Genomic DNA, 68,050 nt, shown 5'->3' on the forward strand with positions numbered 1-68,050 from the left:
TTCTCGCTGCCATCAATACGGTACACTCCCATGCATCCTTCCTTCTTCTTTAAGTTGCATTTTTTTTAATACTCCATAATTTTAAAGAATATAATGTTTTTATTTGAATTGAAGTTTGTTGTAATTTTTGCATGCTCCTACATCTACCACCTAGGCTGTCCTTTTTTAAAATTCAACTTATTTGTTTAGAATTTAAAAATTAACATGCATTACAATTTTTGCAAACATTTAAAAATAATTACTGTCAAATTAAAATGGGTCCGATCCGCTTTGTTGAGTTGTATTTAAGGTATAACTCGTGGGTTATTCACTTGTTCGGTTTTACAAAGTTTTAAAAAAATAAATATAAAATTTGAGTGATGAATAACTGAATTGTTAGTTGAAATAAATTGTTATTGGGTTTTTTTTATTTTTTTATTGGGGGTTTTGTATGACAGTTTTTATTGTATTTTACTTGATTAGTTGCTTTAATTTATCATCAACTTAATTATTAAGTATTGACATTGTGCGTAATGATGCCTTTTGTGGTTGTTTAAAGACTTGATGAATGATTTTTAATATACCAAACTAATAATATATGTTAATATTAATTAGTATATATTACATTCTTTTAAATGCTTAATTTTGATTATCAATTATCAAACTCTGAAAAGTGGGTTGACGGGCTAACCGTTTAGGCATTTACCCACTAACTCATCATCATGATGCAGTTTTTCATTGGTCTATCACCGGCCAACACATAATAACCTAATTAATTTGTTTTAACAGCTCTAATATTACTAGAGTGTGTGTATATATATATAAGGGGGTTCAAATGTAAATATAATTAATTTTATAATTATTTCAACCTTAATCTTTGTAAAACTAGTTACACATCTTTTTTCTTTATTTTTCAACAATCATCAACCATTGATCTATCTAAATAGATAGATTATATCAATCCTCACTTTTTTGCCAAAGAACCTATTCTCACCGAATCCCTCCTCTATGTATATAGGGATTTTTTTTTTTTTTAATTTTTAACTTACCACCACTTACTATCAACCAACAAAAATAAATTAATCCATATGAAGTAAATCGGATTAGAATCGTAATCCCTAACCAGATCATTAAGTTTTGTTTGTCTTGACTTCGTTTCTTGTCGCACTTGCTTTAGTGGTTAGATATTAAAATGACCTTTAACTTCTTTTATTTTTTTTGAAAACAAATGATCTTTAACTTTTTTTTTTTTTTTTTTGAATGTTACTAGCTCTATTACATTGTAGTATCTGTTCATATACTTTCTCAACCTACTGAAACACAAAGAGCTAATCCATGTAGTATCTGTGTAATATTATGATATATCTATGTAGGTGTTTATGGCAGTGCTATTGCTGTACATAATATGTGCGTGGGTGATTGAGGGTCGTCCAAGAGCTGCAATCTCGACGGTATTTATGTTCACCTGTCGAGGAATTCTTGGATGCCTCACTCAGCTACCTGTGCCCCAGGTTACGTTAGTTCTTCTTATATCCATCCCTTAACTTTTTTCAGTTCTACAATTCGTTAACATTAATTAAATTGTTCAATAGCTGATCTAATGTGTTTTAATTTGGTATCGCGATATGATTGCAGGATTTTTTGGCATCGGAAGTTGATTTTCCGGTCGGCAACACGTCCTTTTTCTTGTTCTTTTCCGGCCACGTTGCTACATTTGTGATTGCTGCCCAAGATATGCAACGGGTGAAGAGACCAAGATTGGCCTTCACATTTCATGTGCTGAATTTGTTTCAAATTGTGAGGCTTCTAAGCACAAGGGGTCACTACACCATTGACATGGCCGCCGGTTTTGCTGCCGGATTTCTCTTTGATTATTTGGCCGGAAACTATGAAGAATATAAGAAGAAACAATTCTTTGATGACTTACCCAGGACAGTTGTAGCAAATTTGAATCAGGGTTCTACTGCTAAAAGCACGTAGTGTAGGGGAGAAAAAGATCAGATGAAATGTTGATAGGCATACTAAATGTAAGACATGTAAAAGAATTAGGAAGTCCGATTTCGGGCTGGCAACAAATTTTCCTTTTTTGTGCATTTCTTGTAATTTATTTATCCAAATAATATTCATTTATTTATATAATATATATTCTTTTATGGCTTCTTTCTTAATTGTATGTGTTTTTGGTTGTGCTTGATTCCCTCAAGATGTCTGTTTACTGATGTATTGTTTTCAGTACTGCACCAGAAGTGGCACAAGGGTTCCAAGGTATTTAGTACAAGGTTTCTTCGCAGCAGATGATGAATTAAAAATAATTCTATGCACTAAGAACAAATAAAAGGCTAATTGTTATAAATAGTAATAACTATGGACATTATTGTGTACCAATTTTCTTTATGTTTCTATTATTGTCTTCCGTTACAATTGTTTACATTATGTCGATGAAATGTACTGATTGGTTGATTGTTGAAAAGATTAGGAATACAATCTAATTTGTCTCTACTCTTAATGGCACAACTAACCAATTACAATACGTGCTCTACCAGTCTATCCTAGTAAACGGTAATTTTATGCGTTTTCTATGCACATAATATTTTTGTTATTAAGCATTCAAAACAAACATAACTGTGTTCTGTGGATATATTTTCTAAGATTTTTACGTTTTTCAATAACTATTGATATGATTGTATGATCAAATTTTTTCCAGTATGCATAGAATTATGCGAAATATATCCCAGATATTATGTGCATATATGATTTTTTTTTTTTTCGTTTGTAGTGAGAACTCATTCTGCGTTTTATTTTGTCTTTCGAAAAATCGAGACAAGACCGAAAGTTTTTTTAATAAAAAAAACCACGGCCGGCGGCAGTGGTACTGCTTGGCGGCGGCTGATGGCGATCGGTGTTTCCGGCAGAGGGCAGCGGCGTCACTGCTTGGTTGCGCCGTTTGTTTAATAAAATTATCTTCAGTATGCATCAATTTTCGAAAAATTCTTTCGAAATATACATAAACATTTTTTTTAACTTATGCTCCTTCGCTGGACTCAACTTGTTCGCCGGCCTGCTGCCGGCGGCGTGGCTGGCGTTGCATGGCGACGGAGAGAGGCGGCCGACGGCGGAGCATCGCGACAACGGGTGACGAGGCTGGCCTTCCCGGCTCGTTGCTTCCTTTTCTCCTTCAAAACAAAACCTTTTATTGCCGATCTGCCACCATTTTTTTCCGATCTGCGTTCTGGCGACGGCGTCACCGGCGATATATCTATATCACCAAAACCTGTTCACCGAGTTTTTTGACTCTGGGCTGGAGTCGCTCGCCGGTGACCTCTGTCGATGGCGGGCTACGGTGTTTGGTGTTCGGCAGTAGATGCCGACGTTGCTGTTGCTTCAAAGTGGCGGTGGTGTGGATGGGGGAGACGATGATGACGACGAATGATGGTACTATCTCCGTCGTCGTCGGTTCCGGCCGACTCCTCGTACTCTCCATCTGGTTGCATTTCTCTCTTCCCATTTTCAAATCGCCTCTCCTTTTTTTTTTCTTCGTTGGCTGGGGAATGGGAATGAAGAAGCCAGCTAGGTTCATTGTTTAAATTAAAGATGAAGAATATGTTGATGGGCTATTTGTTGGACCGGGTCAGGCAACCAAAATTTTAATTGGGCTTATTGTGATCTTGGAGTCAATTTTTAGTGCGAAATTGATTGAATTATAAAGAAGGTGATGAATTATAAATATGGGCTGAGTTTGGTCCATTTCAGCAAGGTCCAGGCTTCCTTTAGTTTTTTTTTTTTGGTCTATTTGGATTATTTAAAGTATTCGGACTATTTTTAAATTCTAGGCCTATTTTATTCATCAAAGTATTACAACTTATTTATGATATATGAGCTCTTCAAGTTTAATAATATTCTTAATCCTATTATGCTTGGCAAATTATGGTCCACACAGTTGTGTAAGCAGAATGTTTTTGGCACGTGTTTTTATTGGCAAGACCTTGTCTTCTTTTTTCACACCACCCTCCTCCCATAATTGTAGAAGCACAACCACCTATTGACGCAAATCTATAATGCATGCTGAGTTGGCTCTGCACTGGTGCCCGAAGCACACGATGTCACCTAATTGTGCAACACCAAGAGGAGTTGAGGAAGAATAAGGGGAAGAGGTAAGGCCAATGTGGCAAGAACAATAACTCCCGAAACCAGAATAAAAATAAAAAATGATCCAACTCGTCAAGAACAACTACTAAGTCATAACTTTGGCCTAGCAGCAAGTTATGTTTCACGTATGGCTGTAAAAGGCACTACTCACATGCGTGTCACACCCCGAAGCATTTTGCTAAAACCTGAACGAACAGCGCCATGTTGAATCTAACAAAGTTGCCTTGCCTGAAGCAAAACAATACTAAACCTAGTAGACACATGTGATGTTGTTGTCAATTACAAACAAAAAAATTGCCAAATTTCATAGCAAACGTCATTTAATTTTTTTTGAATGTTACTGGCCCTATTACATTGTAGTATCTGTTCATATACTTTCTCAACCTACTGAAACACAAAGAACCAATAACGCCTCCAATGAGGCTTGAACTCACAACTTTCCAAATGGAAGTCCAACCCGGATACCATTATTTTTAGAAATTTCAATGTGCCGGATACTTGATGGGGAAATGCAATATTTATGTTTAAAAATTTCGGCACACTGCATATCCTTATTCTCCCTTACAAGTAATACGTGGTTTTCAAACAAACATTTTCCAAATCTGCGTTTCTATTCTTATGAATGCAGTCCAATCTATTACATAACCACCATAGTGTATGTATCCTTCTAAACCTCCATCTACTGTCTCCAATATTTAAAGCCACTGAAAGAGACGCGATGGATATGCTGACTGCATGAAGATCTGTTCAAAACATTAGGGGGAGATATGATCAAAATTAAAATGAAATGCCGAAAAATTTCATGAAATGATCTTCAAAAATTAAATCCACATACCAATTAAACTGAACTGGAAGTTTAGAAAGAAATCAAACATATCTGTCAAATAAATATATTTCATAAAAAAAAAATAGTGACTAGATCCCATACACATTCCCCAAAATTGGACCTTAGATATCTATCGATACTCCTTAACGCCAGAAGTGCGGGAGATTCATTGTGATAGAAAAATAAAGAATCCACAAACAACTAGATCTAGTCAAGAATTTTTGTCACTCTTGAAAATCTTAGAGCTCTTGAAAAATCTTAAAAAGTTATATAATTTAAGACGATCGTCCAGACAACGAGAAAAATCAGTAAATTTATAGGTGCACCAAATAATCATAAGACTGGGTTGCAAAACAACCAGATATAAATATCCTTGGGAAATAGCTATAATCTGATTAACTTCGAAAATTACTTTTATATATATATATATATATATATATATATATATATATATATATATATATATATATATATATATATATGAGAGAAAAATTCTTGGAAATGTTATAAGTTGTCGACAATACAATTGCCTACAAAATTGTTCATATTATATGACAATCTGGATCCAGAGCTAGGTGCCAGAAGCGCCTAGGTTGATTAACGTATAAAGAGAGCAGTTAAAGGCATATATAGCTCAAGTCGCTAATATATTCCTTTTATACATCATTGAAGTATTAACCCTGTAGGTTACAAAGGGTTCAAATTGTTTGATCTTCAATAGAGGTGGCTTGATCTTCATAGAGGTAGAGGTTTGGATCAAAAGACATGATGTTCATGGAGGATGCGCTTTTACTTTCAGGATCATTTTACTGCGTTCTCTAAATAATATTTTCAGATGTTTACATAATTTTTTCTAAGATCAATACATGAAAATAAGAGGTCCTATTTATAGCGGTATGATAATTTTTTTTTTTTTTTGCCCGCATGGGTAGCTCAACTGGTCATAGAGGTGAAACTTTGGAAGAATGACCAGGGATCGAGTCTCACCAGCGGCAGTGTGGGAGCAACCTCTCAAAGTGAGGGGGGCTCCTTGTGCGCAGTGAGTACCGGTCTAGCCTCTGTGATTAATGTTCAGTTGAGTCACCATGATTTACAACTTCCCACCGCTCTGTCGGGCCGGGGTGTGGGGGGCCCTTAGGGTTGGGGTTCAGCCTTTTGGAAGAATGATATAAGAGTTTTGATAAGTTCAAACTCTTTTGATATTATCTAATTAAACAAATTAGATAATATCAATATTATTCAAAACTAGTATTTTCACCCGTGCGTTGCATGAAATGGATTTGTTATAATATTTTAAGAATATTTGAATCGATATACAATTATATAAATTATAACAACGAATATTATATAATGCAATTGATGAAATCAGTTCGATAGATTATGTTTTCTGATGTTATCCTTGCTTGATTTTGATTTACACAATTTATACAATTAAAATTTATAAACTTAGTTGACAAATAAGTCTTACATTTCTCATCTAGGCGACTTAAACAATGCAAATATTCAATGGTTTGTCTCAACATTTTCATGAATATATTATTAATGTTATTGAACATCAAGAACTATGCAATGGTTACTGTATTGAACACCATGAGTTGTTCTTATAAATTCATAGCATTAACTCCACAAATTCATAACATTAATTTCACAAATTAAGCTAAACAAATATCTCAAATCATACACTTCAAACTTAATTATTATTATTATTATTATATATATATATATATATATATATATATATATATATATATATATATATATATATTTGTTTCACTTAGAGATATTCACTTTGACACTTCCAAAAATGTAAAATTAGAATAAAAGTGGTAGTAGCCCGGTGAGTCATTTACTTCAATTCACTGGAAATAAAAGGTAGTAAATTCATGTTGGCAACTTTTTATAAGTATATGATAATCTATCAAACTGATAGCAACATACAAAGATTGTAATAACTTATACGACAAACTTGGATGAGGTATGGATTCCATTGAATACCAATGAAATATACAAATTGGGAACATGCACAAAAATTCAGTTCAAAAACAAATCATTGAGCTTCGATATATGGTTCTAAAATAAGTCTATAAATGTCATATGTAGATAATCTGCCTTAATTAACACCAATTGTTTAATATTGTTGGATCCATTTATATATCATTAATTTAATTATTTGTTGCTCAATTATTGCAAAATCTTGAGCTTCACTTGTATATTATTATTTAGTAAGTATAACAATATATTGTTGTCAAGTACTATTTGTTTCATATATTGGGCGGGAAGTTAAAAGGGAGGATTTTGTTTATAATAATTGTATTAATTGATTAGATTAATAGTAAAATAACGATCTGTAATTTTAATCTAAATTATTAATAACCGATTCTTTTTTTTTTTTTTTTACAAAATCTTTCTTATATTCATATTCATTGTATTAATAGTAAAATAACGCACACGAATAATTTTAAAACATTATGGCTTCTCAAATTACAGATTCTTTTCCATTTTTCCTTTTTTATTACTAACATTATTATTATCATGTGTTTGGGTAAGAAGTTAAAAATGATGATTTTATTTTTAATAATAGTATAGAGTATAGAAGTATAGATTATTAATAATTGATTCTTTTCATTTTTTTTTTTTAGCAAAATCTTTCTTATATTCATTACATTAATAGTAAAATAACACCATGCAATTTTAATCTAAATTATTAATAACTGATTTTTTTTTTTTTGAAAAAGCTTCCTAATATTCATATTCATTAGATTAATAGTAAAAATAACGTGTAAAAATAATTTTATAACATTATGACTTCTCGAATGATAGATTACTTTCAAATTTTTCTTTTTTACTGCTAACATTTTATGATTAAGTGTTTGAGCGAGAAGTTAAAATGAAGGGTTTTATTTTTGTGCTCAGATAACATGTAGACTTAGGGGTGTCAAAGTGGGCCGAAGTCCGCGGGTTAGCCCGCACCCGCCCCGCGATGGGACGGGTTAGGGTCGCAAGAAATTAGGCTCGCGAAAATGCGGGCCTAATGGGCATGGCTCGCGGAGGGCCAGTGCTCGCGCGGGTTGCGGGCCAGGCCATATTTAAAACATAAATAAATAAATTATATACTCCCTCTGTCTCATTTTATGTGTCTTACTTTCCTTTTTAGTTTGTCCCAAAATGTTGTCCACTTTCTAAAATTGAACATCACCATCATTCTACTTTTTTCAAATTACCCTTCTAGCTTTTGCTTTCTTTATTGTTTTTATTTCAAAAAGTGAAAAAGTGAGGGGCATAATTGGAAAGTGCATAACATTTACTTTAATTCATTAAAAAGCGTGCAAAAAGTAAATGAAACATCCAATTCGGGACCGAGGGAGTATATAATATCTTTTTTTTTTAAAAGAACCATATATATAATATCTCAATTCTAAGGCAGTGTGTATATCTGACTATCTAAGAGTACGCAGAAGGGGAAAAATCCAATAATTCAATAATCTTTCGCCAATTCTTAATTCAATAATTCCTAAAGTACGTAGTTCTTCGGTTATCCTGTCTCCATCCGCCTCCAACTCCATCAAACAATTACTAAAACTAAATCATCAATTCATACATATTTATGAATTACTAAATCGTCTCCAAGTCCAGCAAACATACATATTTATATATGTATTATACACAGACGGAAACTGTAGAGGGAAAATCTGAAGCCGAGAGAGAAATAGAGCGTGTTGTTGAACCCTAGCTTTGATCACCCTTCTACAGTTCTGCTCAACGCGCAGTATCGATCGGGGAGATTTGGGCGAGGTTTATAGATTTTATGGAAGTTTTCGTGCATTGAGGTGTATCATACACCGTGAGGATGCGAAAGAACGACCAATAAATAGTGTCATATTTCAAGCGGTTTTAACATGTTTATATACTATTTAATATTTTTTTAAAAATTTAAGTGATGGTCCGCGGGCCAGCCCGCGAGACCTGCAAGCCCGCATGGGGCGGGCTTGGGCTGTATAGTTCCAAGCCCGCGGGCTTCGCCGGCCGGACCGCAACAGCCTGCCAAATAAAAATCACGCGGTGGGGCGGGACTAATGAGGCGGGTCAGTCCGCATTGACACCCCTACATGTAGTGACCTCTCTCATGTGGGAGGTCATGAGATCGAACCTCAGCGGATGCGTTGTTGGCACAGTGTGCTTCATTAGGTTGAGAAAGTATGTTTGAACACTACAATATAATAGAGTCAGGTTGAGAAAAGTATGTTTGAACACTATAATATAATAGAGTCAGGTTAAGAAAAGTATGTTTGAACACTACAATGTAATAGAGTCAGTAGCATTCAAAAAAAAATAGATAATTAATAACCGATTTTTTTCCTTTTTTTTTTTTGGCAAAATCTTCATTAAAATATTAGATTTATAGTAAAATAACACCCTGTAATTTTAATCTAAATTATTAATAACCGATTCTTTTATTTTCTTTTTCTTGTTTTTGTTTGTTTGTTTGTTTTTTTTTTTTTGTTTTTTTTTTTTTGTGCAAAAACTTCCTTATATTCATATTCATTACATTATTTTTTTTAGAACATTATGCCTTCTCGAATTACGGATTCTTTTTCATTTTCATTTTTTTTTACTGCTAATCTTATTATTATTAAGTGTTCGGGTGGGAAGTTAAAAATAATGGTTTTGTTTTTAATAATAGTATATATACATATTATTAATAACCGATTCTTTTTCATATTTTTCATCAAATCTTCATTATATTCATTAGATTAATATTAAAATAACGACCTGTAATTTTAATCTAAATTATAAATAACAGATTATTTTCCCTTTTTTTTTTGCAAAATATTTTTTTATATTCATATTCATTAGATTAATAGTAAAATAACATGTAGAAAAATTTAGAACATTATGGCTTCTCAAATTATGAATTCTTTTCTTTTTTTTTTTTTACTGCTAACCTTAGTATTATTAAGTGTTTGTGTGGGAAGTAACAAATGAGGGTTTTTGTTTTTAATAATAGTCTTGATTGATTGGAGTAGTGACGGAATAATATTGTTGGATAGGAATAAAAATTTTAATAATGTTGTATTGTATATTTGTACTAAGAATAGAAATTTTAATGTAGAATTGTTGTACGAATGGAAAAATAAGAGACAATATATTCTATTAAGAATTGTATTACATTGCCCGCATGGGTAGCTCAACTGGTCATAGAGGTGAAACTTTGGAATAATGACCAGGGATCGAGTCTCACCAGCGGCAGTGTGGGAGCAACCTCTCAAAGTGAGGGGGGGTTCCTTGTGCTCAGACACCAATCGCTTTACAATATTACGAATGAAAAATTTTGTTTTTATTAATAGTATAGATATAGATATCTTCAAATATACTAATATTAAAAAAATAATCAACATTTATCACTATCTTCAAATATACTAATATTAAAAAAATAATCAACATTTATCACAATTTCAGTTTCAACCGCAGCATCAACAAATTAAAGCATATTAAATCCCACCCAATTCCATGCAGCCGTCCGATCTCTTCTGTCATTCTGTGCATTCCTCACTTGCCACACAGCATGCATGCAATCCAACTATCCAAGAAGACATGACTCAACCACCCTTCCATGTTAAACACATGACTCAACCACCCTTCCATGTTAAACACATGACTCAACCACCCTTCCCAATCCAAGACATCTGATGATCTTATGGTGGTTGTAAATGCATCTCCTGCATGCCACACCTTCCTTCCTGACAAAAGATATTATGATGTGCAACAAGCTAAGGTCTCACTTCTCAGGCTCCGGCCGGCCTACAAATAGGGCGGACAGCAAATTGCGTCATTTAGGGATGCCCAACTTCCAAATTTTGTTCCATGCAGAAAAACTGTTATTATGATGCACAAATATAAAATCACCCATCAAAGATCTATACCCAGAGCGCACAGTATAATTACCCCTTACATCCCCATACCAATACAACAAACTTCATAGTGTAAATTAATAGGAGTCTTATTATTATTATTAGAGTTTAATATCAATTTAGAGTTTTTTTACTGACTAGGCAGGAAAATTTCATAGTGACTGCCCAAAGGTAAAATCTATACTGAGTAATCTTTACCTATCTTGTGATCCCTTAACCAATCTAGATTACCTAGAGTTGAGTAGTTCAAAGTCTCAAACTAAGCAAATCAATACAAAAAAAAAAAAAAAAAAAATTAGAAAATTAAACTAGCTCTATTGGTCTATACTTTAAAAGTTTTCTAAATTAGTCAAACCAATTTGTCAATCGCCCTAGGAATTGAAAGCCACTTATAAATTCATCATATGCAAACCATTCTTTCCAGCCGGCAAGTTAGGCCGCCGGTTTTCATGGAGTGGAGGGTGGGGATGTATTTGGTGTGGTGAAGCGCCACCCCATACCGTGCGCTTTCTCCGTTGCGGTTTTTTTCTGCCAGTTCTCGTCGTTGGATTTTGGCTTTATCACCCCTGTTCCTCTGAATCACATGCTTGCTTCTCACCCCCAACGTTAACCATCTTCTTGCTGCCCTCAATACGGTACACTCCCATATATCCTTCCTTCTTCTTTAAGTTGCACTTAAAAAAAAAAAAAATACTCCATAATTTTAAAGAATATATAATGTTTCTATATAAAGAATATATAATGTTTCTATTTGTTTAGATTTTAAAAATTAAAAATTAACATGCATTACGATTTTTGCAAACTTTTAAAAGTAATTACTGTCAAAATGGGTCCGATTCGCTTTGTTGAGTTTGTATTTAAGGTGGGTTGAGTTGTCATAAACTAATAATTTTGATCTGGCATGTATAACCCGTGGGTTATTCACTTGTCCATTTTTACAAGGTCAAAAAAAATAAATAAATATAAAATTTGAATGAAGAATAACTCAATAATTGTTAGTTGAAATAAATTGTTATTGGGGTTTCGTATGACAGTTTTTATTGTATTTTACTTGATTAGTTGCTTTAATTTATCATTAACTGCGTAATGATGCCTTTTGTGGTTGTTTAAAGACTTGATGAATGATTTTTAATATAGCAAACTAATAATATATGTTAATTTAATATTTTAATTAGTAGTAGTAGTAGGAATAATAATAATAATAATAATAATAATAATAATAATAATAATAATAATAATAATAATAATAATAATAATAATAATTTCCCCCCACCCCCATATATATATATAGTGTGTATAGGTCCCTTATTTGTAACATTGTGTATTTAATCTCATTTTTAATATTAAAAGTGATATTAGTAATTTATAATATATTTTCTATTTGAATTATGTTATCTAATTAGTTATATTCCATATTTTGTGAAATTTTTATTTGTAACATTGTTTTTTTTTCTCATTTTTAATATTAATAATGATAATGTTTTATAATATGTTTTCTATTCAAATTATTTTATCTAATTAATAATATTTCATATTTTGTTTTGAATATTTTTTATTTTATTTTGATGTATTTTTATTCTTCATCCTAATTAACAATATTTATGATTCGGCCTCTACGTAATTTTTATTCAAAATATCTTATTAATTTTTAATCTTTTACTCCCACCGACGAAAATTTCTGAATCCCCTGCTTGCACGGCATAGTTGTTGCTGATGTGCATCACCCGCTTCCTCCAGAATGGAAGCAACCAACCATCCAAATAGCATGAAGCACTGATGCCAGCCACTACTTCCGAATGATCATCCGATCCTCAACCAAGCCCAACGCGTGAGTCAACCTAACATGCAAACCTTGCCAGACTTTCCTCCCATAAGTACATTGAGCGAAAATATGAAGGTCAGATTCCAGCCCCTGTCCATAGATTTATTGTGAAAAGAAGCTAAGACCATTCGAGGCAATCACTATTGTATAGACTATACTATTAAATAATGTACATTCAGCACACAAATAATATACTTTTAGTATATTAAAAATTATATTCAAAAAAAGTATATTATTTTATATAATATACATTCAGTACACGAATAATGTACTTTTTGTTATGGTTCATACAACACTATGTGAACTATGATCCACACAATAATTTGACATCGATAAGGTTGATAAATAGACTTCCATTATGCAATATGATTTTTTTTTTTTCCGATTGATACAATACTTTAAAATATTTAGCTACAAATTTATATACTCTGCACATATTTAATTTCGTGTTCAATGATAAGTTATTTAGATTAAAATTTATAAGAATATTATTTTTTTCATGTGCATTACATAATTGGGATAAAATAAATGTGACAAGAATTTAAAAAACTAAGTAAATTTGAACAAACATCATAAACAAAACCAATATACGAACAAGACCTAGGACTCTTAGCCAATTCAAATAGCATGCATTGCCGTGGCCACTAACTCTGCGTGATCTATCGTCTCCAGACACGCCCAGCACATGAGATAACCAAATTATTCTCTGGAAGATTAACATGCAACCCTTGCCAAATTCTCTTAGCATAAATACAACCACAACACACATGGAGCAGTGTTTGATATAAACATTTTTTCTTTTTATTCCATGATGAAAATATCACATCCCTACTTATTATATCAAAAAAAAAAAAAAAAAAAAAAAAAAAAAAAAAAAAAAAAAGAGTAGAATTTGAGAGTGTGTTTGGTTCATGGGTTTACACATTATGAATGGAATTAAAATCATAGTTAGTATTTGATTGACAATTTTTTAAAACACAACTATGAGATTTGATTACTCCATTTAAAAACACATCGTCTAATTATAAAAGAAAAAAAAAAGTACGGTATCATTTAGTCTTATTGGTAATATACGATATGATTTTTAAGTTTAGATTAGTGCTTTTAAATTTTTTGTTTTGATTTTTTTTTTTCATATTGGTGCTTTGGATGTCATTATATTAGAATTAATTTTTTGATTTTTAAAACATTTATTCTCATTATATAATCATACATAACCAAATATCAATATTAATAATCATTCCAATTCCCCTATACTAGTATACTTTTACAAAAATCCATACTGTTTTTTTTTTTTATGATATTAAAATCCATACTATTACTAAGTATTTGATTCATGTAAAAACCAAACACATAAGTATTATAACTTGCAAGTAACCGGTAGAATATGTTATTTATTTGTAATTATACAATATTAATTTGTTCAAATGGTTAACTGTACCTTTTCTGTCCTTTTAATTCAATAGCTTGGTTACATTTTTTGTGGATAGTTTGATGGTTAATTTAATATTTTTAAAATGTAAATAACAAATAAATACTAAAATCAATTGATTTATATTAGAAAAAAATTGTAATTTTAGTCCTTACGAACATTTGAAGGCCCTGTTTGGTAAAAAAAAATTGGTCTATAGGCCAATTTTGACTTATTTGATCACTATCAATTGTTTGATTTAGTTAAAATATCAATATAAATGTTTAGTTAATTAACTTTTTGCAACTCCAAAAGGCTAAAATTCAAAAATCTACTCTAAGCAACTTTTTCAATTAGCTTTTTAAGAAAATAAATTATATCAAACAGCTATCAGCTAAAGCTAATTTACCAAACATTTTTCTACAATCAGCTAATGTTATCAACTATTTATACCCTCTAATTAACACAATCAGCTAACAACCATTTTACCAAACAGGACTTGATATAATGCAATGTGGCACTTTACTTAATTTTGAATAGTTATCGTAAATATGAATTTTTGTGGTGCCTATCCAATTTAGAAAGTGAGATGAGTAAGTATTCAAGTCAAACTTGACATGTTCATATCCAAATAATCCAACTTGTTTAATTATATTGTTAAAGGAATATTTGAGCTATACTTTTCAACTGGATGATTCTCAAGTCTACCAAACCTATTTAAGAGTAAAAACCTTATCTGCACGCACAAACTTAACTCATTGATTTAGTAGATAGTATTTAAAAGAAGAGACTAATATTTGAATCTCAGCAGCGAAAATGTTGGGATTATGCCCAAAATTGACAGATTTCTTGTGCGCATCAGCATTTGATCTTGTCTGTTAAGCCATTGAGTCACTGTGATTTACATCTTTTCAAATGATCTGTCGGGCCAGGGTGTAGAGACCCTTGAGGTTAGGAATTTTCAATTTTTGGGAGAAATATAAACCTTATCTCTCAATCTAAAATTAAAATGTAATAAAGTTTATAATTAATGAAGTTATTGTAGAAACTAAAAATCGTGTTCGGTGTTTTATTTGCAGAAATATGAAGAGATAAATTACAAAACTAATTACAACTTAAATAATATTATAAAATAATTAAACAGCTGCGTTAGTTTCTCAGAATTGCATCCAAATAGCATGATCGTCATCCCATCCCCAACGCGTGAGTCAACCAATCCATACCATCTAGTGGAAGGAAGGAAGGTAGGCTAACATGCAAACCTTGCCACACTTCTTTAATTTCCTCGCATAATATAAGTACACCGCCCCAAAACTCCTTTAATTTGCAGCTCTCCATACCATTATTTTTCCACTCCACAAGTTCTTGCAATCACAGAGCTAATATAGACCTTTGTGATGGAGGCCGTGGCTTTGGTTGGCCACGTCGTGTAGTTTAGCCGGCTGTTTATGCTCCGATCAAGTTGCATTGGGGGCTGCCGGCTGGCCGTGGCAGCGATGCTGGACGCCACATGGTGGCACAGCTGGCTTACATTTTCTCTGGGCCTATCTCTTGCATCCGGTGCTTTGGTAAGTTTAATATCTGTTTAGTGCCCAAAAGTGCATATTGGATACTAAAGAAATCAGAAATAAATCAATATAGATTGCTTAGAGCTGACCAATTCAAATTAAACATACCAATATAAAAGTTTTAAACCAGCTCAGTTATATTGGTCTATACGTTAAAAATTTCCTAAATTAGTCAAACCAGGAGGGATGTCACCAATGGATTAGATGTCAACGCCGTCAGCCAAAGGACAACCTTAATCTTAACCTCGGAAATAGGAAAACATGGAGCTACTGGCGTGAGAAGGCCGCCGGTTTTCATGAAATGGAGGGTGGGGGATGTATTTGGAGTGGTGAAGCGCCACCCCATACCGTGCGCTTTCTTCGTCGCGGTGGAGTTTACCCTCCGCATGGGTTCTCCGCCACCACTCACCCCAACGTTAACCATCTTCTTGCTCCCCTCACGGTACAATCCCATACATCCTTCTTCTTTAAGTTGCACTTTTTTTTTAATACTCCATAATTTTAAAGAATATAATGTTTCTGTTTGAATTGAAGTTTATTGTAATTTTTGGATGCTTCTACATCTACCACTTAGGCTGCCCTTTTTTTAAAGTAAACTTATTTATTTAGAATTAAAAAAAATTAAAAAAACTGATGTAGTGTTTTAATTTGGTATTAATTGCGATATATGATTGCAGGATTTTTTGGCATCGGGCGTTGATTTTCCGGTAGGGAACACGTCGTTTTTCTTCTTCTTTTCCGGCCACGTTGCGGCATCTGTGATTGCTTCCCGAGATATGCAACGGGTGAAGAGATCAAGATTGGCCTTCACATTTCATGTTGCAAATTCTGAGGCGGCTAAGCACGAGGGGTCACTACACCATTGACTCGGCCGCCGGTTTTGCTGCGGGAATTCTCTTTGATTCTTCGGCCGGAAACTATGAAGAATATAAGAAAAACACAAGTCTCTAATTATATATTGATATGATGAGTGATTTTTAAGATAATAAGGAGAGCCATTTTTCTTGATCAGTTCCAACAAAGTCATATATGATATATATGATATGATTAGATATGATAATTGAGAAAGTATATATAGACAAATACTACAATGTAATATGGTTAATAGTACTAAAAAAATGATAATTTATTTTTAATATGTTTTCTCATCATAATTCATAATAAATTCCTTTTTTTAGTTTGTTTATTTTTTTTCCATTAATATTTCACTTTATATATATATTACTTGTATTGGTTTTAACGTAACTAATCCAACCATCCCAAATTCTCAACATAAATTACAAATCCTTAGCTTAAAATGATTAAAAGACGTATGTGTAAAACGATAAGGGAGAAATAAATAAACTTCTGATCACTTAGGGTGAACGAATTAAACTTTGATATATAATTAGAGAGTTTATTATATTTTCATGAGTTATGATTTTTTTTTTAAGTATTCTCTCCCTCGTCTCTTTAATTTCTGTTACTGGGTTTAATTACCTTGGAATCTAGGATTTTTTTTTTTTTTACTTTTTATTTTTTTTGGTGCGACCTTGGAATCTAGGATTATTTAAGACAGCTGACAACTTCCTACTGCAGGTCAACTTATGGGATTTATCCAACAACCGACCTTCATTTATTGCATCTAAAAACCAAAAGTTGTATGTAATTTTAATGTTGTAAAATTTTCATGTAATGTTTCTCTTCTCTAAACAACTACAACTTTTAACTGAGGTAGAATGAAGACTTTAATGCATGATCTACCTTGATTGTTAGGCGCCATAAGTGTGATATCAGTCAATAATTTAATTGTTTTACTTTTGGTATTAGCTAGGCCTAAGTGCCTAACTATCTTAGTAAAATTTAAACCTCTTAAATTCATACCTTATAATAAATATAATATAAAAAAAAGTTTTATACTGTCTGTGTCCAGTTGGTCATTCTTTTTAATAAATTTTATATGCGATGTGAAAACTTTGAGAAATTAATTAAGAAGTGTACATTCTTATATATCACATAAATAAACACTACTTGCATAGACTTTTAAACGTAACTCAAATCATTTTAAAAGAAAAATCAGATTCCTCTAACTGAGATTTCAATTATTGGTTGGACAAGAGGCTCTTTACTATTGGTATTCTACTAGGTACGTACGTACTCCTATAGCCCTATCAATTCCCCACATTACCTACTCCAAAGTTATTAACTTTTACTTCATGCTTTCAAATATCTTTTAATATTTTTTTATTAAAAGTAACCAAGTATATTATTGATCAATAAGATGATTAATACACTCATGAGAGATAAATTCTCAAACCCGAAGCAAAGAACAGCTATTAACAAATGCAGTAAGAACATGAGCAACTCGATTTGCAAACCAACGAATAAAATGAATGTGACAACAATTTAAAGAATTAAGTAAAATTGAACAACCCATAAACAAAATCAATATACGAACAAGACCTAGTACTCTTAGCCAAATAGCATGCATCGCCGTGGCCACTAACTCTGCGTGATCTATCGTCTCCAGACACGCCCAGCACATGAGATAACCAAATTATTCTCTGGAAGATTAACATGCAACCCGGCCTTGCCAATTAAATTCTCTTAGCATAAATACAACCACAACACACATGGAGCAGTGTTTGATATAAACATTTTTTTTCTTTGATTCGTATGATGAAAATGTCATACCCATACTTATCACGTCAAAAAAAGAATAAAGTAGAATTTGAGGGTGTGTTTGGTTCATGGATTTACACATTATAAATGAAATCAAAATCATAGTTAGTGTTTGGTTGATAACTTTTCAAAATACAACTATGATATTTGATTACTCCTTCAATTAAAAACACATCTCCTAATTAAAAAAAGGTACGGACGGTATCATTCAGTCTTATTGGTAATATATATGATATGATTTTTAAGTTTAGATTAATGCTTTTAAATTTTTTATTTTGATTTTTTTTTTATCATATTGATGCTTTGGATGTCATTATATTATAATTAATTTTTTAATTTTTTGTTTTTGTATTTTTGAAACATTTATTCTCATTATATAATCATACATAATCGGTCAAAGTACCTACGAGGTCCTTGTACTATAGCGTTTTGTTCAATTTAATCCCTATACCTTTTTTTTGTTCAATTGAATCCCTGTACTTTAAAAAGTGGTACAATTAAGGACAATAGTTAACGGTGGTAATATTACTGTTAACTTAGGCTACGTGGCGCTGGCGATATTTATATTCCTACTCATGTATTACTTTATAAACATTTAAAATTAAGTATTTTTACCACCAATATATTAAATTAGTATGCCCAAAATAAATAATTATAACCATGTTCCTAATGAAATTTGGACAATTGTCCTTAGCTTCACCACTTTTTAAAGTAGAGGGGCTAAATTGAACAGAATAAAAGTACAATGACTAAATTGAACAAAACACTATAGTACAGGGACTTCATAGATACTTTGACCTACATAACCAAATATCAATATTAATAATCCTTCCAATTCCACCATACTACTATACTTGTACTAAAACCCATACTATTACTAAGTATCATGTAAAAACCAAACACACCCTTAGAATCATTATATAATTTATATATAGTAAAAGTAGTCTCACTCCCTCCAACATTGGAAACTCCGTCACTTCAAAACACACTTATAAATTCATCAGCAAATCATTTTTCTTATTATTATTATGCCTCTATCCATTGTTTCCGTTAAGTTTAACGGCTGAGATGGACGTTGACGTCTCCAGTCTCCGCTCTCCTCCGTCCATCCTCATCAACCGGCATTCTAACGGCCCCAACGGATTAGACGTCAACGCCGTCAAACTCGTCGGCGAAAGGGATCTCGACCGGAAGAAGGAGAAGAGGGCAACCTCGGAGTTCGGAAAACATGGAGGCGCCGCCGGTATGAGAAGCCCGTTTTTCTTGAAGTGGAGGGTGGGGGATGTATTTGGTGTGGTGAGGCGCCACCCCATACCGTGCGCCTTCTCCGTCGCGCTCTTCTTCTTCATGCACGTCGAGTATACCCTCCGCATGACCCCGCCCGGTTCTCCGCCGTTAGATTTCGGCTTCGCCGTCACCGTTCCGCTGAATCGTTTGCTTGCTTCTCGCCCCGACATTAACAATCTTCTTGCTGCCCTCAATACGGTACTCCTTTCCATCTTCTCTGCACTACCTTTTCATCTTTCCTTCTTTACACTCTGTGAAGAGAATATGGCCGGAAAAATACATTTTTAGTCACTCAATGATTCATTCTTAAACAGGCGTTTGTGGCAATGCAATCATGGTACATATTATGGGCGTGGGTGATTGAGGGTCGTCCAAGAGCTACAATCTCAGCATTGTTCATGTTCACTTGCCGTGGAATTCTCGGATACCTTACTCAACTACCTTTGCCCGAGGTTAATTGGCTGTTCTTTTTTTTTTTTTTTTTTTTTTTTTTGCTGTTAAAATGTTGTTTCAGATGGAAACTGATGAGTGTAATTTGGTATTTGTTGTGATCTTAGGAATTCTTGGGATCCGGGGTTGATTTTCCGGTGGGGAACACGTCGTTTTTCTTGTTCTTTTCCGGCCACGTTGCTGCGTCGGTTATTGCTTCCCAAGATATGCAACGGGTGAAGAGATCAAAGTTGGCATTCACATTTCATGTACTCAACTTTTTGCAAATTGTGAGGCTGCTAAGCACAAGGGGTCACTACACCATTGACTTGGCCGCCGGTTATGCTGCCGGAATTCTCTTTGATTCTTTGGCCGGAAAATATGAAAACTACAAGAATAAACAAAGATAATTAAGTAACATTAGACTTTAATTAAGTCATGTTTTTATTTTTGAGTGGGATGAAACCGGCCTTATGATCCGGACTGGCAAAGGGTCACAAGGAGGTAAATCAACTTAAATTGTTTATAAATTACCAAGCTTAAATGAAGAAGGTCGAACTTGTAACTTTGTAATCTTGCTAGAGTTGTCGTCCCAATTAAATCATGTTTTAATTAGAGGTGTGGTTGATTTATACTGTAATGATTGAATGTTATGTGGTGGCGGTGCGGACCAATCTAATATCTTGGTTTACATTCAATATCTTTTTCTCAATATAAATTCTCTTTTTACATTAATTAATATTTGAATGTATTTAACTTGAATAAATACAAATTAGTTGTAACTTTTACTTTTATAACTTACATTAATAACTTAGTCTATGATTGATTAAGAGTTATGCACTTAAAGCAACAGTGAATTATAAAATATCACTGTTGTTGTATTAAATATGAAATTTTAATATATATGTGTGTATTTGTATTATATATTTACTACAAAACAAACTAAGTCAATTCATTCTACTTAAACACATTACCATTATTAAATATTTGATTCGCATTACCATTATGATTTCAATGTTAGAACCAAACACATTCTAAGTTATGTACTCAATAATTTCACGTTACTTAAACAAAACATTATATACCTCCCTATATTTCTGGTCTTTGTTATTATTTTACTTTTATAATAAACATACATAATTAATGTTAGCTTAGTAGTTTTGACACAATAATCTGGACGGCAGGAATGTGTTCGTCATATCCCACCAAATTAAAGGCACGAAGAATCATATGATGAAAAACGTGCCCTAAAATTTTGAACACTTATCGTGAAAGGAAAACCACTTGACCCAACCGGTAGCCCGGTAGGGTTGATAAAGTCTTTGTAAAAAGTGGCCACTATAAAGACTTCCACTCTCATCTGATTTTGTGTACAATATTTAAGAGTTAATTTCTTTTTGGAAGGTTACAAGTTCGAGCCTCGGTGGAGGCGTTATTGGTTCTTTGTGTTTCAGTAGGTTGAGAAAGTATATGAACAGATACTACAATGTAATAGGGCCAGTAACATTAAAAAAAAAAATTGATAGGTGATAATCTATTTTTAGGGTGGGTTTAAAAATCCAGAAGTCATTTTTTAAGTTTTCAGTATTTAGTTAGAGGGGAAAATAGAAATTAATGAAAAATATGGGCGTGGTCAATGAAAAATAGATGAGATTTTCTGAAAAATGACTTTTTCTTTTTTCGAGAGATCGAAGTCATTTTCCGTTGCAACAGTGGAGCAGCCAATTACTCACAGCCGCCATCACCATCCACCATCATTGTATATTTTAAATATTTAAAATTAAAAATAATTATGCTCATTTTTCAAAAAAAAAAATGAATCAAACACACCAAAATAATTTTCTGAAATGCAATCAAACACTGGAAGGAAAATGACTCATTTTCCAAAAGTCATTCTCATGCTTTTCAAATATACCCTTAATCAATTTTTTTATTAAAATATTTTCATTTGGTCCTAGTATTATTGTGGCATGACCATTTTTAGTCCTCCACCAACAAAATCATTGAAATGTCGTTAAATACAACAAAATTTCAACCATTTTTATACAAAGTAGATTGAACCGTTATATTTTTTATATTTATCTTTTTTTGAAAAAAAATCATAATTGAAAATCATAGTAGAGGTATAAGGGTATTACCTAACAATTAGGGACAAATAATTAACAATTACAAAAAAAAAAAAATAAAAAAAAATAGAGACAAAATCAACAATTATCAAAGAATTAGAAACAAACTATTATGTATTATGTTAAGAGTTGATGTATATTATGTTAAAAGTTTATGTTTATTATGTATTATGTTAGATTATGTGTATTATCTTTTAAAAAGAGTATGTATATTTTGTTATATAATTATGTACATTCATGTATACAATTATGTGTATTCTAGTATAACATTATGTACATTCTTGAACAGCGGGTTTTTTTTTTTAAGAAAAAACTACTGTAATTCACTGGGGCGGGAAATTTCAAAAAAAAATAAAATAAAACGACGTCGTTTTGCATCTGAGCGCATAGTGCAACGCGCGCCGTGGTGTAGGATATAAATTGCCGGTTTTCAAAATGTTAGATTTAATTCTTGGGTTTTCAAAGTGTCAACCCACCTTTCTAAGCCCAACCCATTCATTCTAACTTCTTTTGGGCCTACAGCCTACTAGGGTCCATATCAATAGTTATTTTGTGGAACTGTGTTCACCATGCGCATGATGAACACGGGATAAATTCATAATTTTTAAGTTGTAGATTCATAATTTTCATACTTTAGATTCATAACATCTATACTGTAGATTCATAATTTTTATACCGTAGAAATTATGAATCTACAGCATAGAAATTATGGATCTACCCATGTATTCACCATGCGCATGGAGAATACGTTTCCACAACATAATTTGCGGGTCCATACCCCATCAACAGTTGTTAATTATATTTGTCTTTTAAAAAATAAATAATATACACAACACTATTTAAAACTATCGCATTTTCTAATTTTGAAATTGAATATCATAATATTTGATTTGATCCAAGTACACATAAATAAACCCAATTTATTAGTTATTTCTGAGGTTCCTTTAGCTCACATTTATTTCCAATACAATAAGATTTTTTTTTCCTTTTTTTTTTCTTCCGGATACTTAGGGTGTGTTAGGTTCGCACATAGGAATCGGAATCGAAATGAGTATCAAATACTTGGTAATGGTAATGAGTTTTGGTGAAAATATTTAACATGTTTGGTAGTAGGGTAGAATGGGAATGATTACTAATAGTAGTGCTTGAGAATGAATAAGGGAATGAAACCCTTATTGTATTTGGGTATGAATTTTTCAATTGATGGGTATTCGAAACCCATAGTAGTGTTCTAAAAACCTATCAACCAAACAACAGCAATCACTTTCATACCCATTCCTATGAACAAAACCCACCAACCAAATACACCCTTAGTTTATTTATAGGTCTTATTTATCTATTAAACAACAAGGACTCCATGGCCCAATGGATAAGGCGCTGGTCTACGAAACCAGAGATTCTGGGTTCGATCCCCAGTGGAGTCGGTTCGCTTATTTTTGCTGCGAATTAATGCTTCAGCGCCGGCCTAGTGAGTAGTCAATTTTAAAGCCCACATCCGTTTTAAGTGTGGTCCATGGAAAGTGGAAACCCAATACAAATATCTACCAATTTTTATTTTATAAAAAAATGAATAAAATGTAAATTAAATGCACAAAATAATTAACACATTCAAAATATTCGATTTTTTTTTTTGAAATAGAAAATATTCTAATATAATTACTAAATTACTTAGCTTTTGAATGCAAATATCTGTGCACAAAATCTCTTTGCTCCTTACTTTGTGAGAAATTCTAGACAGTGTATATTAATTTTATAACTAAAGAAGTTAACGGTGACCAACATAACTGAACAAAATCAAAACATAATGCTTAAGGAAATCTTTTAAAAAAAAAATAGATATTGTTATTGGTTGGAGTAAAAAGATTACAAGTTATTTTTCAATATATTTATATAACTCAAATTATCAATTAAAAATACTCGAACTAAATAAGCAAAATAGATCCCTCAAATCTTGGCATTAATTACATTTTGATATTCAAAAATATAAGGAAAAAAATATTTTAAATTATAGGAAAAAATAATGATCTCCTAAAACTGATCTTGGACCTCTTAGCCATACTTTCCTTAATTGAGATAGTGTATCATCCTCTCGGATACTAATTAGCCTAAGTTGAATCTAACCACTTGGGATGAGGTTGAATGTTGGACCGCTCATTTCTAACACATCATCTATTCCTCAACTTTCTTATTGTTCATGAAGTTGATGACCCAAGAAGGTAATAAAAGAGAACCATTCACCGATCGCTTCTCCCATAGACTATAAAAGAATGCACTGCGCCTGTTATAAAATAAGAGGGAACTACATATAACAACAAGAGAAGATTGAGAGAGAATATGTTATAACCAACATATTTTTCAAGGAATTAATACAAATAATTTTTAATGTTATAATTAATTGCAAATAAAACTATGTTATTATAATTGGTTGCATACTTGCATTGAACTTATACATTGAGCTTTCTTTCTTTCTTGTACATTTACAAATAACTTTTGATTTTACCATTTTCTTCTTAATTTTGCTTACACCATTTCAATTCTAAGGATTTTTTATTATTATTTTTAACTTCATGATTTTTATAGTGTTAGTATATATAAATCTTATAGCTCAAATCTTGTGGTGGTTAAAACAAATTTAATATTTTTTTTCCTTTTATTTCTTTGAGTTTCAACAAAACGAAGTAATTTATTATTCAACTATATATAATTATATATTTGATAGTGTAATCGTTGAATGTTGGATATAATTGAGGTTGAAAAAGCCCGTGTATCTTAAAATCAATTTAACACTAAGGATTCTACTTGATTTTATGTTACGAGACAATTTCGTTGTTTAATTAAATCAATTTAATCAACGTATAAATAACGAAATTGAAAGCATAAATAAAGTAAAGACATAGTAGAATTGTTATGCAGTTCGGAGCTCCTTCTCCTACGTCTGCGGGGCAACCCAATCCACTATAGATGTTCACCACGGAGTATTACAAGAGGTAACTACAAATGGCTCACAGCCTTTACGACTACAACTCTTCTTAAACACCTAATCAGGACTGAACCGTGCATGCCATAGCCATCGTTGGTGTAGCACTTCAGCTGTCACAGGTACTGATTTGAAGTACAGAATTAAATCACAAATATAACATAATCAATATTAAAGCAGTAATATAGGAAGCTTGTATATGTAATCAGAATTTCAGAATTGTCAACTTCCTCTTTCGTTTTCCCTTCCTTATATACTGTACGTAATTTCCATTTCACCAAGCCTTGATTGTAGCTTTCATATGTGGCTTGAATTCTTCTCAACCACACATTCTTTAATTTGAGATCTTCAGACTTGCTCTTTGTCCAACTCATTAGAATGAAATCTCCACCGCACATTTTAGCTTGGTCCAATAACACTAATTACGACTCATACTAATTCGCATTACAAATTAATAAAATAAACTAATAAATTAGCCAATCAAATGTGTACTATTTTGTACACTTACAGAGGTTGGTTTCAATTATTTAAAATATTATACAAATACTTTGTTAGAATAAAATATGATAAATAGATATAAAATTTTAAACAAATTAACAATCTAATTACCAATTGTACGTGAAACTGTTATAGTTTTTTATTTATTATGATAATGTAATTATATAATCACTTTTTAACATTGAACATTTATTTAGTTGTGCAACACATTTTATTTAACTAGTTTATAGATAAATGTTGATGCAATTAATTGACTCAGGTGGTCCAAATTAAATTATTAAGACAAATAGCTTGTAGTGAGATTCTTCGGATTGATGTTTGTGTATCACATGTTGTGTAATGAATAGAACATAATGATCTTTGATGTGCAATACAAAGTTTGTAGCAATATAAGTATATAACATGATCTTGTGGTCTAGTGACATCAAATTGCTCTCCCATATGGGAGGTTATGGTTTGAACCTTAAGCGATGTTAACTCTTTGCGCTGGGAGGTTGTGGATTCGAGCCTCAGACTATATTAATTTTTTGCGCTTCAGTAGATTGAGAAAGTAGTTGTAGACAAATATTGCATTTTAACATGGTCACAAGGTCTTAGAGACGAGGCAAGCCTTAAGACAGAGCTAGGAGGCAGACTCAGGGGCGGCTAGTGATTACCTGTCTGAGGCCAACCCTGAAGGTCCCTTGAGCCTTGTTTGGGCCTTGCTTTTGGTTCTCCATGCAACCGGTTCAGTCGTTGCTTTCGGTTCTCCATGCCACCGGTTCAGTCCTTCGTAGTTTGTATCCGGCCTGAGCGATTCCTGTTTTTGGACATTTACTTCGTGAGCCACACAGGCTTTGGGCTATTCTTTTTGGATCAAACTTATATATCCATCAAATGTAAATATGGTAAATACTACTCTTATTTTTAAATTTTACTCTCAAACTTTTAGTTTATACCATAAAATTTTGAAGTTAATATATATTTATTGAAACTTACATTATAAAATAACTAATCATCAATTGTCACATGAAATAAAAGTAGAGGAGTTGAAATATGGAGTACATAGAACTCATGTAAATAATTGCACGTTGGTAGTCGTATTCAGCGACGCAGCATGGAGGGCCACACTCTGTCGACGCTCATCTTCAATGCACAAAAAGTCATGGGCAGATAGATACATTAAGAAAGAAAGGCTCCATAGCTCTCTAAGCTTCAATTCTCCAACACAAAATATCTCAAGTTTTACATAAAGAAATGAACAACGGATTCGTATACAAACAAGAGGTCCATCTTACTGTCCTCAAAACTTCTGTCTTCTTCGCCGGTGATGGATTCGCCGCCTACAGCTCCGACGGCCAGCTCCTTCTCCGAGCCGACTCCTATGGCCCCGACAAACGCCACCAGGGCGAACTCGTTCTCACGGACGCCGCCGGAAAATGCCTCCTCACCCTCCGCCGAAAGGTTTTGCAAAGTTTAGGAGAAAATTGCATACTATGTGTTTGCAGAATTGCATCACTTAAATATTAATTAATCCGAACAACAGTCAATAAATAAAGTTAAATCTGGTTTTGTATAATATTTTATTTAGATTAATGAATCTTTTCCTTGTCTTGCTTGGACCAGTGGCCGAGTCTTCACCAGAGGTGGGAAGGGTTTTCAGGCGAGGGAACGGAGGGTCAGAAGCCAATCTTCAGCGTGCGGTGGTCGTCGATAATCGGACGGTCGAGCGTGACGGTGGAGGTGTACGACGATCCGGGGGAGGAGTACAAGATCGAAGGGTGCTTCGCGCAGCGGAACTGCACGATCTTCAACGCCGCCGCCGGCGAGGAACCGGTGGCGGAGATTCGACGGAAAGTGGATCCCTCCGCGAATGTGGTGCTGGGGAGAGAGGTGTTCTCGCTGTTGTTGAAGCCGGGGTTTGATGGGGCCTTCGCCATGGGGCTCGTCCTCGTGCTGGACCAGATCCACACCGATGAAGATGATCATTACTTCACCAATAAAGGAGATGATAGGCGAGTCCGTGCGGAGCCCATTTCTGATGATTAGTCTTCAATCTGAGGCACCGGCCCCGACAGAGCATTTGCGAGAATGTAATTCATAATGATTTAATATTGATATACACAAGAAATTTGTTCACTTTTTCGCGGAATGTTGTATGATATAACTCTTAAATATGTGTGAAATGAGTAATGATTTTATAAATTTTGTCAAGGATGTTTGGTATAATATAACTCTTAAATGTGTGTGAAATGAAGAACACCTTTATAAATTTCGTTTCTCACTTGTTGACGTTTTAGAGTTGTCTGTTTGGATGACAGGGTGAAAAGTAAGAGGAAAGAAAACACAAACTAGAAATACCCAAAATGGTCCCTCGACTATAGCTAAATTCACAAATTGGTTTTCAACTTTAAATTTCAACCAATTAAGTCTTTAACTTTGTAATTTTTACACAATTTGGTCCTCTGTCTATTTGACCGTTTGTTGACTGTGATTTTTGAGGATATATATGTAATTTCATGGTCCATCGTCGGTTTTTTAAGGTTCCGGTTGCATTTCCAGACCGCACTGTTACATTTGAATCCACAATCAAAAGCAATCTACCAAACCCGGTCACCTTCTTCATCCTCCCTTTGGATTCAATGTAGTTGAATTCGTATCAGAGCGAAGAAGACGACGTGTTTCGGAACCGGTGCAACGTCATCCTGGAGGCCTCCACGTGCTCCGACGAGAGCTGAAGGTTCTTCTGGAGATCGTCGATCACGGTCAACAAACGGTCAATTAGATGGAGGACCAAATAGTATCAAAATTGCAAACTTAAGGACTTAATTGGGTGAAATTGAAAGTTAAGGACCAATTTGTGAATTTAGCTATAGTCGATGGACCATTTTGGATATTTACTCTATTTTTTTATATGGTTGACTTGTTTGATTACAATTTTTGGATAATTTATATCATGGACTAAACTCACTAAAGTCCTCTGTCCATGGTCCCAGATGGGATATAGACCCACGAAGGCCCAATGCCCAAGAAGAGGGGGAAGGAAAGATAGGCCCAAGAGAGAAAAAGCTCAGAAGACGGGCATGTACATGACAAAGGAGTCGGGCGAGGCCTAGGTCGGCACAAGCTGTTGGTCGACACGAGTAGGGAGTCGACCAAGCGGGTAGCCGTTGGCAATGAAGAGGCCTCTTTAAAGTTTGGTCAAACGAGCCGTTGGAGAAGCCCGGTAACGACAACCCAACGGCCCCAAAGTAATTAATGAGCCTAGTTATAGGCCTTTATATACGCATTTAAATAAAGGATAACCCACTATACAAGGGGCTCTCCGGAGAAGTGTAAAGGGGGAGAAAAACCACAGAGAAAGTGAGAAATAGCAACTTTAGTCATCTCTTTATAGACCACTTAGCTTTGTATTGAAAGGTGAATCCACCAATCACAGTTGTGTTGGAACTCCCTGGACTCAAAAATCCTAAAACCAACATTGGCGTTGTTTGTGGGGACATGACAAAAAGTTACGTTCGCTTCCCTAATCGAGAAAGGAGTCGAGAGATAGGACAGAAAGCCAAGCCACCATGGGCAAAGGCCTGAAACTATGGTTGAGGATCGAAGTCACGCCTCAGATCACCACAACGCACCAAGGGCAGACCTGCGATATCAGTTGAACCAACGAAACTCACAAAGTCAGGGTGGTGACTCGACACCATAACTAAATCTTCAAACCCAACCAACAACACCCACGCATTTTCATTGAACCCACGAATTAATTGCATAATTAAACTTAATATTATACACTTAATATGATTGAATGCATATATAAAATAATCCAAAGAGTATGAACCAACTAAAAAATAAAAATTTACACTAAATATTTATTTATTCATAATTAACCAAATATGGGCAATAAGAAATAAAATCATAATTCAAAGAACTAGCCTGTATGAGCAGTTCAATTGGTCATAGAGATAAAAGTTGAAATGATTGATTAGGGATGGAGTCTCACCACTGTGCAAAGGTCTAACCTTACCTTTATCCATATAAATCCTCCAACAAATCAATATAGTATATATATTGTGAATGTTTGAAAATTCAAACAAACAATTGCCCCTTTTTACTGGAAGTTGCTCTGAAAACCTTTACAATTACAGATATGTCAACCAAAACAAACAACTACCCCTTTTTACTGGAAATTGCTCTGAAAACCTTTGCAATTACAGATATGTCAACCAAAACCAATATAGATGAAGCACAGTTATAGCAATGGAAGCCATGGTTAGCGCCAAGCCAACATGCACCGCAGTTGCAGAAGAATGAGACTGGGTAGACCCGCCCGGTGGCGACGAATTAGAACTGGACGGCCCCCCAGCCGGAGAAGGAGGGTTAGCTCCGGCCGGAGGCCCACCGTTGCCGCCTGAAGCTGTTACGGCCAGTTTCTGTCCGAGCTTACAGTGGGTTCCGAAGGTGCAAATGTAGTAGTGGTCGCCGGTGGAGTTGAGAGTGACGTGCGCGGGTCCGTCGGTTAAGGAAGTTCCGATGGCGTTGTCGGTGGTGCACGCGTCGAATGAGTCCTTTGCTACTTCCAGTACGTCGTGTCTGCCGGTGATAAAGTTGAACACTAGGAATACGCAAAAATTAAACAAACGCATGCATTAAATTGACGGAGAATTCGATAATTTTTTTCGTCCAGTTGGACAAAATAGCAAACAATTCAGCTTCTTCGTCCAAGTGGACAAAGAAGCTAGACATGCTTCCCTCCAATTGGACGGAAAACCCAATCGGCGGCTTCTCCGTCCAATTGGACGAAGAAGTCAGGTCGACTTCTTGGTCCGGTTAGACGCAAAAATGAGATTTTTTTTATTTAATTTTATTTGAATTAAAAATTAAAAATATGATTTTTAAAATAATAATTAATCTTTTGAATTAAAAAATATTTTATTACCAGTTACTTAGGTACTGGTTAATCAATCTAATTCCATAAAAATAGGAGTTAAAGAAGGTTGCTTAAAAAGAACTAAATAATCATGTGTCAACGCCATCTCCACTAGGGCTTAAACTCACAACCTCTTATATAAGAGTGTAACCTTAGTGCCATTCAACTAACTAGGCAAATTGTTGTGTACCATGAATATCATATACATTTTTAATATACTAAAAGTAAATTATTTTTGTACTGAAGGTACATTATTTTTGTACTGAAAGTACATTAAATAAAATAATATACCCTTAGTATATTAAAAATGTATTTTTTAAAAATGTACCTTTAGTATATTAAAAATATACATTTTATTTATGGTCCACACAGTTGTGTGGACCATGGTCCATGCAATAATTATTGATTAGACTAGGGGTGGAAATATGCCGAGCTTTAGAAAATTAGGCATGAGCCTGTTACAAAAACTTGAAGCCTTTTTTAAAAGCCTGTTTAATGTTTAGGCCATTAAAAGCCTTTAAAGTAAGTCATACTTTTTTTGTTACAAGGGAAGGGGGACTCCAATCCACGTGCAATTCTGAATATATAGTTATGAAGTTATTATGGATATATAGTTATGAAGTTATAGATATATAGTTATGAAGTTGTAGATATATAGTTATGGAGTTATTGATATATAGTTATAAAATTATGGATATATAGTTATGAAATTATAGATATAGTTATCTGTGAACAATCACTTTAAGAATTCTGAATATGGAGTTATGTAATTATAAATGTCTAGTTGTGAGATTATAAATATATGGATATGAAATTATAAATATGTAGTTATTAACTTATCATTTCTGAATGTGCTGTTGTCAAATTATGAATATATAGTTATGTAATTCGATCTGGATATATAGTTATGAATTTATGGATATATCCTACTGTTTGAATATGAAAGGAAACCGTCCAACGCCGTTAACTACAATTCGAACGGGAATTTTTTTTAATGAAACGACATCGTTTTGCAACCGTGTGCACCATGCACACGGTTGCACAGCATAACGATTGCCCACTTAGGGGAGCAACCAGATACCATTGGACCACAAGGTCCATGGTAAAGTAAGGCATACTTTGAACCTATTTAAAGCCTACATATTAAAACTTTTTAAAAAATTTAATAAGTCTATCTAAATGCTTTCAAAAAAACAAATATCTAAATAATTTAAGAAACATACGTAATACAAAACTGATAAATAAGTATATCACCACAATGCAAACATAATAGCATTAAAATATAAAATAAAATAAAACAAGTATCGACTTTAGCATGCTCGTTAACTTATTTAGAGATAAATTCAATTGTATTATTGTTTGTTATCCTATATAATCTCATAAATAATTTACAATCAACTCACATAATTAAGTTGCAACATTTGATTAAATATTATGATAGTAAGAACAATTATTAAATAAAAAAATTAAATAATAAGAACAGTTATAGCAGAATCAGCAACAATACTTATTGTTCAATCATAATTTAATTCGAAAGGGATTTTGGAGGAAGAGGGTTAAAGTTTGGTAATTATATATACTTGGGGTTATATTGTAAATATAAAAATATATTAGGTATATATATATATATATATATATATATATATATATATATATATATATATATATATATATATATATATATAGAATCCAGTGAAACCCCCCTATCCAGGTGAGATCGTGAAGCCACATCCTGTGCGTTTATTTTTATTTTTCAATGGTTTAGATTGATTTCACTTGGATCACACATGCTACTGATTTTAGATGAAGCCAGGGGTATTTTTGTTCTTAATCACTCTATTTATTACTTTCCATTTCATTTATTTCCATGTTTATAAAAATTTCTATCGTTATTTTTTTGCCTCAATCAATTTTTAATATTTCTTTCTCTCTCTTACTATCACCAGCATAACGCACTTATTGTCACTCGTGTGAGCACACGCGCATATAGTTGTGAAATATAACCTACTTAGCAAATACCTATGTGCTCATTACTATGCATCAACCTACTTCATTACGTGCACACATCAGTTTAATGCACACGTCTTTATTACTATTTTATTTTAAAATACAATCTTACAGCGGTGTGTGCATTGTTCTAGTATGGTGTGTGTGTTAATTCTTGTTGATTTTTTTTTTTTTATGTATATATAAACCATGATGTTTTTTTGCACACACCAATGTTAAAAAAAAAAAAATAAAATAAAACTGACATGATGCTAAGTTCCTTTGCCAAAAATTTACAAACGCAAAACCATACAAATGCACACACCACCGTAAAAATAAAACAAAAAAAAAAACAAACAAACAAAAAAAAAAACAAACAAAAAAAAAACAAAAAAAAAAAAAACAAAATGACATGATGCAAAGTTCCATTGCCACAAATTTGCACACGCCATATAACAAAAATGCATACTCCATCGTAAAAAAAAAAAAACAAAAAAACAAAAACAAAAATAAAAACAAAAACAAAACGAAACAAACACAAAAACGACATGATGCAAAGTTTCAGAAATTTGCACACGCCCTATCACACAAATGCACACACCACTTTTACAAATACAAATCTCATATAACTATTTCTTCTTTAAAATCTCAAAATACAAAAAAAATATAATTAATTATTACTATTGATAGGATCCCTTTTATTAGATAAAGATTCTATTTTAATTATAACTAAAATTAAACACTATAATAGAATTACTCTTACACCCTTCTCATTTAAATCTATCGTTAAATAATTGATATTTGATTTTAAATCCTATCCATCCATTGAAAATTTATTAATGGATGAGATGAGTTCTCATGATCTCATGTATCATAGGAATTGAATAGGATCCGCATATAATATATATATATATAAAGTAAATTAATTATGGTTAGTACAGTTTACCTAAGATGTCTCCAACTTTGAATGTATCGGCGGAAGTCCAATTTGAATACACAGCGGCGCCGCCGGGAGGTACTATCCAACCAATGGTGTCTCCGACGGCATGCACCGTTTGGGCTTCCCCATAATTCAGCACACTTGCCACCGCCAAAGCTCCAAAAACAACAATGAACATAACTTTGTGCATCGCTTTTGTTTTTGTGTAATTTTCCTCTGCTTTAGATTTTTCTTTTTGTAATGCAAGAGTTTGACTTGGAGGTTCGTGCAGGAAATTATAGATGAAGATCTTTATCTTTGTTTCAGAGATCAAGAATATAACTTGATTTGGGGAACCTTACATATATACAATTAATTGATAACAAACAAAAACGGAAAGAAATTAACAAATATATATAATTGTAATTTGTGGCATGATTCATTATTGGGACAGGTCCACCTAATTAAAATGCTGAAAATAAGACTCTGTTTGGTAGAGCTTATAATTAATTTTAAACTACAAATAAGTTATAAACTCTGTTTGGTTAAACATAAAGAGATTAAAATACTAGCTAATTTTGAAATGCTACACAAGTAGCGTTTCAAAATAAGTTATTGGCTTTATAACTTTTTTTTTTTAAATCTTTATTAATTTACAAAAATAACACCATCTATCACTCATTAATCAAAATCGTAATATCATAGTAAATTGTAATGTCCTTTTACATCATCATCTAATTCAACGATTAACTGTACCAAGCACTTTAATTTCAATTAGTTAGCTTATTAGCTATTAGTTTTTAGTTTTCAACTAACTTTTTAGCTAGACGTGCCAAACATAGTCTAAAGCTATTGTAATACGAAGTATAATTTAGGGATAAAGTACAAATAAGCCACTGAACTATTCGGGAAACAACAATTAAGCCATCGAACTCAAATAACTCCCAAATAAACCATTGAACCTGGAAAAAAAAAAAAAAAGAAGAAAATATGTCATTGAACTCATGAAAAAAGAGCAATTAACATTTTTAAGAGGTTAACTTCAGAATTTTGTTGATTGGATTGCCAAATGTTTATTTTATTTATGTTTCTTTTATTATAATCCACTTACATAGTAATATACTTTAAAGTAATTATAATTAAAATAGTTTTGTTTTGTCGAGATTTGATTTATTTATTATTATTTTTTCACTGGATCATCTATTTAAAAAATAATAATAAATAAATAAATTAGATCTAAATGAGACAAACCTATTTTGATTATAATTACTTTAAAATATATAACTATGTATGTAGATTTTAATAAATAAAAAATGTAAATAAAATAAACATTTGACAATTCATTCAGCAAAATCGTTAACTTGTTAAAAATGTTAATTGCTCTTTTTTCGGATTCAATAACTTATTTGGGGGTTATTTAAGTTTGGTGGCTTAATTATTGTTTTCTAAATAGTTCAGTGGCTTATTTGTACTTTATCCCTATAATAATAATTACTTACGGTTATTATTTTATTAACATATACAGAGTATTATTTTAATGAAAAACACTCTTTATTTTCATAACCTTGAGATGCAATTTTCGATTGGGAAGGAGCAATTGAGAAGAGAGAATTGAAGCTTCGGTTTCTGTGTAATTTGTATTTTGTTTTCGACTATTTCATGTATTTTGTTCTTTTTTTCTGATTATTAAAAAAATATTCTCCGACAAAAAAATAAAAATAAAAATAAAAATTTATATTGGGAGTGGGTGAGGGGGGAGGGGTTTGAGGGAGACAGGGGACAGCGGTGGAGGGGTGACTAGAATAAGGATCTTTCAGTGATAAAAAAAAAATATCATTATATTTTTCTCTAGCTTTAGAGTTCTTGATTATTCTCAAACCAGTTAGAATATAAGGTTCTCAGTTTTTACATAGGCTGCAATTCTCATTTGATTTTATATCGTAGTTAACCTATTCTATATCACACTTAACATAGCTTTTATAGTGATTACTTTATATTTAACCATCGTAATTTGCATAATAATCGGTATATTTCCTGATTGGACAATATTGATCATTAAGTTTTCAATTACTTTTACATTTGCGATTCAAACGGCCATGAATAAAAGAAAGGGGAATAGAATTGAAGATGGAATGAATGTTTAGCAGTTAGTTGCTTAGGATGTTTAACTCACGGTACAAATTATGGGATAAACATTTGTACAATCCAAACAGGAATGGAAATAAGAGTGATGAGTTGATTAATTTGCCGCCGCCGGTGATTAAGTCACGACCATAAAAATACAAGTAGTGTTGCCACCACACATATCACATTCACTAATGGCTGATACCATCCTTGGGGTCTCCAGTAGCCCTGCAACACCACAAATTATCAATTAATCATATCACCACCTTAGGGTTAGGGACGGGATTATCCATTCATACTAAGTCACAATGTCACGTCTATAAACTCTTCCAAAAAGTTGAATCTCAACCTAAGGGTCTCCCACATCCCGGCCTGACAGAACGTCAGGAAGGCTGTAAATCATGGTAACTCAACTGAACATGAACCATTGAGACTAGACCTTTACTTGTGAGACTCGATCTCTGGTCATTCTTTCAAACTTTCATCTTTATGACCAGTTGAGCTGCCCATGCGAATAGCATGGGCTAAACTCGATCAACCCAATTGATGTCCAACAAAAACATTTTAAAGAATAGACGAAAGAAAGAGTTGGTTTGACATATGAACTATAGAAAAAAAGAGTAATACCTTTGAAGCAGAAGATGGAACAAGTCCCCTTAATCCAATATTATATGCAATACTCCCATCCTGTTTGAACAATCCAAAGTTTCTCTCAGAAGTCGGCCCGGGCTTCAAATTCTCGTTAAACAAAGCGAAGATATAAGCCTTGACAGGGGTTTTGGGCTTGTAAGGAGTCCCCTTCTTCTTCAGCAGCCTCTTCCGCAGATTATCATTGTAAGTTTTGGCGTTCTTAACGTTAGCGCCGGCTTCATTTTGGTCTCCGTTGGAAGCCCACCCAGTCTCCGACACAATGACCTCCATTCTATGGTACCCCACTTTCTCCAGAGCCACATAGGAAGCATCAACCATGGCGTCAAACATGTTGTCGTAATGCAGCTTAGTCTTGGCGTCGTAGATGCCGGGACTGGACTTGAAGAGCGCGTAGTTGAGATCGATGTGGGACGGGTCGCTCTTGTAGGCGAGGAACGGGTAGGCGTTGATGTAGAAGGGGGAGTGGATTTGGGAGAAGAATTGGAGGAGGGGTTTCATGAAGGGGAGGACGGTTTCCTTGAACGCGCCGGCGGACGGCGGGTAGGTGATGCCGAACACCGCCTCCGAGTGCGGGCTGGAGACCTGGATTGTTTTGGATAGGTTGACCTGTTGGAGAGCGGAGTGGACGTTTTTCACCGCCGGGAGTAGAACCTCCCATTGTTCAACGTTGTCGCCGCCGAGGATCTCGTTTCCGACCGCGATTCCTCGGATTTTGGTGTCTGGGAGGAATGGGGTCACGTTGTCTTTCAGCCATTGGACGGCCCGGTCCTGATTCACGCTTATATCTCGCAGGAATTCATTCCCGAGACCCACTATGATTTCGATTCCGGATCCCTTAAACGCCGTCAACACTGCATGGTCGGCGTCGTAGATTCTGATGTTCTTGATCTTGTTTGCTGTTAGGAGTGTCACAACGCTTTCTGGGGCTGGGATATTGTCCGCTATTCTCCCGTAGTTTACTCCATATGTTCCCGAGAATGCATCCGCTGCAAATTCAAAACATAAAATTAGTCTGGAATAAATTGAAGCATGTGTTCTATCTCAACTAAAAAGTCTAATCTGATAGTCGGATTGCATATTAATGGCTCAACAAAAACATAGGATTAGTCTGGGTAAGTTGGAAAACGATTCAAAATCACGCCAAAAATGGAAGCTAAGCTAGAAACCAAGAATAAATGCAGCCTACCATTAGAGAAGGAAACAGTGATGAGGAAGAAGAAAGTTATCCAGAGGAATAAAGATGATGATGAAGACATATTGTATTATAATCTTGAAAGGGTAAAGATTGAACGCAACAGATTTGGAAAGGTTAGTTAATTGCGGTGTTAACAACAGTATTAATAATTGCACGAGTGTTCCATTATTAGAAACTGGTGGGGTGGAATTCTTCATCGTGGGGAGTTCCATGAAGAAGAACAGAGAAAAGATTCCAAACCTTTGTCCAGAAAGGAAGGTAAAACAACGAACTTTGGTTTCCTCAAGACACAAAAATGTTTGGGGCAGACGTTTTGGATTAGATTCCAACCTTTTCAAGGTGACATTCTTTAGATTAACTAAAAAGTAAACCTTTTTTCAATGTTTTGTCTCGATCGCAAACCTTTTCAATGTTGCGTCTCCATCTCTCATCATTCTGAAATCTCCATGGAATATTTCCTGGATTCCTGCTATGATTTTCCAGAAAGGAGAAGTTGTTGAGGATTGAAATGTTAAATGCTTGCTTTCAATACACTCCAATTAGATTCCCAATTCCCAAAGCCAATTCTGCAATGAAATTCTCTTATCCCCATGGCCTCTACACCCCAACCCGACAGAATAGTGAAAGGATAAATCACAATAACTAAACGATCCAAGAGAATGCACCTAATTCATGTGCAAATATTGCAAGTCAATATATATACCACAATCTCGAATATTTAGAACCCCTATCAAGAAGTAAATCACAATCACGAATCATCCCGTCAGTCTCCAAGTTCCTACCCTTACGTGTATGATGTATGTATACTCTATGCACAGAGACTGATCTGTGACAAGACTTTAAGATAACCGGTCAAATCAACGGAACAAAGCCAATTCTTGAACACAAACATGCACAAGTATTGCAAGTCAGTATATCTACTACAAACACATAAGTTCACATAGCTGGCTATGGCAGAAACATAGAAAGTCCTATAAAGGTAATATCCTAACAAGTAACAACGAAGCCTACCACTGATAGTCTCATTAATATTACAGTAATCAAAAGGATTATAAAGGATGAACAATACAATGCAGATGAGACTGGACACAATCTAGATAAACATGTTGTGTTTAGCAGCTAATTGGTGCAGGAGAGGGATGGTGTGGGGTATTCGCGAACCCCTGGACCAACCCATTCCTACTATTTCCGGCCTTCTCTTCCTGCAACTTCAATTCGCTATCGTTTTCCTGGATTTCCTTCGTTTCATCTTCCACTGCAGCAGAACTCTCCTTCTCTGGGGCTTCTCCAGATCCCAGTTTCCCTTCAGCTTTACCTTCTGCACTTGAAACTTGTTCAGTCTTATTTGCCTCCCAGGATGTCCCGTCGTTTCCATCCTTGGAGCCATCCAAGGTATTCCCATCTTTAGTACTAGCGTTTCCCCCAACCTCGACCTCAACCTCTGATGCATTTTCCTTTTCAGCGCCATCTTGCAGATTATTATCTTCAGTTTCACCTTGAATCTGTGTGGTTATATTTCCTTTCTCCACACCCTCATGTTCAGTGGATTCAACATTTGGAGTTTCGACTTCTTTCACACCCTCTTCGTTCGAAGCTGCCAGATCTTTCATCTCCACGCTCTCAGTTTCACCGGTTTCCTGCTGGCTATCCTTTCTTCCAGATGACATTCTACGTCGTTTCTTGGGCATCTCGGTCTCTGAAGGGGAGGGATTGGCCTTGACCTTTCCACTGATCCTTGCAGATCTTCTTGGAGTATCACCAGTACCCCAATCAAAGCTGGATGGTGCAGGATTACCAGGGTGTGATTTCAGATACTGGCTTAACTGTCTCTTGCTAGTGATCTCTTCCCCAGTGGGAGCAATAAACACAACCTTGCCTCCACTATGCATTAACTGCACATAAACACACAAGAAAAGGATTGCTGAACAAGCTTTTATATGATTCCATATTTGTTTATACATTGGCCTGTTTGGTAAAATATTTAGCTTTTCAGCCAATTTTAGTTTCTTTGACCTGTTTGATTTGGTTAAAAACCAATATAAGTGTTTGGTTAATTAGCTTTTTGTAACTCCAAAATGCTAAAATTCAAAAAGCTGCTCAAAACAACTTTTTCAATTAGCTTCTTGAGAAAAAGAAATTATACCAAACAACTATCAGCTAAATTTATCAAATACATATCTACAATCAGCTAACGTTATCAACTAGTTATACCCTTTAATTGACCCAATCAGCTAACAGCTATCCGTCATTCACCAATCCGGGCCAATTAATCTTAAAGACTCCGAGCAAATCTGGAGTCACCCGTCAATCTCTAGGTTCCACCCCTTGCCTGTACACTCTAGGCGATTCCACTTTATTTACCATTTGAAGACAAAACACTATTGCCATTTGCTACAACTCAAGTGCTAAGTTGAAACATTCTCCATTGGCTAATATCCCATTGACACCCTACTCCATAGGTTCAGAAAACTATTTTCTTTCTTTCTAAATCTGGGTAGGACCAAACAACATGTGAGTATGTGACTTTCTATTCTAAAATCATTGGCTAAAAAGTCTTTGACTGGAACTTGTTTTCATAAACACCCCAAACCAAAGCAGGCAAAGCCAAGCTCAGTACTCAGTACCCTTTCTCATATCTGCACCAGATTCAGCAAATAGCCAAGAAACCAAAGGAGCCCATTTCCACCAACAAATTAAAGTATATCTCCAAAAATCTTGGGGGGGTTTACCCAAAACAGAAAAATGATAGATTACCCAAACTTTCTTTCATTAAAAAGGCATGATTAAACTCAGTTGTAAGTAGAAAAGCATAATAAAAATAAGATTTTTACCAATTTCTTCCAAGAAGGAGGTGCAGGAAGCTCCACAGAGAGAACTCCATCTGTTCCTTGAGTCAGGTTTTGAGCCATCTTTTCTTCAGAATTCGCCATTTTCGTCTCCCCAATCAAAGAAAAACGCAGGACTAGCTACCAGCTCTGTTCCTCTCTCTCTCTCTCTCTCTAAATGCTAGAAACTAGAAAGCTCTACTCACATACGTGCCACTGGTCCATTTCTTGCCGTCCTTTTACTTGTCCCTTTTCTAGGCTACACGACAGTGACTAAACCAGACTGGTGCCCTTACCCTAAAGAATAATAAATTTCACTTTTTTTTAATCTTCAACGCTGTTTTTCTTAAACAGGAATATTAAGATAAAAATTTTGTAGGGAAATGTGACATAAAACGTGGAGAATAAGGTTATCCAGTTTATTGGATAAAGACGAGAGATCGGAGCGCGTGAAAGAAGCCAAGTGTCGAGCCGTGATGAAGGATATTAAAAGGCGATCCTCGTGGAGCGCGCGAGTCGGCGTCATTCAGAAGATCTTGAAGGCGCCGCCTCTTTCACGCGTGTCGTGTCATTACAAGATTGAGTGAGGAGAGTTGAAGAGGACAATATCTTTGGATTTCAAACTGTTATTCACTGGATTAGAATGGCTTTCAGGTCCGATCAGGGCTTCGAACGTGCTAGAATTTCTATGCGGGATCACCGGTTTCACGTGATAAGATTTGAAGTTGGATTATTTGCATTTACCCAAAAATAAAAAATAAAATAATTTGAACTTGAAACTTGGAAGGAGTGGGAAATGGGCCGGACCGATCTGCCCAGTCCAATGCAACACTTACTGGATCGTATCGACCCAACTCGTATATCATTAAATTTCTGGATAATTGAATAAAGTTTTTAATGAGTAAATATCCAAAATGGTCATCGACTATAGTCAAATAGATGGAGGATCAAATTGTGTCAAAATTGCAAAGTTAAGGACTTAATTGGTTGAAATTGAAAGTCGAGAATCAATTTGTGAATTTAGCTATAATCGAGGGACTATTTTAGGTATTTACTCGTTTTTAATTAATAAACCAAAAAATAATTAAATTTCTTAAGTAGCACGCCATATAGAATTGCAATAATCCACCCATTGCAACGATTCAAACAGCCTTATATAAGAAGTATGGGTCGTTATGCTGCATCCGTATGCACCATGCATGGTGCATACGGATGCAAAAACGACGTCGTTTTATTAAAAACGCGCATTCTATTTAAAAAAAAAAATATTCAATTTCGATTCCCCTGTTGTTCATAGATTTTGGAATTTTAGTTTATTGATTATGAATATTTAGACGTGAAATCGAAATTGATTTTATTTTTTCATTCATGTTGGATATTTAGTTTATTCATTGTGGATATTTAGTTCATTCATTATGGAATTTTTAGTTCATTCATTATGGAATTTTAGTTCATTATTTATTCTGGATATATAGTTCAAATTATGCATAATATAATATCGTTGCTGGGAATTGAAATTTAATTTTTGTTTTTAAGTGAGACACGCGTTTTTAATAAAACGACATCGTTTTTGCATTCGTATACACCGTACATGGTGTATTCGGATGCACAGCATAATTTGCCAAGAACTATAAGACAAAAGATGAGATACAGAATCTCATATAACTTGGAAACTGGGAAAAAAAATTTCAATATTGTGATTATGGTTGGCAAATTTAGCGGAAAATGTATAGCTAAAAGTTTAAAAAGAATTGAAAGCTGAAAAATTATAAGTTAAGAGTTGAAAAATGAATAGTTATTAAGCTAGCTGTTATGCTTGAAAGTGTTTGGTAAAATTAGCTGTAAAATTTAAATTAGTTTCTTTATGTATTAAAATTTAACATTTTGTCTTAAAAAAAATTAACATTTTAAAATGAAATTATTAGCATAATCATGATCTAGCATCTCATGATGGAGTAACAATATTGTTGCAAATTTCCTTCATTTAATAATAATAATAATAATAATAATAATAATAATAATAATAATAATGATGGTTTTAGGGTTTTCGGGCCCAAGGAGGTCCAACACAACCTTTAGCTGGAGGATACACCTTGCAATGGAATGTGTGTCTATTTCGGAGATTATGCTAATACTCAGAACTTTTGGTATTCTCCCCTCTTTTGGGTGTTCAACTGTCCCCCCTTTTACAAGAATGGAGGAGCCTTTATATAGTGGCTCCTCCTCTACCGACTTGAAGGCCTTTAATGGCCGACTTCAAGGCTAATTAAGATACGGAGCCGTTGGACGTCATTACTCGGTCGACCAACGGCTCTCCCAGGCTTGTAACGGCCTGACCGAGTCCGGCTTTCAATGTCTTAACTGCTCCCTTTTAAACGAATCTCTTCAATGCTCTCAACGGCTCCTTGAGCCGAGTCCTTTCCTGGGCTTGGGCCTCGGTCGACTCCTTGTCTCGGCCTAAGCTCCTACTGGACTCCTCTTAGCAAATCTGAACTGGGCCCTGTGCTTGGGCCTGGGCCGACTCCCGGACTCGGCCCAATTGCTCTTCGGGCTCCTCTCGACGCTGGCCCAGTTCTCCTATCTATTTTCTTTGGGCCCCTATCTCTTGGGCCGGGGTCCTTACCCCATCAAATAATAATAATAATAATAATTGTGGTGAAGATTGCGAATAAAGGAAAAGAAAAAAAAAGTTTTAATTGGGAATGGTAAATGATGTCATTTCTTTAAAATATTAAGGTGATGAAAAAATTTGAAAAATTACTAGTTTATTTTGAAATGCTAGTGTTCCAAAATTTTAAAATACGAACTTATTTTGTGAACATGACTAAACAGAGCTTATAGTTTATTAGTAGCTTAAAATAAATTAAAAATTCTTAAATAAGTTCGGCCAAACAGACTCTGTGTTAGCAATGCCGAAAAAGTCAAGGAGTCAACATGTAAGTTTTACTACAATTACTTAAAATGCCTGTGCATGATTATGTAACACATTAGTTAGTTTAGATATGAAAATTGAAGTCACGTAATTTTCTACATAATAATAAAGGTAGGATTTAGATCGAATTTGGTAGAGTAATATAAAGTTTATTACTAGCTGCATGCTTATTTAATTATTTTATCTCCCAGGGACACATCACATACATACATACATATATAAAATTAAACAACAGATTCAAATTCACATCACTTGAATTTCCTTGACATTTTTCTTTGGCTGCTCAGTTCTGGGAATGGTAATAGTGAGAACGCCATTTTTCATCTCAGCTTTGATCTCATCAGCCTTGGCGTCATCAGGGAGCATCAGGCTTGCGTCATAGAATCCATACCTTCTTGAAGACCACACCTCATCGTCATCGTCTCCGCCTTCCTCCTCTTCCTTGTGTTCTCCCTTTATCGTCAGATACCCATCTTCTACCGTGATTTTCAGGTCCTCTTTCCTCAGCCCTGGAACATCGTACCGGATTTTGTACCACTTGTCGTCCTCCTTGTACCTACCCATCAGTTGTGTCGGGTTGATGAGGCTCAGCTTGTCGAACAGCCTGTTCATATTCTCTGTCGCTTGAAACAGCGCATTTCCAAATCCTGAGGGGAAAAAATCTGGAATCAACAATAGTTTTAATCAATCTGAATTGTAATATAATATACAAACATAAATGTACAATCCAACTATCAGTTTAGACTATTTATAGAAGAGTTTTACCCCAAAGAGCAGGAGTAAAATCGCGATCGTTACGCGTCCAGAGACCACCGCGGCGGCGTCTTCTGGGGAAGAGCTTGGACTTCTTGCCGGAATCGGAAACGGCTACTTCTCGGGGGGCATCAGACTTTGCGGCGGCGGCACCCTCTGCGGTGGAGAGACGCCTTAGAAGTTGAGAACCCCATTTGGTATTCTCGGGAACAGATGGAGAGAGTAAATGAGAAGATTTAGAGGCAAACTTCTCCTGTAAATTCTTCAAAACTAGACGACCCAATGCCATTTCTCAGCTCACAGAGTCACAGAACAGTATGTACAGTACAGTTCTTTCAAATCTTGTTTTGTGTGTTTTTCTTCTTTAATAATGATGAATGGGGAGAATCAGGAGGAGATATATATATATATATATATATAAAAGCATACAATTATTGATTTTGGTGAGTAAGAAGTTTCTTGCAGCTTCCTAGCTAGCATGTTAAAAGATGCTGCCTTTATGAGAGAGTGTTCCGGAGGGCAGTAGAAGATGTCCATCTACACTTTTAACTGTTCAAATTTTGGTGGAGAAAGTAAATCCAACTGTATATTCACCTCAATTACCTACAATTTTTTTTTTTTGAAGTATTTGTCTACACATTTTTTAAAGTGTTTTTACTATCGTAATAAGTTTTTTTTTTTTTAATAAATTTCTATTGAGTCAATTCCACCAGAGGTCTCCTGTCTTTGTTGACAATTTCAAATTTAGTCCCAGACTAGGGTTTTGCCATTTAACATCCAGACTATTGATTTTTGGATACTTTTAATCTTTTTATGACTTTTTTTTTATTTTTAGTAAGAGTATTTTTATCTTTTTATATATTTTTTTGTTTTTTTTTTTTTTATTTCAACCAGTTTAATTGGTTTTGAATTTTAGGTAACCTTTGATTTTTAGTAACCATATATTTCAACCGATTTTTAGTAAAGTTTTAAATTAATTAAATCGGTTGAAATCAGAAAAATAACAAAATAAATAAATAAGGAAAAATGTTCAAATAAGCCTACAATTATTGATTTTGGTGGTGAAAATGGTGAAATCCATTGGTTAGCATGGACAAAACGTGCTACCCAAGAAAAATGGAAGATTAGGCTTCAAACAGCTTCATAATTTCAACCTAGCACAAATGGGTAAGTAAGGATGGCGTTTCTGGACAAAACCCGACACTTTGGTTACTCAGGTATTTAAAGCCCACTACTTTTCAAATCGCAAATTATACCATGGAATCGTGTTCACCGAGAATGGTGAACACAAGGTAAAACGATGTCGTTTTTAGGCAAAAAAGAAAAAAGAAAAATCACAGATGTGGAGTTAACGGCGCGCGTTTGATCAAATTATGAATTTTCTGGTATGAGATTATGAAAATTCATAATCTCATACCAGAAAATTCATAATCGCATAACAGAAAATTCATAATCTTACAACTGAAAATTCATAATCTCATAACAGAAAATTCATAATCTTATAACAGAAAATTCATAATCTCATGGTTCCAAAGTGAATGTGTAGGCATGGTTCCAAAGTGAATGTGCAGGCATGGATTCATAATTTATGAATGTCCGTGATTTCGGACAGGAATATGTAGGCATGGTTCCAAAGTGAATGTGCAGGCATAAATTCATAATTTATGAATGTCCGAAATTATGAATGTAATGAAAATTCATAATCTCATAACAGAAAATTCATAATCGCATAACAGAAAATTCATAATCTCATAACTGAAAATTCATAATCTCATAACAGAAAATTCATAATCTTATAACAGAAAATTCATAATCTCATGGTTCCAAAGTGAATGTGTAGGCATGGTTCCAAAGTGAATGTGCAGGCATGGATTCATAATTTATGAATGTCCGTGATTTCGGACGGGAATGTGTAGGCATGGTTCCAAAGTGAATGTGCAGGCATGAATTCATAATTTATGAATGTTCGAAATCTTTGTTCACCTCAAATTAAAGTGAAACCGCAAAATGTGAAAATAAAGAAGAAAAGTCACACAATTAATTAAGAAAAAAAAAATAACGGTGTACTAACACTGTTAGAACCGTGTTCACCATGAATAGTGAACACTATTCCATGGCATAACGTCTGTTTTCAAATAGATCATTACATAATGTAACCTTAAGCTCTAATCCAAGCTATGTAAGGATGAGTATTCTAGCGACCAGGGACTTAGAAATGATAACAAACGCAAAATTTAAGATGCCTTCCTTTTATTCTTCTAGGCTGAACCCCAACCCTAAGGGCCCACCACACTCCGATCCACAGAACATTTGGGAGCATGTAAATCATGGTAAATCAATTGAACATGAACCACAAAGGGACGCGCATCAACCTTCTTATTAAAAAGGCGATGTCGTCAAGTAATGATTATCAGAGGTGAGGGAAGATTAATTCTATAAAAATAAAATAAAATGAAAGCAAAAACATACCACATAAGCAATAATATGTCAATATGTCATGTCATTATTTTATTTACCAATAACCCGGTGGTTACAAGTAAAAATAATTTAAATGCAAAGTTTTATATAGTTCAAATGTTTAATTAGAATATTTTAAAATTTAAGAGTTTAATTTTTTTTTTTTCTCAATAATCGGATAACCCATCTAACTATTTTTCCTTATAAATATTAAAAAGGAGCAAGCACAACAGATATTTGAATAACCCAGCCCAATGAGGAGAGCTTCCATGAGGCTCGGCCTGTACAGCTTAGCCCAGCCCATTTAAGTTCAACTCACATGGCATCAACCCAAGCGCAGACCTGGCGCGTAAGGCTACAATCTAACGGGTCATTATATTGTGGTGCACCGCGGTCAAAACAGTGTCGTTTCTTTAGTAAAGAAACGACGTGCCGTTACTGTTAACGGAACACGCATTTTTTCGTGTGTTAATTACCAACCGAAACTACAGTGTTACTTTTTGCAGAACAGCACGGTACGGCGCAAAATAAGTACCGTTTATTTTCGTTAAACAAAACGATGTCGGTTTGAAACTCGATGCATAATCGATTATGCACCGCGGTACACTATATAATTTGTCCAATTTAACATGACCTGTGTATGGACAAAACATTAGCAGTATTTGTATTTGACCGCCGTTTTAGACCAGTATTTCAGGCTATACTTTGGGCCTAGCCCCTTGAGTAACTTCGGTCCTATACTTCTATATCCAATTTATGGTAAAATCAGTCCCAACAAAACCATCATCATTATTGGTACCTAAATGTGGTTATTTTCCTTTTTAGGTTTCTTTTGTTGGTAACAGAAAGCAAAGCAGAGAGCCAGAGAAGTTGAATGATGTTTAGAAGTCTTACAAATTTTTGGTTTTACTCTTTTGTTTGGTGACAAGAGACGAAACTCGCAATTCAACCCATATTGTAAATTATATTTTATGATTTTAGTTGGCAAAAGACCTCAAGGAGGTAAAATAGTTTAAGTTGTCTATAACCAACGTGTTCAAATTAAGAAAGTCAAAAGATCATTCTTCCTGAGCGTCAAATTTGAAACATTGTGGTTACTAAGTCAACAATTCGACTAAATTAACTAGAATTATCAACAACTTAGATATATAGAAAAACTTTTTGTAATGAATTCGGTCATAAACTCAACTAAGAGTGTTAGTAATACTCTCTTAATTTTGATTATTTCCACGGGCAAATAAACTCTCTTCCCGGAAGAGAATTTCGAGATAACTCGTGGATCTAAACCGTTAAACGGACGGAGGAAGAGTTGGACCATCTGGTCATTTACACGAAAAAATCAGTTTCCAAACAGTATTTAGTTATGTTGTGTAGCAAAAGATAAAAACAAAAACAGTTTACATAGGGAATTGAAAAGCAGAGAACAGTGAGCGCCAGGAACACACTGTACAATACTAAATTAAATTAAAGGCTCCCCCGTCTTCTCTAGTCAATTCCTCCTTTTGGCCTCATATACAAAATCTACACGAACAAAACAACGCAGCAGATTCAGATTTCTTCTGATCAATGATCGATTGATTGAATTAGTCCGGCGGATCGGATACACAATTTGTAGATGATCTGATCAGTATGAGTATTCCATCCGCTGCACCCGATCTTTGAGCACTCCGGCGTACAGCGCCACCCGATTTTCCGGCATTCCCTTGTTTCCGAGACAACGCCGCCGCTGATTATTCCCCAATTCGAATTGTCTCCTGTACTCCTCGCCATTCCCGATTGTGTCCTTCACGTCCTCTGCAAACTGAACTCTCTTCTTCTTCTTCGATTTCGATTTCGATTTCTTCTCGCTCTCCTTGTTCCTATCGCCTCCTATTTAATTTCACACCCATCACAATACTTCAATTATATGCAAGCAAACCCTAACATTCGGAGAAGATCAGATCAGAGAAACAAGTACCTGAAGAAGACGTTAAACAAGACCTGAGAATCCGGTGTTTCTCTGCCAAGGATTCTTGATTCTGGGGAAAGTACTTGTCCCGGAGAAGATCAAGGATAATTATGGTTCCCGCAGAGACGGCCATGGCTGTAGCCAAAACCAAACCTTGAGAGCTCAACATTCTTAAAATTCTTAATTGTGTACAGGGAAGGGAAGCTGTAGTCTGTAGACTTGAGTTTGAAGTTTGAAGAAGAAATCTATGCTACCTAAAATAGCGATTAGTGGGTGGTTGGGTGATAAACAAATACTAAAATACTCGTATGATGAGTGAATCTGGAAATTTCTGGGGTTCTGTTTCGGTTTTCTTTTGCTCTGTGACTTTCTGGAATGGAAGTGTGTGTGTTATTGCGCTGCCAAGAAAGACACTCACGGGGACTGCTCATTGGCTTTAGATTTATATAAAATTCAGGGGTGGGGGGCTGGAATACATACCACAACGTTCAAAATTAGACTACCAGTCAAACTAAAATTTGACTTTTATTCTAGAAAAAACTAACACACACTAATATTGTGATTATATTAGTATTTTTTTACCTATACTAATTGACATGAGCTAATAATCTCATATTTCATTTTTTACTTACCATCTGACACACATCAATATTATGAGTATATTAGCATTCCTTATTTACCCTTTAGTATTTCCTGCTTACACACCAATACTGTGATTATATTAGCATTCCCTACTTACCAAGTGGCACACACCCATTAGCATTTCATGCTTACCAACTGGCACACACCAATATTGTGATTACATTAGCATTCTCTATTTACCAATTGGCACGCACCCATCAACGTTCCTTGCTTACCAATTGGCATACACCAATATAGTGATTACTTTTACATTCCTTATTTACCACCTGACAAAAATTAATAATATTGTGATTACATTAGCATTCCCTACTTACCAACTGACACACACCCATTAGCATTCCATGTTTACGAACTAGAACCCACCCATTAGCGTTCCTGCTTACCAAATAGCACACACCAATATTCGTTTTTAGAGGGAACAATGGCTTCTAGAAAGGATGAGAGCAAAAACGTGAATTGAATGGAAAGAGATAGAAGCGATGAGGTATCGAGCGGTAGACGAATTGGAGGCGTGGAGGTTTGGTTTTCTAGTAAGAGCGGTTACCGGCGGGCGAAGTCTACATGTGAGGAGGCCAGGGCACATACCAATTGTCTGCCATGCAACAAAAATAGCCAACAGGCTGACTGGGCCTTCAACCAATCCCCAACTATTACATTACTGATCGAGTTTTGTATACCGTTGAAATAAACTTCTTTAATTGTTTCGTCCTCGTTCAACGATTCTTTGATTCTATCCTTGTACGGCTATCATAGTTTGGTCACACAACTCACTCAACTCTTCTTTTATGGGTATTATTGTTGTGCATGAAAGTGTTGTGCTATCTTCCAAATGTTGGTGAATGTAGCAAAATCTTAATTGATTTTACTTCCCTTTTTGAAAATTTATCTAAATTAAATAAGACGTGTTAAACTTATTCACTTTTATGGACAAAAGTGTAAAAAACAAATTAATTTGCTTTTCATCAATTTCTGAATTTATCATTAAAATTTAAGAAAATTTTACAATATCATAAAGTCATTTTGTCTAATAGAATGAAGCAATATAATGATACTTTTTTGAAGTAAAATAATAATTATTTACAAGAATGTCACTATTTCTTTATTTCTTTTTCTTTAATAGATGATTTTCTTTAAATATTTTTATCGTTATTCACAAAATAAATAAATAAATTTACTTCTTTTTCGCTACAAATGAGTTTTTTTAGTGTTATTTTGTTTGTTTTGCTGAATTTTGCTCACCCTTGAATTGTTAACATTGAAAATGGAGTATGAGACAAAGATGAGACTCCCTATCACTATCAATAAATATGATTTCCTTAAAATTCATTTATTATATGTGGTTACAAAATCCTCTTTCACATTAAATCTCTAGATACTTTCACACATTGTTTTAACCTTATCCAAATACATGCTTGTGACTCACTTTTGAATTCGTAGATGCTTTCACACATCAAATTATCTCCCTAGGTTTAAAGTTTTAATTTAGGTGAAGAAGGTTTGAAGTTTTAATTTGTTTAGGAGTAGGTTTTTGGACATTCCAAAATAGTAAAATTAGGACTAATTCATCTTTTGATTATCTCTTAGTTTCACTTTTACTCTTTAAATTATAAAAAGACCAATATTCATCCCCTAATTATTTAGTATTCATCACTTTTGATCCTTTGTCATAGATTTTAAAAAATCTCAGTTAGAAGTGAGAAGAGACTCATATTTTTTCACAATCAAGCTCTAGTTTACATATTTTGTAGTTGTATAAAATTAAATTAAAGGGAATCATAGTTTAGTTTCATCTTACCAATTTATAGTGATAAAGGTGACGAGACTCTCAGAAGAAAAAAAAAAAGATTTTAAGGATTTGTTTGAAAAACTGGAAAATGACTTTCAGAATTCACTTTCTAAATTTTCCCGTGTTTGAGTATTCAAAAAAAAAAAATCAAAGAAAAATATGCATTCTAATTAACAGAAAAAATGTTTAATTTGATGGAAAATTTCTTCCTATCATATTATTTTCCATCTCTGATTCTACCTCAGCTGTCTTTTAAGTTAGTTTTCAAATTATTATTATTATTACCATCACCACCACTCCAAACAAAAAAAAAAAAAAAAAAAAAACAAAAAAACAAAATTTATTGTCATTTCTTTCAAAAAAAAATAAATTAAACAGAAAAATGCAATTTCTTAACTTTCAGACAAACAGGAAAAAAAAAATAGTTTTATAACCTTCAACCAAACATTAAAAAATTAAAATATTTTCTAAAAAATAATCATTTTTTAAAAATTATTTTCTAAATTTTTAAATGGACCCTAAATTAAGACTTCTTTTTAAGTTTATATAACTACAAAAGGTATAAATTGGAGTTGGATTTTAAGAAATTATGAGTTTATCTTTATTTTTAACAAAATATTTGTCAAAAGTTATAATAAAATACCAAAAGTGATGAAGGTAAAATAATTAGAAGATTAATATTAGTTATTTTTATATTTGTTGACACTAAAATTTTGTTAAGGATAAATATTTTTGAATATTAAAATAGATACTTATTGATACTATTTGTTTAATTAGATAATATCAAAAAAATTGAACAAATCAAAATTCTTCTTATTATACTGCTATAAATACTGCTATAAATAGGAGCTCTCATTCATTCTAGAAATAATCATGTAAACATCCGGAAAATATTATTCAGATATCATAAAAAATAATCCTGAAAGTAAAAATTCCTCCATGATGATCATGTCAATCAACCTCTATTGAAGATCAAGTCATTTGAATCATCTTTCAACTGAGAACAAACATATAAGCTCTCCTCTGAAGATCAAACCACTTGAATTACGAAATCCCTTCAATGGAGTGTTCAAGGCATCAAATTGAAGAATCAGAGGACTATACAAATATCTTGTACTCATACCGCATTGATACTACTTGTTACTAAAATTTTGAATTTTAATATATAATTCAATTTTCTTTGTTCACATCGGGCGTGCCAATTTGTGAACAAAGAAAATTGAATTATATATTAAAATTCAAAATTCTGATTACAAATAGTATCAATGCAAGCGGTGTGGGTAGTACATGGTCTCTGTGCGGTGTGAGTAATACATGGTCTCTGTGTAGTCCTTTGATTCTTCAATTGGATGCCTTAAACACTCACTGAAGGGCCTCCAATGTGTTTATTCTTCATTGAAGGGCCTTCGACGGGATTCAAATGGTTTGATCTTCAATAAAGGATTGCAACAACATAAGGAAGAGTTTTTTCTTTCAGAATCGTTTTATTGTGATTACATACTTCCTAGGATAAATGAGATCTTTTATTTATAGTTAGGATAATAAGAGTTTTGATAAATTCAAACTCTTTTGATATTATCTAATTAAATGAATGAGTGTCTTTATTTTAATTTTTTTAAATAGATAATATTAATATTATTCAAAATATATTATAATATTTTAATATTATCTTTATCAATTTTCAATGTCAATAATATTAAATGACTGAAAGTGAAAATGTAATTAAAGACAAAGGAACCTAAGAGGATAGCTGAAGTGGCAAATGAGTTCTTTTTGTGGGGGAGAATTTTGGGATAATCCGGGTTTAATTTCCACAAGTGATGATTCTCTTTGGGCCAACTTTTGTGTCTCTCGGAGCAAACCGGATGTACCTAGACTGTTAAACGGATAGAGAAAGCCACCCAAAAAAAAAAAATTTAAAGACAAAGGGATGAATAGTAACAATATTGATTTTTGTAGCGTGCTAGACTGCTAGTTATAATTATTGTCGACATGCTCACCCAAAAAAAAAAAAAAATAAATAAAAATTGTCGACACGCGCATTTTTCAATGTTTAACATTTTTGGACATTTTCAATCATTTCCCTCAATTATGGCACAATCGAAACCCGAGATCGAAAATTTTTATATTATATGATACTCCGTATTATATTACATATATATAAAGTATTAAACTATAAACTGTAAAACAATACCAGTTGTTGCAATAAAGAATATAAAAATGTATGTTTTTTTTTTTTTTCTTTCACTTTTAGTCTGTTAAATATGGTTTTTTATTTTTTTTTTCATATTTCACTCGTAATTATTAGTTTTTTTAAAAATAACTTTTAGTGCCTAACTATCAAATTTTACATATAGTAATTTTGATCAATTTTCTGAACAACTTTAATCGAAATCTTTCTTATGATAGTCATGTGAGTTATTTAAATTTAAACTATATGTAGACGACACATTGAAATATAGTAATCTTGAGGTTAACGTAGATAAAAATCATACACCATTTGCCAAAAAAAAAAAATTATTAAAAGTAAAATATTGTAAGAATTTAATAGTCATGTACCAAATAATTAAGTTCCAAATGTTGAAGGGGTACAATAGCCAAAAAACCAAAAGTATTAAAAAAAAACTATAAAATATTTACATTTTACTTGAGCTAAAAGCCTAAAAGTATTATTATTTAAAAATAAAGATTAAAAGTATCTTAAATTGAGAAAAATTGAAATGAAATTTTATCGTTGAAATAATGATTGAATGTATTAATTATTCCATCACAACAAAATGTATGTTTATCTTGAGCTAAAGCAGAAGGTGGGTATAGAAAGAAAATCCAAAGTTGCCACGTTGAATAGAAAAATTTAAAACGACTTATATTTTACAATAATTATTATACTCCATCCAATTGTAACGTAACAACTTGTCTAGTGAGGACCATTTCTTGCCGCCAAACCTCTCAAACTCCATCCACCAATTATTATATTCCCTGAGTATATTGATCCTTTTATAGTGTAGTATATGTTATACATACTTTTCATTGTGATCTCCCATTTGTGAGAGTCACAATAAAGTTACTCAAATAATATAACGTGATGCATTGTAATAATAATAATAGTAAGCTTTCAACCTAGGGGGTGCGGTTGAATGAAAGAAACTCATCCATCCTGAACTAAAGATTAAGGGTTCGACTTTGACTTTCAATATGGAGCGACTTTAAATTTAAATTTTCAGGTCAGTTGTCCCACCCAATCGAGGTGTCTGGAATACCCTGAGCTATAATAATAGGCTTTCTGCAATGTCAATAAGTTATTGTAATAGTAGTAAATTACCCAACCCATAATGGATAGATTCAAACTAAAAAAGTCAATAGATCACTTTCATAAAAAATCAAATTTATAACTTTGTGGTTTCTATGTGATGGCTGACCAACTTGGTAAAGTCATCTTTGACTATTAAGATGACAGTTTGATAGGCACCATATTAGGCGTAAGTTGAGAGTTGATTTCAAACCAGCCACTGGGCAAAATTGCAGGTGTTGGGCGTCTAAATAACGACACGTTTCGAGGAACCCTCGTGTGAGTGCGACTGCTGAGGTCTCCTAATCACGCATGACTCGTGATCAGTTTAGATTCCTAATAACAAAACTTCACGAAATTCACATTCATTATCATTATCTAGAAGCACGGATCAAACCAACACTCCCATGTCTTGTTCTACTCAAACATAGTACACACAACACAGTACCAAAACAAATTAATCACTCATGAAAACAGAACGCAGTTATTCAACACCGGATGGATAATGGTTTATTATGATGAATGATGATGAGAGGCAAGCAGTTTGGTGATTATGTAGTGAGGATTGGCGGGAGGTAGTCAGATTTAGTGCCAAGAACACGGGCTTTGGTGTCGGGGAAGAACTCGAACCCGGGGAGCTCTGTTACGTCGCCATCACTGCTGATTCCGATGGGGTAGCGGAGCAAGTGGCCAGGCAGGTCTCGTTCTAGGCTCTCGCTCGAGTACAGATCCCAGTACTTGTCAGCGATGTCGTTCACCTTCCTGATGCACTCCTCGCTTTCGGGATGGAGGAATGCTTCGTCCAGCATGCCGAGGTGCTCGTACCATAATGACATTCGGAAACCGTGGACCTGACCCTTTGCTGGCTCCCTACCTGCCAAGTGGTAAGGTTGGTAGGCACCCATGGCTATCTCGGAATCTCTTGCACCATCCATTGACCTCTGGTTGATGTTGGCCGATCCGACGATTATGTACTCATCATCAACTGTAGAACAACAAAAATTAACAATATCTTTTAGGCATGGTTGAAAAAATCATTGCCCAGAATGCTATCATTTGTTTATTTTCTTTCAACATTCTCATTAATATGCATCTATTTTAAATCACCTAAAAATAAGTTTTTAAAGAGATGCTTTAACCCAAACTACCATCTTCAGAATCAGCAGTCATATATCAATTTACTTACCAAAGAAAAAGTAAGATTTCTACTTGTAAAAGGAAAGGAAGCTAGTACTGACCTATCATCATTTTGGAATGAACGTAGATCATGAAGCGCCGAGCTTCCTGAGCTCTCATATAATCTGTATCAGGCTCTGGTGTTTCTGAAGGTTCATATTCTCCACTCTTCTTTACCTCCCGGTTACCAACACAGAAAAATGTTAAATAATTCCTGGGATCCTCCTCGATTCCCTGGGCTCTCATGGCTTGAATGATATCTTTATACATCATACACATTGTCCTCCTCTGCCAGTCGAGAATTGCTTGAACTGATGCACTTTCTGGGACTCCTTCCGGCCACATTGGGACAACAATATATACAGTAAACCTTTCCCCAGCTTCAATCTTACTGGCAATCTTCAATGAAAGTTCTTTGGCAACAAGGTGCAAAGCACCAATGTCCTCAACTTTGATATCATCTGCCTCCCAGCCAAAACAGCTTCCCAGAAAATACTGGTTTTCAATATAAATAAAATTTTTTGCACGACGAATAGCATTAATATATGCATCTTGAATGCTTCTGTCAATAATATTATCCTTCCCACTGACAAGACCAGCCTTGGCAGCTCCCTCAGGTGTATCAGGGAAGCCAAAAGCAGCCCCTCCATCAATAGACCTGAACAGTTGAACATTCCAGGTCTCCTGATCATCCGGGAACATCACTGATGATGGAGGAATTATAATATCCCCAAGCTCTCTAAGGTTAACAAGAATGTCCTTCCCACCTTGCCTCCTCCATCTCTGCTCAAAATTATACAACACATCCCAAGCAATGGGTCCTTCAAGCCGGGAGTGAATGTCATGCCATGGTTCCCGTGGCCCACCTTTTGTAATTGAAGCATCAGGAAAGTTAGGTTGATGGAAATCATCATGGTGTGCAGTATCCAGTGTCCTAAAAAGAGAATGGAACGGGGTATCATATCGACCATCACAAAGATCAATACCACCAACAAAGCTCACAATCCTCCTCTGCTCTGATCCTCCACTGGGCATTTCATGGTCGACTACTACAATCTTTTGGTGATGAGTAAACATTGTAGATATTTGTAAATCCTGAACAAAGCTTCCACCATCATCAGGATTCCTAGGGCATAAGACACAATGAACATCAGTATCTTTGAAGAATTGTTCAGTTTCTTGATCATGAGTAGCCATCAACCCATCTTTCTTCAGCAGGCCTACAGAGGTCCTGTCATCCCAAACAAGCATACAAACCCTAACACCCTCACTTGCCTTCTTCTTAAGCAACTCCCCGAGTGTAATGTCTCCTCCTGGTTTTGGCCTCCTTGAATCCCTCACTAGAGAAATTTCAGTATATACCGACCAGCCAGTAATGTAAATCATGTGCTTTGCATCAGTAATTGCATCAAAGATATCCTCCCAACATCTGTGAGGCTCATAGTACTGCCCCCCAGAGAGAGGGATTCTTGGTACAAACCCATCTGGGATATGTGCATCTTGATACAAAGAAACACGGCATCCTTTTCTCTGTCCAAAGAAGGTGTAAGGAACACCAGGATACTTGGCACTTTTAATTCCACGTCCCCAATTACGATCCCGGTTGACATCAAAAAACTGCAACTTTACATGGATTTTGGAGCCTTCATTGATAGGATTCATGTCTTTATCAAGAATCTCAACCCACTTATCAACTTCTTCACCCTCCAAGAGCTCCTCTACCGGTACATAAGCTCTTCCAATTAAGGTGGCACCAACGGGATTGTCATCCTTGACAGTGAATATGACATTTGAAGCCGAGTGGGCACAGTAAATATGAAAAGACTCATTCCACTGAGGATTGTTGGGTTCTTCAACCAACTTGGTCCTGCCAACTCTTGCCTTTTCAAGATCTATAGTAGCATATATTTCAGTTTTTCCTTTTCCAACATGAACAGCCTCCTCAACATGTTCCATAATCTGCAATATGAGATTTCTATCAGTATAAGAAGACATGAAATTGCACCTAACAGAGTAACAAAGAATCATCCATATTCTTTTCTCCCATTACTGAATGGAGGAGAGAGAGCCAATTTGAAACAGATTCATTCATTGCAAGAATTAAATTTAATAACAAGAAACCTTAATGTTAAGGGGCTATTTGATAACCTTTTTTGCTTCCATTTTTTTAAAGGTTGTTATCAAATTCCACATGATTTTTTTTTTTTAAATGAGTGTCTAGTAGCATTTCTACAATGTTCTCAAAACACGGGCATGTTTTATTATAAAACAAAAATAATTTTTTTTTTCAAATTTACAGTCAAATTGCACATCCAGAATAGGCTCATCTCCTAGGCCCCACCTCTTAAGTCTTAAACAGTTAAACCAACCCCACAAATTCATTTTGCGTATACATAATCACCAACTCCTTCCCCAACACACCCCACCATCCCCCTTTGCTGTCCCCATTGATCTAACCCACAAATATAACACTGAAACTTAAACAGGCTCAACTAACCATCCTCACGGACCTCACCTCCCCAAATGTACCCCCGCAAATCCCATCCTTCCCAAAGCATATGCCAAATACGGCCTCTTTTGATCCTCACTCATAGTACCCAACCTTCTATCCAATTCCAAGCAATCCAACACTTTTTAGTTCATTTTTTACAATTTTTGTTTTCAAGATCAAAATCACAAAGCAAAAACATAGTCAAAGGCCATTAAACCTGGTAGCCACGAATCAGCATTGCTCCCACCCAAAAAATGATATTTTTGCTGTTTAATCATTTTAACTTTTTAGACAAGTAATGTACAATTTATTAATTAATTAATATACTCTTTAAAAAAAAACAAATTGGACCACAAATTTGAATCATATGACAAGAATGTTCTAACTTCCCAAGTACTTCCATATTCTAGTTTAGTTAAAAAAAAAAAAAACAATTAAAAAAAACATGAGCAAATGGTCAAATACTATAATTCTATGTAGATAATTCTGAAGAGACATTCTATATCCATATAGTACAACTGATCCAGTAAACTTTACTGAAACAAGATTACTCAAAACAACTTAACTCACCCGAAGCATTCAACGTCTAAAACGTTAAAAAAAACAACGGATCCAGCAAAATCATAAGAATTAAAACCACAACTTTGAACAGATTGATGCTTGGTATTAAATTTGAACAACTTTTAATAACATAAACTAACAGTAAACCATTCAGGACACGCAATCAATAAGTCAAAAAAAAAAAAAATAGAAATAATCACGATCCAGAAAGAAAACAACATAACCAGAACAACTGAAACTGAATTCCAGTAATTAACTAGAATGCAGTGTGATCTAAGTGAATCATAAAAGAGAACCACGATCATATCCGCACCTTGCGGAAGAACCCGCCGCCGCCACCGCCCTCACCTTGAAGCTGATCGATCTCGTAGATCGTCGCATGGAGAGTCCCGTGAAGCAAAAACTGAGCCATTTTTCAACCTGCAACACCAAAAACAGAAAAAAACCAAAAGGGCACCCCAATTGCTCGAGTAATTTACACACAGAAATATAACAAGTAAATCTAGAACCCTGCAGCTCAAGTTCGGGTTTAAAGCAAGAAAAAAGAGTGTGAAAACGAGTTGGGTTTCTTTGCCGTCTAAGATGGAAAGAATTCCAATATATGAAGACGATAGTATGTAATGAGTGATGAGTGATGAATGATCCCCGAAATCTGCTGCCTTTTTTCTAGATTGACGTGTCCAAGTAGAGTAGACTCGGCTTACCAAGCCGACTGCATCAGCTTTCATCGGCTCCAATTCCGGAAATTGGTAATAACGAGTAGCCGCGGGGTAATATTTTTACTTGAGGACCCCATCTTCATCTTAATTGCGCAACACTACCATACTTCATGATTGTAATACTAATTTTCGACCATTGAATTTTAAACAACTTTAAATCACATATTATGTGTTGTCATTTCAATCTATAATCACTTTTCTAAAGTTTTGATTTTTCTAAATTAAAAAACAAAAATTGACATGAGAAATTAATTTTGTACAGTTATATGTCTGAGTCGACTCATTTCTGTATGAAATTTATTATAGAGTAAATACCCAAAATGGTCCCTCGACTATAGCTAAATTCACAAATTGGTCTTCGACTTTCAATTTCAACCAATTAAGTCCTTAACTTTGTAATTTTGACATGATTTGGTCCTCCATCTATTTGACCATTTGTTAATTGTGATTTTTGAGGATATATATGTAATTTCATGGTCCACCGTCGATTTTTTAAGGTTCCGGTTGCATTTCCAGACCGCACTGTTACATTTAATCCACTGTCTAAAGCAATCTACCAAATCCGGTCGTCTTTCTTCATCCTCCCTTTGGATTCAATTTAGTTAAGTTCGTACCAGAGCGAAGAAGACGACGTGTTTCCAAACCAGTGCAACATCATCCTGGAGGCCTCCACGTGCTCCGACGAGAGCTGAAGGTTCTTCTAGAGATCGTCGATCACGGTCAACAACCGGTCAAATAGATGGAGGACCAAATCATGTCAAAATTACAAAGTTAAGGACTTAATTGGTTGAAATTGAAAGTCGAAGACCATTTTGTGAATTTAGCTATAGTCGAGGGACCATTTTGGGTATTTACTCTTTATTATATATTGTAATTTATAATATACTTAAAGTTTACAATGTAATAGAGTTAGTAGCATTTAAAACAAAAAGTTTAAATATTAAATTATGTTTTGCATGGTTATTATATACATTTTTATTGATTTTTTTTTAATAAAATATCCATATATGATTATATGCTTAATTGATTCCCAAAAAAGTTTCTATATAAAATTACTTTTTTCCTTTTTCTTATAATTTTAAAGCTCGTAAGTAATGTTAATGTTGTTTTAAGTGCTTAATTAAACTAAATAAAGAAATAATAATTTGATAGAGTTGTAGGGTGGAATTGTGGAAATGATTCTAATTGACATGGATTTAACATTTAACAATACTTCAAAATAAAGTTCTATAATTTCATAAAAGAATATAATGTTACTTTAGAAATAAGTTTTAAACTACTTTATTTTGATAAATAAAATCTTTAAAATATTTATTTTGATACACACACCTGCATATGTAGACATGAACACACTTCGATTCCTGTTCATTTCGGGTTCATGGTTACGTTTTGAAAAATGATGATAAACCAAAATTGGAACCTTCTAGGAAAGTTTTAGTTTGATTTTTTTATTTTTTATTTTTTATTTGATGTGGTAAATACACTCGGGTCTTTAAATATGTCTATGTATAGTCTACAAAGTAGGTGCGTTAGCTCGGGTAACTTAGATAATGGTTCGAACGTTCCCGAGCTAAGATGTACTGTCAGTCTGTCAATGAGATCGAAAATCCCCCAACCCCCCACCTCAAGACATTAAATGCGCCTTATATAAAGGGTTGGAGGAGACACATGTCGAGAGCTTGACATGTTAGCCACGTGTCTTGAATGCACTGAGAATACCAAAGACGTTTGAGATTCCTAAAGTATCTGACTATGATCGGGTAGGGCAATATTAACTGTATTTACGCACTAAGTGTTGAAGGTTTTGCGTTCGGGAAAACCCGTCAAAGCGTTGAGGTCGAGAAATCCACCCGAGCTTAGGGTACGTTGTACAACAACTGGTAATCTCATGAATATCGAGCGGGGCCTAGATGAAGTTGGATATGCTCGTGAAGCGGGGCAAATAGCCTACGAGTTAGTACCGAGCATGTATACGCTTGTATTTGCGAGGGGATATTTCCTATCAAGTAGCCCCCTAGCCCATGGTCCGAGGATCGATTGGTCTTGCGGAACTCGGACTAATCAGTGCACACATTGCCAATAGTTAGAAGTTCTTTACCGCGTTGTGATCGCGTGTAGTGCGAACCTATAGTGGGCCGCGAGGGATCGACGCCCATGTCATGTCGGCTAACACGTGTCGCATCTCGCTACCCGAGCTCAGGGTACATTGTACAAAAACTATTAATCTCAAGGGAATAAAGTTGGCTATTGATGCGGATCGGGTCATACGAGATTGGATATGCTCGGTAAGCAAGGCAAATGGCCTACGTAGTTAATACCAAGTAGATATACGCTTGTATGAACGATGGGATATTCCCTATCATTATTTAAAAATAGAACCTTTTTTTTTTTCAATTCGGAACTATACTTAGAACCTCCAATTTCGAATTTTAATAAATCGTTCGAAACCTTTTAAATCGTAACCATAACCATACATTTTTAATTTTACAATTACTATGAAGTTATCATATTTAGTCTTTAATTAACTTTTAATTTGAACACATATAGTGTCACGACTTTAGTAAGTGCCACATTTAGTCCTTTAATTAATTTATTACAATTTTCATAGAACTAATATTAATTTATGAAATAATCTAAAGTTTTACAAGACTAACATTTTATTCATATTTAAAACATTTATAACAAATCACGTAATAAAAGATATAATATATCAATAAAATTGAATTTTCATTAAGGTTGTAAAAATCCCGCCTAGGCACCGAGTAATCGGCGCCTAGGCGCTAGGCGCCCCTAGGCCGTGGCGATTTTTCCCCTAGGCTCCCGCCTAGGAAACCGGTCGCCTAGGCGCCCGCTTAGCGCCTAATTCGGCCGCCTAGCGCCTAACTCGGCCGATTACGTCGAGTTAACTCGTCAATTTTCTGTCGAGTTAGCCGAGTTAACCCGGCCGACTCGACCTTGCTAATTTTTTTCATTTATATGACATATATGTATGTATGTATGTATGTATGTATGTATGTATGACATATATGCACCTACACACGTGCACTGTTTTTCTTTTTTTTTTTTTCAGTTAGCCGCTTAGGCCCCGCCTAGGCCGTCTAGGCGCTAGGCGCTACTCTACCGCCCGAGTAGCGCCTAGCGCCTATTGCAACTATGATTTTCAATATATTAGAGTTAATTATATTTTTATCATAGATTTACATATGATAATCCACTTTTAGTCATTTTTTAAAAAACATCTCATTTGGTTCAAGTATTATTGTGGCATGACCATTATTGGTCCTCTATCAACAAAACAATTTAAATTTTATAAAATACAGAAGCATTTAGGTCTTCATCAATTATGAATTTTTTTTAAAATAAAAAATAAAAAAAATGTAGCGGCTCAACCCACTTTGTACAAAAAAGATCGAAATATCATTGTATTTAACGATATTTTGACGATTTTGTTGACAGATGACCAAAAAATGGTCATGTCACAATAATACTAAGACCAAATATGAATGTTCTAATAAAAAAGACTAAAAATAGACTATCATATATAAATCTAGAATAAAAAATAGAATTAACTCTATTTTTTTTAATAAAATAGTAACATATCAAATGAGAGAACATCAATAAATTCATTGAACTAAAAGTGATTAAATTATAAATTAATAATGAAATGTAACAATTATCACAAAAATAATGGACTTAAGTGAAATTTGTTCTCATATTTTTACTACAAGGTCAAGAATAGTTTATAATTCTATAATTTTTAAAATATATTTCCGGTCCATACGTGTGTTGGAATCTGCAATCACGTTGAGGTCGGTTCGAGGGATAACGAATTGTTGAAAGCTAGATCTGAAGATATTAAAATAGTACTCCTACTATCTCTTTGACATTTTATAGTTCAAATTTGCTTCTTTCCCGGGCGGAATAAATAAATAAATAAAATCATTTTGGGGACAATTATCAAAACTGTAGGAATAAATTATGTGGCCGGCATGCTTTGTTTTTAGTACTATTTACCCCGTTAGAAATAGTCATCCTATTTAGGAGAGTCACTGTTATGCCGCTTGACCATAAGATTTTTAATATATAGATCATACTTAATTGTAGTAAACATTATTGATAATGATTGCAATAATATTTTGTGTAATGATGTGTAAGTATATAAATATACGAGCATAATAGGCACCAATGTTGATTTGTATCTTAAAATTATATATATAACACAAAATATATACAATAAATTTTTATTCTTTTTACATGTATTTAAATTTTGCCCACAAAAGGCAAATTTTTCGCATCCACGTGGTTCTCACACATCGCCCTGCAAGATAGTAAAAGGGTAAATTATTGTGACTTAGTACGCATTAAGTAGGAGGAACATTGATTTAAATTTTGTTTGTTGGTCTTTTATCAAATAAAATTTATCAATTATTTTGCCAACAACAATGTTTATTTTTATTAACTTATATTTATTTTATCGATTAATTGAATATTTCAAAATTTTAAGATATATGAAGACAAAATTACAAAAACTAGGATCACGAATTAAAGAAGCAATATATTACTTTTCAGTTTCAAAACTAATTCGCTAAACTGACAAAATGTATATATCCTAAAAATGTAAATAAATGGTGAAAGATTTTGAAAAAAAAAAAAAAAAAAAAAAAAAGAAGAAGAAGACGATAGGAACAAACTTATGTCAGCACATCTAATAGTGAAAATTTGTTGTTCTTCTAACATGATCCTAATAATTTAACTTTTAGTATACATACTAAAATGTAGGACGGACCCCGCCCCCCCCCCCCCCCCCCCCCCTACTCACAAACGTCATCAGCCCTGCTGCCTTTAATCATTTAGTCATTTATCATCATCATCATCATGTTAATCCTACTTTGTAACTTGATCTTTATAATGTGAATTTAATCATAATTGTAATGTAACGAGGGCACTTTTTAATCTTATTTTATCCATATATTTAGTTACATCATTATTTTTCATATTATTAAGTGCTAAATCATCTTTGCAATGTATGTTGGAGAAATTAGATTGATAATGTGAAAATATAAAAAAAATAATGTGTCGTGGTATAATCATTGCCATAGAATCGAATTCGCCGCTACCCGTGCAGACTCACAACAACGACGTCGCCCCCGAAGGTTAACACAACAATCCTCGTTTTCATGCACCGAAATCTAGGATTGGAACTAACACATCACACTCAGAGTAATAATGGAACCCAAGAAAGAGACCAGACACTCTTGTCTAGTGTCTCAAATAATAAAGTTCTTCCTTTAATAGTATATGCTAAGAAGATATAAGCCACATACTATAAAAATATATTTTGACCATTCACCAACTTGTGGTGAATATTAAATCAGTAATAAATCCCTGATATAATAATAGAGAACCACATACAAATATTTCAATTTTTCTCAACGATCCCCACAAATGCAAAGGAGTGAAAAGAAAGACTCTGAAAAGTATAAACGTTTGACACTTAAGTGCTAGTGAATGAATCTTTAACTGGCACGTAGTGACACATGGTATCTTACGATCTATTGAGTGAACGAATCTTGAACTCTTTGACTAGAGTTTAAACCAAAGTGACACACATCATACATTAGATCTTGTGTAAGTTCCTCGATAAACTACATGTATGTTTAGCCCAACTAAACTTCGGGTAACTCATGAGTGCCCCACATTGGCTCCTTAGTAGACTGAGGCAGTGAGGTATGAAAACTTATTTTGTAAAATTGTATAGCAACTCTGCACTTGGTTAATACATATTCAATAGTATAATATATTTCAACCAAATTTGTTACCTCAAATCACTAAGGTTTCCTTTTATACAGGAATCCTAGATCTTCAAGATGACTCAATTAAGATTTTGAATAATAACAAATTCTCATTGATAGTAAGCCGCAAAAATAATGTTGCTTGCATGCTACTTTAAGTTGAACAACATAGTCACAAGTTTCGCATAATATTCTTGAAAGAAACTAATCTCATATTCAAAGAACATATTCAAATTAAACTGACATTTGTTAAAGAATAATTTATCCACATAAATATCAACAACATGACTTCAACATATAATAGCTTTGACATTTAAAATTGTTTCAACTTTACCATTTTTCCTTCACTTGAAATTCATAATTCATATATAGCATTGGTATAATACAAATCAATTCAAGTTTCATATTTATTTGCAAAAGAACAAATAGCGTCACTTAGTAATAAAATGATAGAGCAAATATCAATTTTCATCCCACGAGTATTAACAAAATGACCATTTTAATCCACATGTTTAATTCCTATCAAAACTCATCCCACAACTATTGTTTTACTACAAAAGTTAATCACTCCGGTCACTTGAGATGTTAAAACACGCCGGAGTCACTTTGGTCGCCGGATGCCATTATTAAATTTAATAGCCTGATTAATGTATGTCATTCGCACTCTAATCCTTAATCCTTAATCCTTCTTCCCTCCCTAATAATTGTCCTTGTTATTGAATCTTTTTTGTAAGCTATGAAAATAATTATTTCTCTGTTATTTTGCTGTCAAAATACTAATTGAAATAGGATCATATCTACTATGAATTTTGCTGTCAAAATATTTATTCAAGCAAGACTATCTCTATAGTGAATGTTGTTAAATTTATGGTGGTGAATTTTGCTGTTAGATAGGAGTGTAAGTTAATGCATTCATTTATTTCATATTGTGAATAGCTATGCTCCATGGGATGAATGATGATGAATGTACTGTCAAGACATCTATTAATTTAAGTTCCTTATTATATATCATCAATATTCAAAGTGACTCCGGCGTGTTTTAACATCTCCGGTGACCGGAATGATTAACTTTGGTAGTAAAACAATAGTTGTTGGATGAGTTTTGGTAGGAATTAAACATGTGGACTAAAATTGTCATTTTGTTAATACTCGTGGGATGAAAATTGGTATTTGCTCTAAAATGATAGTTTAAATCAATGTTATTATTACAACAATTAAGTAATATCTATTTGCAAGACTTAGATTTTTTAAAATCATGTGAAAGTCAATCTCATTTCAAGTGAGGATCAAATTGTGCTTTAACTAGCTTACATGATCAACACCCTACTTCTTAAAAAACACCAGGCGGAATTGTGAAACCAATGTTTACTTAAAAACCATCTTCTTAGCTTCCATGCTACCAACAAATTGCAATTAAAGCTAGCCTTTGATATATACTTATTATCTTGATACAAATCATTTCAGTACATGATTCAAATCTCTAAAATCATGTAACAATAATATATATGCATCTCATATTCATTCAGTATAATACTTGAGCAATATCTATGTCAAAATTCACTTCAATAAGTGTAATTTTAGTTCATGCTTGCAATATATACAATATCCTCAAATAAATAACACATTGATGTTTTGAAAGAAATTAAAAATTATGACATATTAATTTTTTCATTCACTTTTATTGGCTACCAATCATAAATAAATTTAATGTATGATTTAATAGACATATAATAGCTGACTCTCACAATAAATTGACAATTATGTCTCAAGAGCTTATGGATTACCAACACTAGCCACATGACCGCCAAAATTCTCGTAGTGATTAAATTCTAAACCTAAGAAATGCATGCTTACTGGTAAACACAATTACAAAGCCTATGTGCACTCTCGTTTTATACTCCTAATTTTACTCTTAAAAAATTAATTTATCAGAGTCTGTCACCTCAAAAAGTAAAATTGAGAGAGTAAGATTTGAGAGTGCATGTGTAGTAGAACTCACCCAAATACCCATTGTCCAATGTCACAAATATACAAAGTCACAATACTGAATTGAATTTCAAGTTCAAGTAACTCAATCACCCAATATAATTGTCCAATTCCATATTTCCAGTCCCCACTGCCTATCAAAACTAGCCTCAAGCATTCACTCGTCTTCTTCTTCTTCCTATTCGCTAGCAAAACGGATACGGATCAGATTTTATATCTCAGATTCAGATACCCGCACCGCCACATATTCCATATTTTGGTTCTGATCTTGAACAACCCTAAACATATCATCAATATAGGCTTTCATCATCACATCAAGCATATCGTTAAACAAGCAATTAACCATCCTCTAATACGTTGCATAAGAAATGTGCACCCCAAAAGTCATAACCAAACAATAAAAAATTCATTTGGGAGTTATGAAGACAGTATTTTCCTCGTCTTCTTTAATTTTGCCATAAAAGTTTTGTGGTAACCCTTGAAGAGTTGAAGATCTATATAAAACTTAAGAGCTTGTACTTAGACATCTTTATTTACCATTTTGTCAACAATCATGAGAGGGTATGGGTCCATGGGTTATGCCTTATTATGGTTGAAGTCCACCCGCATTGGCCGAATAATCTATATTAGGGGCTTTAGTGCCAAGAAAATATTTGCGAACTACTCTAGGTAGAAAACCTCTTAGATATAGCTTTTTGTGAATAAAATGGTGATATCCTTCTTAACAAATTATTTGCATTCGACGTACAAATGCCCCATTTTTTGTTTGGTTAGTTTGGGCCTAGGTATGATAGATAAAAGCGGTAGATGATCAATTTATCCACCCTAGACATTACCTCATGCATGCCCCCAATCAAAGATCACGTAGTATGAGATCAATACATCCACAATCTACTGTCGAAGATCAATATGAGAAGCCAATTCTAATTCTGATCACCCAATTCGATCCAACTAAGTCAGAATAGTTATGCTGTGCCAGGTGCACACGGTTGCAAAACGACATCGTTTTGACTAAAAACGCGCGTCTCATTTAAAAAAAAAATTTCAGTTTCGATTTCCCTCAACAGCATTATGTTGTTCATTCATTCTGGATATTTAGTTCATTCATTGTAGATATTAGGGCTATGCATCGGGCGGATCGGATTTCGAGAATGAGAATCCATTCGGTTTTCGGATAACGGCTATTAAACCCTATTCGTTTATTTTCTAAGGGTAAAATTATCGGATATGTAAAACTTGGATGTCGGACGGTTTACATCGGATTTCGGACTAA

The 68,050-nt window shown here is 34.0% G+C and overlaps 9 protein-coding genes and 1 non-coding gene across 14 annotated transcripts in view; 4 read left to right on the forward strand and 6 right to left on the reverse strand.

Annotated features, from left to right (window-relative positions):
- The window catches only part of LOC109164706 (phosphatidylcholine:diacylglycerol cholinephosphotransferase 1-like), a 4,784-nt gene extending 2,729 nt beyond the window's left edge, over positions 1–2,055 (forward strand). For both annotated transcript variants that reach the window (XM_019313249.1, XM_019313250.1), the window contains 3 exons: positions 1–20; positions 1,353–1,490; positions 1,615–2,055. The exon at positions 1–20 is cut by the window's left edge. In XM_019313249.1, coding sequence (XP_019168794.1) covers positions 1–20; positions 1,353–1,490; positions 1,615–1,959 — 503 coding nt within the window. In that variant the 3' untranslated portion in view covers positions 1,960–2,055. The remainder of the gene's footprint in view (positions 21–1,352; positions 1,491–1,614) is intronic.
- A 17,225-nt stretch (positions 2,056–19,280) lies between these two features.
- LOC109164705 (phosphatidylcholine:diacylglycerol cholinephosphotransferase 1-like) lies at positions 19,281–20,685 on the forward strand. The gene is made up of 3 exons (XM_019313248.1): positions 19,281–19,807; positions 19,924–20,061; positions 20,167–20,685. The coding sequence occupies exons 1-3, from the start codon at positions 19,391–19,393 to the stop codon at positions 20,446–20,448; spliced, it is 837 nt and encodes a 278-aa protein (XP_019168793.1). The 5' UTR covers positions 19,281–19,390; the 3' UTR covers positions 20,449–20,685.
- Positions 20,686–23,515: 2,830 nt separating this feature from the next.
- Positions 23,516–23,588, forward strand: TRNAR-ACG. Its single transcript has one exon. It is a non-coding gene; the product is annotated as a tRNA-Arg (tRNA).
- Positions 23,589–26,707: 3,119 nt separating this feature from the next.
- LOC109165651 (protein LURP-one-related 12-like) lies at positions 26,708–43,197 on the forward strand. Of its 2 annotated transcripts, XM_019314504.1 has the most exons (4): positions 26,708–27,082; positions 27,245–27,669; positions 41,715–41,719; positions 43,187–43,197. In XM_019314504.1, exons 1-2 carry the CDS (start codon positions 26,876–26,878, stop codon positions 27,665–27,667), a joined length of 630 nt encoding a protein of 209 aa, XP_019170049.1. In that variant the 5' UTR covers positions 26,708–26,875; the 3' UTR covers positions 27,668–27,669; positions 41,715–41,719; positions 43,187–43,197. The 2 variants fall into 2 exon arrangements, with proteins under 2 accessions (XP_019170049.1, XP_019170048.1); XM_019314503.1 differs by lacking the exons at positions 41,715–41,719; positions 43,187–43,197 and having other exon boundaries at positions 27,245–27,823.
- Positions 29,827–33,661, reverse strand: LOC109164758 (umecyanin-like). The gene is made up of 2 exons (XM_019313307.1): positions 33,478–33,661; positions 29,827–30,230 (listed from the first exon to the last, which is right to left on the reverse strand). The coding sequence occupies exons 1-2, from the start codon at positions 33,659–33,661 to the stop codon at positions 29,827–29,829; spliced, it is 588 nt and encodes a 195-aa protein (XP_019168852.1).
- Positions 35,552–37,978, reverse strand: LOC109165648 (glucan endo-1,3-beta-glucosidase 14). Of its 2 annotated transcripts, none has more exons than XM_019314498.1 (3): positions 37,800–37,978; positions 36,202–37,211; positions 35,552–35,802 (listed from the first exon to the last, which is right to left on the reverse strand). In XM_019314498.1, the coding sequence occupies exons 1-3, from the start codon at positions 37,852–37,854 to the stop codon at positions 35,716–35,718; spliced, it is 1,152 nt and encodes a 383-aa protein (XP_019170043.1). In that variant the 5' UTR covers positions 37,855–37,978; the 3' UTR covers positions 35,552–35,715. The 2 variants fall into 2 exon arrangements, with proteins under 2 accessions (XP_019170043.1, XP_019170042.1); XM_019314497.1 differs by lacking the exon at positions 37,800–37,978 and adding an exon at positions 37,412–37,779.
- On the reverse strand, positions 38,312–40,540 carry LOC109165649 (methyl-CpG-binding domain-containing protein 11-like). Of its 2 annotated transcripts, none has more exons than XM_019314499.1 (3): positions 40,252–40,540; positions 38,832–39,312; positions 38,312–38,795 (listed from the first exon to the last, which is right to left on the reverse strand). In XM_019314499.1, the coding sequence occupies exons 1-3, from the start codon at positions 40,348–40,350 to the stop codon at positions 38,533–38,535; spliced, it is 843 nt and encodes a 280-aa protein (XP_019170044.1). In that variant the 5' UTR covers positions 40,351–40,540; the 3' UTR covers positions 38,312–38,532. The 2 variants fall into 2 exon arrangements, with proteins under 2 accessions (XP_019170044.1, XP_019170046.1); XM_019314501.1 differs by having other exon boundaries at positions 38,312–38,765; positions 38,817–39,312; positions 40,252–40,539.
- Positions 43,198–43,329: 132 nt separating the features above from the next.
- On the reverse strand, positions 43,330–44,304 carry LOC109165650 (26.5 kDa heat shock protein, mitochondrial). The gene is made up of 2 exons (XM_019314502.1): positions 43,943–44,304; positions 43,330–43,839 (listed from the first exon to the last, which is right to left on the reverse strand). The coding sequence occupies exons 1-2, from the start codon at positions 44,217–44,219 to the stop codon at positions 43,421–43,423; spliced, it is 696 nt and encodes a 231-aa protein (XP_019170047.1). The 5' UTR covers positions 44,220–44,304; the 3' UTR covers positions 43,330–43,420.
- A 3,424-nt stretch (positions 44,305–47,728) lies between these two features.
- LOC109164651 lies at positions 47,729–48,776 on the reverse strand. Its single transcript, XM_019313176.1, has 3 exons — positions 48,545–48,776; positions 48,345–48,509; positions 47,729–48,256 (listed from the first exon to the last, which is right to left on the reverse strand). The coding sequence occupies exons 2-3, from the start codon at positions 48,502–48,504 to the stop codon at positions 48,012–48,014; spliced, it is 405 nt and encodes a 134-aa protein (XP_019168721.1). The 5' UTR covers positions 48,505–48,509; positions 48,545–48,776; the 3' UTR covers positions 47,729–48,011.
- Positions 48,777–54,401: 5,625 nt separating this feature from the next.
- LOC109165505 (phospholipase D alpha 1) lies at positions 54,402–58,987 on the reverse strand. Its single transcript, XM_019314302.1, has 3 exons — positions 58,594–58,987; positions 55,291–57,187; positions 54,402–55,037 (listed from the first exon to the last, which is right to left on the reverse strand). The coding sequence occupies exons 1-3, from the start codon at positions 58,690–58,692 to the stop codon at positions 54,604–54,606; spliced, it is 2,430 nt and encodes an 809-aa protein (XP_019169847.1). The 5' UTR covers positions 58,693–58,987; the 3' UTR covers positions 54,402–54,603.
- Between the last annotated feature and the right edge of the window lie 9,063 nt (positions 58,988–68,050).

Source organism: Ipomoea nil, unplaced genomic scaffold (genome assembly GCF_001879475.1).
Source record: "Ipomoea nil cultivar Tokyo-kokei standard unplaced genomic scaffold, Asagao_1.1 scaffold3069, whole genome shotgun sequence".
Taxonomy (NCBI): Eukaryota; Viridiplantae; Streptophyta; class Magnoliopsida; order Solanales; family Convolvulaceae; genus Ipomoea; species Ipomoea nil.

Bases quoted from the DNA above. Each gene is read 5' to 3' on its own strand.
- LOC109164705 (XM_019313248.1), top strand. From the start codon at position 19,391: ATGGACGTTGACGTCTCCAGTCTCCGCTCTCCTCCGTCCATCCTCATC. The intron at 19,808-19,923 runs GTACTCCTTTCC...ATTCTTAAACAG, and splicing joins TTCTTGCTGCCCTCAATACG to GCGTTTGTGGCAATGCAATC. The intron at 20,062-20,166 runs GTTAATTGGCTG...TTGTGATCTTAG, and splicing joins CTCAACTACCTTTGCCCGAG to GAATTCTTGGGATCCGGGGT.
- LOC109165651 (XM_019314504.1), top strand. From the start codon at position 26,876: ATGAACAACGGATTCGTATACAAACAAGAGGTCCATCTTACTGTCCTC. The intron at 27,083-27,244 runs GTTTTGCAAAGT...TGCTTGGACCAG, and splicing joins TCCTCACCCTCCGCCGAAAG to TGGCCGAGTCTTCACCAGAG.
- LOC109164758 (XM_019313307.1), bottom strand. From the start codon at position 33,661: ATGCACAAAGTTATGTTCATTGTTGTTTTTGGAGCTTTGGCGGTGGCA. The intron at 30,231-33,477 runs GTAAACTGTACT...GCGTATTCCTAG, and splicing joins CAAAGTTGGAGACATCTTAG to TGTTCAACTTTATCACCGGC.
- LOC109165648 (XM_019314497.1), bottom strand. From the start codon at position 37,481: ATGTCTTCATCATCATCTTTATTCCTCTGGATAACTTTCTTCTTCCTC. The intron at 37,212-37,411 runs GTAGGCTGCATT...TTGAATTTGCAG, and splicing joins CACTGTTTCCTTCTCTAATG to CGGATGCATTCTCGGGAACA. The intron at 35,803-36,201 runs GTATTACTCTTT...GTGGTGTTGCAG, and splicing joins TTCCATCTTCTGCTTCAAAG to GGCTACTGGAGACCCCAAGG.
- LOC109165649 (XM_019314499.1), bottom strand. From the start codon at position 40,350: ATGGCGAATTCTGAAGAAAAGATGGCTCAAAACCTGACTCAAGGAACA. The intron at 39,313-40,251 runs GTAAAAATCTTA...GTTTATGTGCAG, and splicing joins CTCCTTCTTGGAAGAAATTG to TTAATGCATAGTGGAGGCAA. The intron at 38,796-38,831 runs GTACTAAAGATG...ATGGCTCCAAGG, and splicing joins CGAGGTTGGGGGAAACGCTA to ATGGAAACGACGGGACATCC.
- LOC109165650 (XM_019314502.1), bottom strand. From the start codon at position 44,219: ATGGCATTGGGTCGTCTAGTTTTGAAGAATTTACAGGAGAAGTTTGCC. The intron at 43,840-43,942 runs GTAAAACTCTTC...TGTTGATTCCAG, and splicing joins TTTTACTCCTGCTCTTTGGG to ATTTTTTCCCCTCAGGATTT.
- LOC109164651 (XM_019313176.1), bottom strand. From the start codon at position 48,504: ATGTTGAGCTCTCAAGGTTTGGTTTTGGCTACAGCCATGGCCGTCTCT. The intron at 48,257-48,344 runs GTACTTGTTTCT...GAAATTAAATAG, and splicing joins TTGTTTAACGTCTTCTTCAG to GAGGCGATAGGAACAAGGAG.
- LOC109165505 (XM_019314302.1), bottom strand. From the start codon at position 58,692: ATGGCTCAGTTTTTGCTTCACGGGACTCTCCATGCGACGATCTACGAG. The intron at 57,188-58,593 runs GTGCGGATATGA...CTCATATTGCAG, and splicing joins GCGGCGGGTTCTTCCGCAAG to ATTATGGAACATGTTGAGGA. The intron at 55,038-55,290 runs GTCAGTACTAGC...GTTGTTCTACAG, and splicing joins TCATTCCAAAATGATGATAG to TTGATGATGAGTACATAATC.